The sequence below is a fragment of the Ammospiza caudacuta genome, chromosome 36, assembly GCF_027887145.1.
Source record: "Ammospiza caudacuta isolate bAmmCau1 chromosome 36, bAmmCau1.pri, whole genome shotgun sequence".
Lineage (NCBI taxonomy): Eukaryota > Metazoa > Chordata > Aves > Passeriformes > Passerellidae > Ammospiza > Ammospiza caudacuta.
Genome location: NC_080628.1, coordinates 1,682,880 through 1,753,155, shown reverse-complemented (window position 1 = coordinate 1,753,155; position 70,276 = coordinate 1,682,880). Strand labels below are relative to the sequence as shown.

At 54.3% G+C, this 70,276-nt stretch overlaps 2 protein-coding genes across 3 annotated transcripts; one reads left to right on the top strand and one right to left on the bottom strand.

The window, feature by feature from the left end:
* Positions 1-36,173: 36,173 nt before the first annotated feature.
* On the bottom strand, positions 36,174-52,133 carry LOC131570587 (antigen peptide transporter 2-like). 2 transcript variants are annotated; one of them, XM_058822951.1, is made up of 12 exons: positions 52,076-52,133; positions 50,036-50,592; positions 48,352-48,460; positions 48,144-48,274; positions 47,060-47,265; positions 45,494-45,691; positions 43,745-43,873; positions 43,476-43,664; positions 41,484-41,657; positions 39,276-39,435; positions 37,594-37,721; positions 36,174-36,913 (listed from the first exon to the last, which is right to left on the bottom strand). In XM_058822951.1, the coding sequence occupies exons 2-12, from the start codon at positions 50,535-50,537 to the stop codon at positions 36,665-36,667; spliced, it is 2,175 nt and encodes a 724-aa protein (XP_058678934.1). In that variant the 5' UTR covers positions 50,538-50,592; positions 52,076-52,133; the 3' UTR covers positions 36,174-36,664. The 2 variants fall into 2 exon arrangements, with proteins under 2 accessions (XP_058678934.1, XP_058678935.1); XM_058822952.1 differs by lacking the exon at positions 52,076-52,133 and adding an exon at positions 51,953-52,006.
* A 251-nt stretch (positions 52,134-52,384) lies between these two features.
* LOC131570582 (antigen peptide transporter 1-like) lies at positions 52,385-69,645 on the top strand. Its single transcript, XM_058822946.1, has 10 exons — positions 52,385-52,733; positions 55,287-55,392; positions 58,300-58,645; positions 60,589-60,786; positions 62,166-62,294; positions 62,991-63,197; positions 65,122-65,295; positions 66,376-66,535; positions 68,329-68,465; positions 69,421-69,645. Exons 1-10 carry the CDS (start codon positions 52,637-52,639, stop codon positions 69,643-69,645), a joined length of 1,779 nt encoding a protein of 592 aa, XP_058678929.1. The 5' UTR covers positions 52,385-52,636.
* Positions 69,646-70,276: the final 631 nt, after the last annotated feature.

Below are 70,276 nucleotides of genomic sequence, written 5' to 3'. Positions count from 1 at the left end.
CTCTCCCATGCCCTGACCCTCTCACAGTGTCAGTCAGTGTAAGGTTTTCTGTGTTGCTGTTCTGGTGGCCTGGAAAGGCCCAGGGATGGCCTTGGAGAGCCGACGCTTCAAAGGACGAGGAGAGACTTCTGGTCTTGTCTCGGTCTTGGTGTTTATTAATTGTTTATCTAAAAGATTTTCTTTCAGCCCGACAGAGGTCTGCACAGCAAGTCAGCCATGGGCACACTGCCGAAGCCCCCGGGCGGTCACTTATCTTTATACCCTAAGTTACGTGTACAATATTTATCATTTTCCTCCAATACTTTCTACTCTTATTAACCTGTGCACTTCTAGTAATGACCAATCCCAAAGTGCCACCACCACCACAGAAGATGGAGGCCAAGAAGAAGAAGAAGAAGGACAGGACACGCCCCAATTCCTCCATCTTACTTCTTTAGACCCCCCTGTACCAAAATCCTAAACCCTGTGTTTTACACTTTAACTAACTTATCCCTTCACCATTCACCCAGTGGAATCCTCCCAGTCCTCATACAGGTCTCATCTCCTGTGTAGGATCAAAATCCTGCCACCAGACACTTCTGGCAACATTCCAGGATTCCCGAGCCCCCCAAGGGTGGTCTCGGCCTCTCTGCACCTCCATCCTGAGGTGCTGAGATCCCACATCTCCCCCTTCTGTTTGCACCAGGAAGATCTCTTTTACTATCCGATTCATAGCGTGTTTTAAACATGCAAATATGCATGGGATGACAAGTATGAGGACTAGGAGAACTATTAAAACATAGAATCCTACTCTTAAAATTCCTCTCCAAATGGGAGAGATGTCAAAGAATTCTACCCTTAAAATTCCTCTCCAAATGGGAGAGATGTCAAACTATTCTACCATACATTTTGCTTTGGCTGACTAATAGGTAAATTACCCCCATTGCTTATTTCAATGAATGAAAGAATGATGCGCATAAGCATCATGAAACTCATGGCTTCACTTCTGTGTGACATCATTGTTTTGCTTTTCATTCAGGACCTTAACAGAGAATCCCCCCAAAGTCCTTAGTTTCTTCTTATTTCTCTTCCGAGTCGTCTTGGCAATCTGAGTCTCGACCCCTGTTTGAGTACTCGTCTCTTTTTTTTTCTCTTGGATCTTTGTTCTGGGATCCGCATTTTCATGTTCTCGCACTCGAAATGGTTTCACGTGTCGTGCCGACACCCACGTCTCGATCTGTGGAGATACAAGCAAAAGCCTTGCCCCCCACTAGGTGGCGCTGTCACCGGCCTCCCCAGCTCGGATGACAGCCTGAGCTCTACCGCCCCTGTCCTGTCGATTGCCGTGTTCGTGATCTCATTTGAGACCGTGTCTGCCTGGCTTTTAATTCAGCCGAAAATGGAGCTTGAGCACCAGAACGTCTCCCTTGAAGGGAAGGGACTGGGACTCCGAGGGTTATACCAGAGGCATCAAGTCTGAGGAGGGTGTGGAGCCGCTGGGACATAGGATCCCGAGCACGGCCCCTCCTCGCCCGAGACGTCACTCTCTCCCCCTCGTTCCACCTCCGAATCTCCTCCCCTCGGTCTGTCCCGACTCTGTCTCCTCTCCCTCTGACGTTGTGTCCCTGGCTCCTCCCGCCGGTGCGTACAGCCCGCCCCCCGCCGGCACCCGGGCCCGCCCCGCAATTCGAGCCGACTTTGCTCCCGGGTTACTCTGCCGGCCGGCCGGAGCGGCCGGAGCGGCCGCCACCCCCCGGCGCCGCGCTGACAAAAGCCGCGTCTGCACTCATGTCTCCCTTTATCTCTTCACCCGCGCTCCCCACCGGCTCCGCCGCTGCCGCGCCGTGCCCCCCGCGGGAAACGCCTCCCCCCCCCGATCCCTTCTCTTCCCCCTGCAACCCCCCTCCGATCCTGACTCCCTTGTATTCTCCGGAGTTTCAGGACGCTTTAGGAGCTTCTTGGGGTTTCTGGGTTTTGGGACCGGGGGCTTTAATATTATTTCCTGCTCTCTTTTCTCAAGAGCCCTTTCCCCTGGCTTCTTGAGGCCAGAACTAATTAAAATTTTTTCTTTTTTTTTTTTCTCCTGGAGCTTTGCTCCCCACCCTCCTTCTGAGGGTGCCGGCAACTTTTCGTTGCTCTCCCAGTCTTTTCGACTGTGCCGAGATGATGCCTTTCTGGCATCAATCTTGCCGACGAGAGCAGCTTTAACGCTGTCTCGTCCTTCTTTGTTGCTAAAAAATATAAGTGCCTATTAATTTCCTGCCAAAACCCCACTTCGAATAGCAGGCATGTTTCGGCCAGTGGGTAATTAAGCCTTGCCCACAACAACAGCTGTTTTAATTCTTTCTTTTGAGATCCTTTCTGTATATGTTTGAGCCACGCCTTGTAAGGCGGACAAAATTTCCCGTTGTTTTTTGGGAGAGTGTGCAATTATGTTCTTATTTTTTGACCTTCTCACCGAATCTGTCGTCAGAGCTGTCCGAAGGCTCCCGTCTCTGTCCAGCAGGTCACAGGAGAAGGAATCCAGAGGCGCCTTCTGGTTCTGATCCGGGCTGCTCTGCAAACTGCCTTCGGCAGAAGCTGAGAGATGGAATTCTCAGTGACTGCTGTTTTTTTGCAGACTCTTCTGGCTGTTTTTTTTTTTTTCTTTTCTTTTCTTCTTTCTTCTTTTCCTTTTTTTTTTTTCTCAGGCTTCTCTCCTCAGGAGCTGCTCTCTCGGCTCTTCAGCTCTTCAGCTCTTCAGCTCTTCAGGGCTGATCCCCCCCCGAAAGGGTTGGTGGGGGGTGCCCACGCAGCGAACGCCACTTGTAAATTTTTCGGCGTTCTTCTTTTCTCTTTGCTGGGCTGATTTATTACCGGAGATAGTTAGCTCAGGGAATGCCATTTTTGCTCTGTTTCTCGGCTGTTTAGGTTTTCTGCTGTTTTAGGTGTGCTGGAATTCTCAAGGATGTCCTTGGGCACACTCCCGAAGCCCCCGGGCGGTCACTTATCTTTATACCCTAAGTTACGTGTACAATATTTATCATTTTTCTCCAATACTTTCTACTCTTATTAACCTGTGCACTTCTAGTAATGACCAATCCCAAAGTGCCACCACCACCACAGAAGATGGAGGCCAAGAAGAAGAAGAAGAAGAAGAAGGACACGCCCCAATTCCTCCATCTTACTTCTCTAGACCCCCCTGTACCAAAATCCTAAACCCTGTGTTTTACACTTTAACTAACTTATCCCTTCACCATTCACCCAGTGGAATCCTCCCAGTCCTCATACAGGTCTCATCTCCTGTGTAGGATCAAAATCCTGCCACCAGACACTTCTGGCAACATTCCAGGATTCCCGAGCCCCCCAAGGGTGGTCTCGGCCTCTCTGCACCTCCATCCTGAGGTGCTGAGATCCCACAAGTCAGAGTGAGTGATATCTTAAAACAGACACAGCCAGTCATGACATGTGGCTGACATGGGGCAGATAGACCTGTTCTGCAGCATTAGGGAGGGTTTGAAGGGTCTGCTTTCAGCAGAAGTCATTTTTCTTCGGCCAGAGGGGTCAGAATGTCTGTTAGCTCATTTGGATCTGTGGAGGCCATGGAAGATATAATTCCTTTGGCACTATGTTCACAGAGCCCTCATTGCCAGGGCATTACAGGAAGCCCATGGACATGAGCTGGACGACACAGGACTGGAGCCCTGAGCTAGGCAGAGGATCCTGATTTGATCACTGGATGGTGTTTGTCAACAATGGAACATAGGAATACCCTTTGCTTTTTGCTGATTTTCCTATTGCTTCCCTGTATCACTTCTGCTGAACTCATTTCCATCACAGAAATGAGTTCTCAAAACTAAGAAGGTAGAATAGCTCCAGCCCTGAAGATTCCAGGCCCTCACTGACCTGGAATCAGCAGACAATCCTTGGCAATTGGTACTGTTCTCTTACTTTGTTAACAAAGATGTTGATGGTAAATTTGTTAACTGTGGGATCTCAGCACCTCAGGATGGAGGTGCAGAGAGGCCGAGACCACCCTTGGGGGGCTCGGGAGTCCTGGAATGCTGCCAGAAGTGTCTGGTGGCAGGGCTTTAATCCTACACAGGAGATGACACCTGTATGAGGAATGGGAGGAATTCACTGGGTGAATGGTGAAGGGATAAGTTAGTTAGAGTGTAAAACACAGGGTTTAGGATTTTGGTACAGGGGGGTCTAAAGAAGTAAGATGGAGGAATTGGGGCGTGTCCTGTCCTTCTTCTTCTTCTTCTTCTTGGCCTCCATCTTCTGTGGTGGTGGTGGCACTTTGGGATTGGTTATTACTAAAAGTGCACCGGTTAATAAGGGTAGAAGGTATTGGGGAAAAATGATAAATATTGTACACGTAACTTCGGGTATAAAGATAAGTGACCGCCCAGGGGTTTGCAGTGTGTGCCCATGGCTGACTTGCTGTGCAGACCTCTGTCGGGCTGAAAGAAAATCTTTTAGATAAACAATTAATAAACACCAAGATCGAGACAAGATCAGAAGTCTCTCCTCGTCCTTTGAAGCGCCGGGCTCTTCAAGGCCATCCCTGGGCCTTTCCAGAACACCTAAACAGCCTAAACAGCAGAAACAGAAAACTTACAAGCTTAAACAGCCGAGAAACCGAGCAAGTGGCATCCCTGAGCTATCACCGGACGTAAATCAGCAAAGAGAAACACTGAAATCTAACAAGTGGCATTCCTGCGTGGGCACCCCCCACCAACCCTTTCGGGGGGGGTTCAGCCCTGAAGAGCTGAAGAGCTGAAGAGCTGAAGAGCTGAAGAGCCGAGAGGGCAGCTCCTGAGGAGAGAAGCCTGAAGAAAAAAGGAAAAGAAGAAAGAAGAAAAGAAAAAAACGGCCAGAAGAGTCTGCAAAAAAACAGCAGTCACTGAGAATTCCATCTCTCAGCTTCTGCCGAAGACAGTTCGTAGCAGAGCAGCCCGGATCGGAACCGGAAGGCGCCTCCGGATTCCTTCTCCTGTGACCTGCTGGACAGAGACAGGGAGCTTTCGGACAGCTCTGACGACAGATTCGGTGAGAAGGTCAGAAATAAGAACATAATTGCACACTCTCCCAAAAAAACAACGGGAAATTTTGTCCGCCTTACAAGGCGTGGCTCAAAGAAAGAATTAAAACAGCTGTTGTTGTGGGCAAGGCTTAATTACCCACTGGCCGAAACATGCCTGCTATTCGAAGTGGGGTTTTGGCAGGAAATTAATAAGCACTTATATTTTTTAGCAACAAAAAAGGACGAGACAGCGTTAAAGCTGCTCTCGCCAGCAAGGATAATGCTGGAAGGCATATCGGAACAGTCGAAAAGACTGGGAGAGCAACGAAAAGTTGCGGCACCCTCAGAGGGAGGGGGAGGAGCAATGCTCCGGGGAAAAATTAGCTCTGGCCCCAAGAAGCCAGGGGAAAGGGCTCTCGAGAAAAGAGAGCAGGAAATACTATTAAAGCCCCCGGTCCCAAAACCCAGAAACCCCAGGAAGCTCCTAAAGCGTCCTGAAACTCTGGAGAGTACAGGGGAGTCAGGATCGGAAGGGGGGGTGCAGGGGGGAGAGAAGGGATCGGGGGGGGAGGCGCTTCCTCGCGGGGGGCACGGCGCGGCAGCGACGGAGCCGGTGGGGAGCGGGGGTGAAGAGACAGAGAAGGGAGATGCGAGTGCAGACGCGGCTTTTGTCAGCACAGCGCCGGAAGTGGCGGCCGCCCCAACAGGCAGGGTAGCAGAAAAACGCGCAGCGGACAAAATTCGCAAGAACTGGGGGGGAGAGTCACAAACCAGCGCGGAGGCGGTAAACACGGGCGGCGAAATGGGGGAAATTGCGCAGCCCCAAAGGGCCACCGTAGTGTGATGCGGGAGGCGCATGATTGTGACGTCAGACCCGGTGCGGAGGTCGGCTCGGATCGCGGAGCGGACCCGGGTGCCGGCGGGGGGCGGGTGGTACACACCGGCGGGAGTGGACACAACGTCAGAGGGGGAGGAGACAGAGTCAGGGACGGACCGAGGGGAGGAGACCTCGGAGGTGGAACTGGAGGGGGAGAGTGACATCAGCTCGGGAGAGACAGGGAGCGGCTCAGAGAGCACGCATGCGCACACAGTAGAGCGCAGGCGGGGGCGGGCCCGATCTCCTGTGACGTCTCGGGCGAGGAGGGGCCGTGCTCGGGACTCTACGTCCCCCGGCACCACACCCTCTCCAGAGTTGATACCTTCGGATGAAATCCTCGGAGTCCCAGTCCTTTCCCTTCAAGGGAGACGTTCTGGCATTCAAGCTCCATTTTCAGCTGAATTAAAAGCCAAGCAGACACGGTCTCAATCGAGATCACGGACGCGGCAGTCGACAGGACAGGAGCAGTCGAGCTCAGGCTGTCATCCGAGCTGGGGAGGCCGGTGACAGCGCCACCTAGTGGGGGGCAAGGCTTTCGCTTGTATCTCCACAGATCGAGACGTGGGTGTCGGCATGACACGTGAAACCATTTCGAGTGCGGGAACATGAAAACGCAGATCCCAGAAACAAAGATCCAAAAAACAAAGAGATGAGTACTCAGACAGGGGTCGAGACTCAGATTGCCAAGACGACTCGGAAGAGAAATAAGAAGAAACTAAGGACTTTGGGGGAATTCTCTGTTAAGGTCCTGAATGAAAAGCAAAACAATGATGTCACACAGAAGTGAAGCCATGAGTTTCATGATGCTTATGCGCATCATTCTTTCATTCATTGCAATAAGCAATGGGGGTAATTTACCTATTAGTCAGCCAAAGCAAAATGTATGGTAAAATTCTTTGACATCTCTCCTATTTGGAGAGGAATTTTAAGGGTAGACTTCTTTGACATCTCTCCCATTTGGAGAGGAATTTTAAGAGTAGGGTTCTATATTTTAATAGTTCTCCTAGTCCTCATACTTGTCGTCCCATGCATATTTGCATGTTTAAAACACGCTATGAATCGGATAGCAAAAGAGATCTTCCTGGTGCAAGCAGAAGGGGGAGATGTGGGATCTCAGCACCTCAGGATGGAGGTGCAGAGAGGCCGAGACCACCCTTCGGGAGCTCGGGAGTCCTGGAATGCTGCCAGAAGTGTCTGGTGGCAGGGCTTTAATCCTACACAGGAGATGACACCTGTATGAGGAATGGGAGGAATTCACTGGGTGAATGGTGAAGGGATAGGTTAATTAGAGTGTAAAACACAGGGTTTAGGATTTTGGTACAGGGGGGTCTAAAGAAGTAAGATGGAGGAATTGGGGCGTGTCCTGTCCTTCTTCTTCTTCTTCTTCTTGGCCTCCATCTTCTGTGGTGGTGGTGGCACTTTGGGATTGGTTATTACTAAAAGTGCACCGGTTAATAAGGGTAGAAGGTATTGGGGAAAAATGATAAATATTGTACACGTAACTTCGGGTATAAAGATAAGTGACCGCCCAGGGGTTTGCAGTGTGTGCCCATGGCTGACTTGCTGTGCAGACCTCTGTCGGGCTGAAAGAAAATCTTTTAGATAAACAATTAATAAACACCAAGATCGAGACAAGATCAGAAGTCTCTCCTCGTCCTTTGAAGCGCCGGGCTCTTCAAGGCCATCCCTGGGCCTTTCCAGAACACCTAAACAGCCTAAACAGCAGAAACAGAAAACTTACAAGCTTAAACAGCCAAGAAACCGAGCAAGTGGCATCCCTGAGCTATCACCAGACATAAATCAGGCAAAAAGAAAAACATGAAACCTTACAGTTAACCTTTGCTACCAAAGGTGTTGATGGTAAATATGTCCATGATTGAGGAGTGTGGATACAGCACTTTGAAGAAAGAAAAAGCTGCTGCTGTGCCCCCCTGCACACCATCCTCCTCTTCTTCCACTGCTTGTCTTCTCCTGGCAAGGAGAAGCCTGAAGCAGGAGTCTCCCATGTAACCAGGGAGCACCAAGCAATCCATCATTTGTCCAGCAAAGGGCACTGGTATCTCTGGAGGAGGCAGCTTTTATTTTAAGTGAGGCTTCATCTGCCTCTGACCTTGTGGAGTTTCTGTTGGAACAAGGAGCTCCCACTGCACTTTTCCTCCTTCCAGACTGAAACCGAGCAGGGACTGAGCTCTCACCAACAGAACAGCAGACAAAGAGGTTGGTTTTTTGGTTTTTTTTTTTTTTTTTTTTTGCTAGGATAACAATCTGGAAATAGAAAGGAGAATGATGTCCTTTTTTTGGATGATTTCAGCTGTCAGATGCTTTGAGCAGTAAAATTGCTGTGGGCCTGTGCAAGGTTAGAGCCATCTTCAAAGAGCAGGCCTGGAATGGGAGCAAGCCCTTGAACCAGCTAATACAGGTCTCTGCGCCAGAGTGCAGCCCACTTGTAAATTCCTTGTAGCGTGTGCTGCTGAACCATCCCTGCTCTGTGGGAATGTTGTTTTCCAGAGTGTGCTCAATGTGCTACTGAAGTTCATGTAATGGCTTTCTTGTTTATCTGCTTGAAGAAATCATGAGAGCAATAAATTCCTTTTCTCATTAAGGGATCTATTGGAATTGTTGTTCCAGTGCTTTCCACCTGAGAGCAGGAGCAGTGATTTATTTTGTTTCTCTTCAAGCTTCCAGCACACATCCTCTTGGCTGCAAGGGATTCTTAGGGAATGGTTCAGTGACTTCCATGGTTTCTGGTTTCCAGAGATGAGGCATCCTCTCTGGACAACATGTGCCAGCATTTTACCACCCTCAAAAAAAAAAAAAAAATTTTTTCCTTAGAGCTAATATATGGGAAAAGCAGGGCACTGACACCACACTGCCTCAGCTACTGGCACCAAGTCCAGAAGACTGGTGTTGTTTTTCACCTGGTACAGTCTTTTAGACTGTACATGGCATTCATAACTAGATAAGAGTGTATTTATCTCCAATTTAGTCAATTGAGATGTAATAGCAGCTCTAAAATAGCTACAGCACAGGGGAGTTCATGTAAACACAAATAATATTCCCAGGTTTACCTACATAATTTCCTTCTTTGTTTGCAGACTGTGACACAGCATCCAGCCTGTAATGATCACACAGTGATCACTGCAAGAGTGAAAAATACAGCTGGGTTCCCCCATCCTTGGCAGCTACAATACTGTAACAATAAAAGCACAATTATTAGAAGCACATTTCTATATTATCTGTCATAGAAATATCCACATGCCTTCAATAGCACTGTGTGGCCAGATGGTCAGAGACTGGGGCTTGGCTCTTAAGCAGGTTTTGACCATGCGAAGGGCAGAATAAGAAATGAACAAGAAACATCAGAGCAATGTGGAATATCCTCCCAAAGTGCAGGAGGCAATGCTGGCAGCAGAGCCCTTGTAAAGGTCTGAGCCACCAAAGCACAAGGGGAAAGCCCTTCTTCTGCTCTGTCCCCAAACTGGAAGCAGGTCCTTGGAAAGACCTTTCAAGCCAGTGCAATAAACCAGAAAAGGAACCTCTGAGCCCTTCATGGGAATCACTTGAGCAGGGAAGTCCTGCTGGCAAAACATTGTTGGTCACCAAGTGAGGCTGGAAAAACCATGTACCAAGCACTAAATCTCTCTCTCCAGGGGTTTGGAAAACATCTGGCTTCTGGCATTTGGGGATGCATCAATAACTAGAAACTAACTACAAGAAAGAAAGGGGGAAAAAAGCCAAAAATTCTTCTTGCCCTTTTATTCTTTGCAACAGACAGGTGAAAAGAGTATTTTGCCAGCAGTAGCTCTGAATTATTTCACAACTGCACATCCCTCTTGTGCTGCAAGTTAGAAATGACAGTTTAATTCTTTTTTAATTGCCACATCTCTAAAGTACCTGAAAGAAGCTGTTTTTGCCAATTGTTCCTGGGCTCTGAAAGCAGCTGATTGCTGGAAAAGCAGTCAGTGTTCCTCTACTTTGGAAAGGAGCTCTGCAGAGAGGAGAGTGAGGGGTGCAAATATTTTTGAAATTACTCTGTAGTTCCCTCATCCTGTGTGCTCAGTGTTTGTGTGGGCTGTGCGTTTTGCAGTGCTCATCTGGCTGGTGGAACGGGAGGCTTTGGCATTTTGTTTGTATGCATTTGAGGCTCTTTACTCTTCCCAGGCTCCTCACCTGCAAGAGGGCAGGAGGCCTCTGGGGCTCCTGCACTCCCAGGGCCATTCCTGCAGGGACCTGGATTTTTGAGCAGGAGGGGATATCAGGTGTGAGGAACAGAGCAGCTGGCAACTGTTTCTGCATAGAGGTGTGTCTGTCCTTGCTCACATCAATTCATGCTTAGATTTGACATCCTTTCTCCTTTTTCACATATCTAAAATGTTCATTTGAAAGCACAGATTTTTATTTTCACACTCTGTTATCGCTTCTCCTGCTCTTACAGAACAACCAGGAAACACAGTGCAGATGATATGCATTACAAAGGTGCTGGGGCTCTGCCAGCTCTCATATGTGTTTCTTCTGGAGGCCCAGGAGCTCCGAATTGCAAAGCCAGATTAGCAATCCTTCCCTCAGAGATCCTCCAGAATGATCTCTGCACCAAGGTAGCACTCTAGGAGGAGAACTGGGGACAAAAAAGAATGGGGTCCTGCATCCAACAAATGCCTTGTGCTGCAAGGTACAAGGGCTTGGTGTCCCCTCATCCCTCCCAGCCCAGGCAGCGCCTTTCTCCTCTGCCCACATCGCACACACACCGCCATCCTGGGGACCAAAAGGCTTTGGGCTCCAGGATCTGCCCCAAATCAATGGCTACGGGGCAATGAAAAGAACAAGCACTTCGATGTACTCATTCTGTCCTTTTATTTCAACAAAAGCATCCATCAAACCACTTCTAACTTAGCAAAAGCTACAACTCAAGAGACTAAGGAACATATTCCAGAGGAACACATTCCTGACATAGGGCATAATACCATCTATCAAAGCAAAAAATGGCCTCCTAAGAATTTTCCTAAGAGATTTCTTCTTCTTCCTAAGACTTTTCTAACCTCTACTCCAAGCCTTTAGAATTCTTAACATAATCCCTTGGCTTGTTTCACTACTTGTAGTGAACCTCGCTGTGTAATTTATTAATGAAAGAGGAAGAGAAGGCATGAGATGGCCTTCACCGTACTGGCAGGGAGTATTACAAATGACTACCTTTTATTTCACGTAAAGAAACAACTTTGTTAACACTCCTGTTTATTATCCTCATGTTCCTGGTATGAACATGGGCAGACATGGGAAGGAGCGTGAGGCACTCACCTCTTCCTTGGTGCTCCAGCTCAGGTGTCTTCTGGCCACGCTGCAGACAGCACTGGGTGCACTCCAGACAGTCCTGGGTCCCTTGGAGCCAGAGCCCTCCTCGGGTGGTGACAGTGACAGGCGTGGCTCAGCTTCTGTCCCTAAAGAGGCTAACGCTAACACTAACCCTAACAACTAAGCCTGACTCGAACATGAAAAATAACACTATGCCTAACGCTAAAGCTAAGCCTAACCCTAATGCTAACCCTAAGCCTAAACGTAACCCTGACCCTGAGCGTAACCGTAACCGTAGACTACTGGCAGCTTCCAGCAGGCTTGGGGAGGGGCTGTGGGGGCAGCGCTCTGGAACCAGGCCTGGAGTCGAGGCCTCTGCCCCGCTGTGAGGGGCTCTGCTGGGCAGGGCTGGGCCTTGGCCTGTGGCGTGCCTGGGAGCTGCCAGGGCTCGAGATGTGCCGGGCAGGTCCCCAGACGCCTCTTCTTCCCGCGGCATGTTGGGCTGCCCCAGGAGCTGTGGGTAGAGGGGGTTCACCCAGATGGTGCGGATAGTGATGGCCCTGCTGCCCTGCTTGTCTGACAGCTCCTCGCTCGTCCCGGCATCCCCTTTGGCAGCTGCTTGATCTCTGGTTTGGGGAGTAAGCTCTAAGTGTCCTGTGCCTTTGCATGGCACCAGAGGTTTTAGTTCCTCCTCACAGGTCACATAGGCGCTCTCATCCCCGCTGCTGCTGCTGCTGCCCTGGACATCCTCTGAGCTGTCCCCCTCCTCGCTGGGCAGCCCTGCCAGGAGGATCTTTGCTGCTGCCATTGCCCACTGCCTGCGAGCTTCCACCTGGCTTGGGGAGGGGCTGGGGGGCAAGAGACCCAGAATTGTTTCACGACTGGAGTCCTCTGTCCAGCTGTGAGAGGCTCTGCTGGGCAGAGCTGAGGCTTGGCCTGACGCTGTGCACGGGGGAACGTTGCTGTGCTCTAGCCAGGCCTGGCCTGGCCTCACAGAGGGCCTCACTTCTCTGCCTCTCTGATCTGGGTCCTGTTCCCCCTGGGACAGCTCTTTGGGGCTGCTCGCTTCCCAGGCCGCCTCCTCACCATCTGGTGTTGACAGGACAGCCCCCAGTGCTGCCCCTGCCCCCTGCCCACCGAGAGCTTCCAGCGGGCTGGGCGAGGCTGTGGTGGGACAGCTGGGACCGTGCGGGGAAGCCGCCCGACTCTGTGCCCCTGCTGCGGCGGCTGTCGCTGCCGCCACTGCCTCCATGCCCTGATCCCCGTGCCGCCGTGTCCCCGGCTGCCGGCTGCGTCGCCGGAGCACAGCCGCCCCCCTGCCGAGCATGGCCCGGGAGCCGCGGCGCAGCGAGCGCAGCAGAGCCCGGCGGCGGGCCCTGCGGCTGCGCGGGGCCGCTGCCCGGCTCTCTGCTGCCGCCGCCTGCGCGCCAGGGCCGGCGCAGGAGTCACGCTGCTCCTCGGCCTCCAGACGTGCTGCCCCATCCCTCACCCCCTGCCTCCGGCGAAACGCCAGCCACTTCTGCTTGGCCTTCGTGTCGCTGCTCGTCTCCTTGTCCGTGGACATCTCGGAGTCGCTCCGACCCTGCCGTCGCCCGGCAAGATGCTGGCTCCTGATGGAGCTGCTCTCCTGGGAGTGGCACCCCCGGGCTCTTTGCCCCTTTTTATACTGTCCAGGTCAGGGCGCGGCCCCAAACGTCACAATGGGCTCTGGGCACACGCAAGCCTCACGTCACAAAGGGGAACGGTCTGGTGGGGGGGTGGGTCCCAAGTGTCCCCAAGGGCTCTGGGCACACGCAAGCCTCACGTCACAAAGGGGAACGGTCTGGTGGGGGGGTGGGTCCCAAGTGTCCCCAAGGGCTCTGGGCACAGACAAGGAGTACATGGAGTCCATCCTTCTCACTGTATCACGCAGAGTAATACACAGGACAGCTCACAAGGTTCATGAGGCAAAGGAAAAGAATCTGCTCATGAGCTATTGGAACAGAATTTTGAAACAAAAGAGACCAAAGACGCACGATGGCCTGGACTGCTTCAGTGTCTCTTTGGCTTTAGTTGAATTCAAAAGATTTCCTTCCTAATGTGATTGGAAGTTCTACACTGCAAACCCTTTCAAGTCTGCCTTTGCCTTGTTGTAGCTTTTTCTAAGAGCACCACATTTGGTTCATCTCATGAAAGGTACAATCTGCGCAAATGCTGCTCTGAATTGCTGTGACGTCTGGGCTGAAGCCTGGTTTAGATGTGATTCTGGTCAGGATCCCCTGAGGCTCAGTTCTGTCGTGATATGAATTGATGCAGTAAGCTTGACTTAAAGAGCGGCACGGGCTAAAGGAGTCAGTCTGTGAATGCTTCTGAATATTTCACCTCCGTGTCTGCTGCTTTTCTGGGCACAGTTGCAGGTCCGGGGCCCTGAGGCAAAGCCCAGTGTGCAAAATCCTGCTGCCATTCTTGCCTTCCTGCAGGACCCTGACAGAACGTGGTTGTTTCTGTTATAGGGTGGTTTCCTTTTGCCTTCTAGATCAAGGCAGGTGACCTGGTTCTGAGGATCAGCTCGACAGCCCACTCTCCCGGGCCGTTCGGGCCAATGACACACGCAGACACCAATGTGGTGGACGGTCAAAAGGCGTTTATTACTTCCTCTCTGGGGTCTTATAGTCTTAGGGGTCTCTACGTCAAAAGGGGTTTGTCCTTCTTATCTATGGTTAGTAGGGAATGGAAAAGTGCTGGGTAAGGAATGGAAAGTTACTGGCTTCAGTGGGGCAACATTCCTATTGTTAGTGGGGCCACATTCCTATGTTAGTTTCTTATCTATGAGTAACTGAGGGTCTTTTCTACGGGAAACAGAGGGTCCTGCCTTTCCGTCACATCGCGTCATCTTCCGCAACGCCTTTCCCTGACTACCACATCTCCCCCGCCCTTTTCACAAATGAATGAGGTAGTCATATACATAGGTACTGAAATGAGGTATGAGGTTGTAACTTGACAAGGGAAAGGGGTTTTGGGAAACCTGAGTAAGCTTTTGCCAGACAAGTTTGGAAAATCTTGTGACTGGCAGTGTTCCTTGGTTGAGTTCCCTGGTTGAATTCACAGCAATTGTCGTCGCCCTACAAACCGGATGCTGGTCCGTTCCAGGCGGCTCTGAACGAACGAGACCAGCTTGTTCAGCAGGCATGGTCTGAAGGTGACTGTTAGGAGCAGCATCGCCAATGGACCTATCAAGGCAGAAATCAGAGTGGTTAGCCAAGGTGATTGATTGAACCAGGACTCGTACCAGTCCTGTTGGGCTTCCCTGTCTTTGTGTCTCTGAGCCAATCGGTTCCGGAGTTCTGCCATGGAGTCTCTCACTACTCCCGTGTGGTCTGCGTAGAAACAGCACTCCTCTTTCAAGGTGGCACACAGGCCCCCTTGCTGCATGAACAGGAGGTCCAGGCCTCGCCTGTTCTGCAGGACCACTTCTGAGAGTGAGGAGACCGACTTCTCTAGAAAGGAGATGGATTTCTCGATCCTTTGCAGGTCCCCATCAATGGTCTGTTGCAGCTGGGACAGTCCTTGGTGCTGTGTCGCTAGGGCTGAGACACCCGTGGCCGTTCCGGCTGCTCCCAGGCCCAGCAGCATTGCAATAGTTATACCTGTCATTATTTCTCTTTTGTGGATCCGGCTGGGTCCCTCAAGAAGATGGTACATCTCTTCGTCTGAGTGGTACAGGACCCTAGGAACAATCAGAACTTGGACACAGAAGTCGTTAGAGTCATTGAATTTGGGAAGGAACACACAAGGACTCACTCCGGTTCGCTGGCAAACCCACATCCCCGATGTGGATGGGACTGCCCACTTATTGTTTTTCCTGTTAGGCTTGACAATTTTGGTGCAGATGTTGCCTTTCCGCCTAGCTAGGGTTGCATTGCCAAAGCATCTGCCCCGGCCTGTGACTTGACTCAGGGTGATTCCTTTGCGAGGGGTATCCCATCTGCACTGGTGAGGGGCGTCGGCTGAGGAATAACTGAAGGGAGTGTCTAAAGCGACTCCTTCGTAAAAGGGGGGTTTGACGTCTTAACAAAGCCAGCAGGACTCGGTTAGGTTAGGGTTGGATTAGTTCAGGGATACAAAGGTAGCTTCTAACATACAAAGGATTGGGTCTGCGTCTGACTCGGTTAAGCGGCTCATCTGAAAGGTTTCCACTTGACCGGTTGGGACATTGCTGACCCCTGTGGGTAAGGTTTTGGGGTAGGTTACGTTTCTCCCTTTCGGCACGCTTTTAATCGCTTTGTTGGGTCCGACCGCTCGGGGTGCCAACGGTTGGAGCCTGATAATTTGCACGTTCACCCTCTCTTTTGACCCTTGAAGGACCACTGTCCACGTCTTGCCTGTGGCCCAGCTAGGGTGATCTGGCTGCAAGACCGTCATGTTGTAATCAGTGCATGCCCGAAATCTAGGGATTTTATGTTGGTTTTGATGGAAGTTTCCGTGAAAGAAGAAGGGTGTTTTGCAGCCGATGGGTGCCCAGGTGAACTGTAAGAATTTATCGGGCTCTTGTGGATCCCACCCAGGCCCCGACGGTCTGGCATCTGTAACTATGGTTTCGCAGCCCCAGTGCCCACAATATCCCCACCCTGGGTGATTGCAGTAGCTTTTCCCAGGGTTTGAAGCTGGGCACCAGTAGGATAGGTACGAGTGTGTGACGTGTAGGGAATAGGAGTTTACCCTTGGCTGTCCTGGAAACAGGTCGGTGATGCGGAGCACGAAGGATGGGGTGTTTGGAGTGGTGATTTCTCTGAGTACTTTGCCACTACTAAGGTGTCGCATGACCCACCTGAAGGGCCGATGGGGGTAGTGGTCTGGGCTGGCTTGCCCTCTGGCAACAAGCCCCAACAGCAAAATCACACAGAAACATCATTGATGCTTGGGTCTCACCCGTGCGGGTCTCTCGGGTTCTGCCTGATGGCTTGGTGGTCTGTCGCTTACCTCTGGAATGGGGATGTACGCGTCACGAGGACGTCCCACGAGCAGGTCCTGTAAACAGAAACTCGCAATTCTCGTCAGTCTCATTCAGTTCGCTATGGAGGTCCGGCTTAATTGACTTAAGTGGACACCACCTGATTTTGCCGTCCTTTTTGACAGCTGCGTACCCTCGCCCCGTGAGCATCAGCCTCCAACCCCATTCCCACTCGCCTAGCTCGTTTCTGATTACCACCTGTGGGCCCTCTTCTAGCGTTCGAGTGGCCCAGTGTTTTTGGACGGGACTGTTTGCTTCATCTCCCCTAGGGAATTGATTCAGTGCCAGCAAGGCGGTTGCCAGCATACGTGCCTGATCTCCTGGGGGAATGGCATTGGCAAAGCCCTCTGCTTTCGCCAACACTTCTATCTTGGTTTTCAGGGTCTGGTTTGCTCTCTCAACTATGGCCTGCCCGGTACTGTTATATGGGATGCCTTGCACTAATGTGATGCCCCATTTCGAGGCGAATTCCTGTACTGGTTTGGAGGTGAAATTGGAGCCATTGTCCGTTTTGATCTGCTTGGGGATACCAAGCCAAGCCATGGCTGTCAGCCAGTGCTGAATTGTGGCTTTGGAGTTAGTTTTGGGGTGCTGTGTGGCTATGATCGTTCCGCTATAAGTGTCCACTGTCACTGCAGGCCATGCTCGGGGCTTCAGCAGTTGACACAAGGTGAAGTCCGACTGCCAGATTTCTGAGGGCTTGAGACGTCTCGGGTTGACCCCGTAGGTCCATAGGGGTGACTTCTGGCAATAAGGGCAGGTGGCTACCACATGTTTTGCGTCCGCCGTTGAGATTCCGCATCTCTTCGCCAGTGCTTTGGCTCCGATGTGGAGTGACTCGTGCAGTTGACGAGCTCTTTGCAAGGTCCAAACGCCTTTCGCTGCGGCGTCCGCTTTGTCGTTGCCGATCTGGAAGCAACCCTTGACTGGGTCATGGCTGTTGATGTGGATGACTGACATGGTGCCCTGTTGCGAGGAGAGTGCTTCTTCCAGCATTAGGGCTGCTGCTGATGTTGACACTCTTGGTCTTGCCATGGCTAGGCAGAGCCTTGCCACGAATATAGAGTCCGTTACGATGTTGAGGTGTTCGTCTTGGAAGAGCCCGCATGCCAAAACCACTGCTGCTGCCTCCAGCTGTTGCACTGACAGTGTGGGGTCACACGCTTTGACGCAGTGCCATTGCTCTCCTGCCTGCCACACTGCTGCTGCGGTTGAGGTCGTGGAGGAAGCGTCTGTGAAGACCGTTGGTCTTGGCTGCGGTCTGTCCTTGACCTTCGGTGGCATGTCCATGTTGACTACGGTCAGCAGCTTAGTCCAGGGTGGCTTGGAGGAGTAGGAGATTTCTCCTCCAAAGCCGGAGAGAGCAAGGGCCAGGTACTCCGATATTGTGGCTGACTCCGCGGTTGGCTGCTTGCGAAACGGAAGGTGGATGCTTGTCAGCTCCGTCCCTAGGTGTCTCAAGGCGAGTCTCCTGCCTTTCATGATGAGGCTGGCGATGCATTCGATTCCTGGGGAAAATGCACGAGCAGGTCTTCCGAGGACCACCCATTGGATCGGTCGGGCCTTTTCAGCAAGTCCTTGGGCCAGTGCTCCCACTCCCCCCTTCGGTGAAAAGTGGATGTACAGGTCCAGTGGCACGGCTGGGTTCCACCTGGCAAGCGTGCCAGTGGACATTTGGTTTTCGATGAAGTCGAGGGAGCTCGTTGCTTGCGGCATCAGCTCCTTGGGTTCTCAGGGGTGCTTTCCTTTCAGGAGGTCGTACAGAGGGTCCATGACCTCGGGAGGAATCAGGACAATGTTGCGAAGCCACTGCAGGGATCCCACCAGGCGTTGCATGTTGTGGAGCATCTCGACGTCTCGGTTGACCTTCATCTCGGGGGTGTCACGTAAGAGCTTGCGATCTCTACTCCCAGGAAGGTCACGCAGGGTCCTCTCTTGATCTTTGCGCTCGCGATCTCGAAGCCGTTGGCCTGAAGGGTCTCCGTGATTGTGGACACCAGGTGATCTACTTGGCTTGTCGATGGTGGTGCGACCAGGATGTTGTCCATGTATTGAATGATGGTTGCGTCGGGATGGGAGTGTCAGACCGGCATCAGTGCTTTGTCCACGGTGATTTGGCATATGGTCGGGCTGTCGACCAGGCTTTGTGGAAGCACTCTCTATTGGAAGCGAAGGTTGGGCCGCTCGCCGTTCCGAAACACCACGGAAAAGGCGAATTGTTCTCTGTCCTCAGGGTGCAGGGGTATTGAAAATAAACAGTCCTTGATATCCAGTACTGCGCTCGGCTGCCCTGCGGGGACGGCTGAGTTCATGGGTAGCAGTGTCTGGATTGGACCCATGGGTCGGATCATCTTGTTCACTTCTCTCAGGTTGTGGACGAGACGATAGCCTTCTCCGGACCTTTTGGGGATCACAAATACAGGGGTGTTCCATGGGCTGGTGGAGGGTTCTACGTGACCCTTTTGCAGTTCGTGGTTGACCAGTTCCAGCAAAGCTGCCGCTCGAGGCTCTGTCAGGGGCCACTGCTCAACCTATACAGGGTCTGATGATTTCTAAGTCAATTTGATTGGCAGCGGAGGGTGTACAGCAGTGGCCCTCATGATAAATTTGTAATCCGAAATTTGAGCATGGAAAGGACGTCTCGTTTCTCCGGGGCTGGGATGCTTGGAGTGAGGGTGCTGCCAGGGAAAGCTATGCCGGCTGGGGACAGCTCGCTGAGTTGCTGCCCTTCCCCGGAAGCCTGGGCTAACGCGGTCGTCCTGCCATTCCTGCTTAAATACAATCCGCCCCGCCCCTTGAAAAAGCATGCGGCTTATTTGCGTAATATCAAAAGTGAGCAGATCGTTATTGCTAGAAAGGTCGTCCTCAAGAGTGGGTACTACAGCTGAGTTGATCCCTATTTCTGAAACCGCTTTGGCTTCTTTTGGGTTAACTGGGGTATATGCCCTTTGTTGGTTCCCCCGCTCTCCGGCAACCCCCCCCCGGGAAAGCGTGCATGGAGGCTGCCGGTGCCCGGTCCCCACAGGCTGCTTTTATTTTTCCCCAATCGGTGAGTTTGTGTTGCGATTGTATCCCGATATTGTTTAAAGCTTTATTCGGTTTCGCTCGAAACCGCATTAATTCTGCTCTCTCGGTTTCCGAGTTCCAGCCGGGCTCAGTCGGCTCTTCCGAGCTGTCTGAGCAGCTGTTACTTGACTCTGAGCCGGAAGCTGACTGCCGGTACACTTCCGGCGCTCCGTGCCGTTTTCTGCGGCTTCAACCTCGCTCCTCCCTTTGGGGGCGGTGCTGCTCCCTCGCCTGGGGTCCCCCCGCCTCCTGCCGGGGGCGGTCCTTACCCCATAAGGACCTAATTTGAATAGAGCGCTCTGATTGGTTTTGCACTCTACCGCGGGGGCCGCCCCGTCTCCCCGCTCGCCCGCGCATGCGTTGTTAAGCGGGCTGACTGCATTTCCGCCCCCCGCCTCCTCCCTTCCGCCCTCGCCATGTGGTTCGGCGCCATTTTTAAACGCACATGGCGGGGGCGAGTTTTTACCGATCCCGGCGGGGTCCGACAATCCGGCCTCGTTCTGCGCCTCCTCCGCGAGTCCCTGCCAGAAGCATCGCGCGCGCTGCTCTGCTTCTTGCGCCGCATCAGCGGCCGGCGGGGAAGAGACGGATAGAGAAACCGCGGATTTTTCGGACGGTTCCGCGGGGCGGCTGGGACCCGGCGGGCTCCACGGGAAGGTCGGGGGTCCCCTGGGGGCTCCGGGGGGTCCCCTGGGGGTTCCGGGGGGTCTGGGCTCAAGCTCAGGAAGGGGTGGAACGCGCCCGGCCCCCGCATATTCCCGCCTTCAATCCGATCGCTCTCAGAGGCGGTCTGCGTCGCGGCCCCCACCGCCGGCTTTGGTGTAGCTAATAAATGTGTACGCGCAGCTTCCCGCGTCTCCTGTTCTTCTAACGTCTTGCGTAGGGCCTCTTCTACTTTCCCCCACGCTTTGAGGTTTTTACCACTGCCTGCGGACTTAGAGTCCTCTGCTGAGGCGGCAGTGCACGTCTCCCGCGCTTCCGAATATAATATATTTACCGGACGTTCGATCGTCCCCAGCTCTAGGAGCTTTGCAATAGCAAGATTAGAGTTCCTGAGCTCAGCTTTAATTCCCCATTGCTCATGAGCCTGACTTACGACCTTCGCTGTGGATTCCATGGTCCACGCTGGTCCGGAGGCGTCCCTCCCGCTGTGGTCAGGCCTGCTGCCACAGCCGCCGTCCTCTTTCCAGGAGTGTCCCCGTTCGCCAGGCGCAAGATGCTTCCCGGGTTTCGGCACCAAATGTTGCCTTCTGGAGCAAGGCAGGCGACCTGGTTCTGAGGATCAGCACGACGGCCCAAACTCTCCAGGGCCGTTCGGGCCAATGACACACGCAGACATCAATATGATGGACGGTCAAAAGGCGTTTATTACTTCTTCTCATGGGGTCTTATAGTCTTAGGGGTCTCTACGTCAAAAGGGGGTTTGTCTTTCTTATCTATGGTTAGTAAGGAATGGAAAAGTGCTGGGTAAGGAATGGAAAGTTACTGGTATTTGGTTAAGGGAGGCTACATTCTTATGTTAATTTCTTATCTATGAGTAACAGAGGATCTTATCTACGGGGAACAGAGGGTCCTGCCTTTCTGTAACATCGCGACATCTTCCGCAGCGCCTTTCCTTATCTACCACAACACCCACCCCCTTAAGCTCTCCCTACCCTTTAAGCTCCACCCATTCTTTTAAGCCCTGCCCATCCCTTTAAGCTCCACCCACCCATTTAGGCCACACCCCCCGTTGAAGCCCCACCCACTCCTTTAAGCCATGCCCACCCCTAAAGCCCCACCCACTCCTTTAAGCCCCATCCCCTCCATAAAGAGCCACCCATCCCTTTAAGCCACTCCCATCCTATAAGCCCAACCCATCCCTTCAGCTCCACCCACTCTGTAAGCCCCACCCACACCTTTAAGCCCCACCCACCCCTGTAGGCCACACCCATCTCTTTAAGCCCCCTGCATTTATGCCACACCCACCCCTTTAAGGCCCACCCACAACCTTAAGCCCCACCCACTCATTTAAGCCCCACCCACCCATTTTAGCCTCATCCACTACTTAAGCGTCACCCACCCCCTTAAGCCCTGCCCACCACCTTATAGCCCCACCCATTTCTTTAGGCCCTGCCCACTTACTCATTTAGGCCACACTCCTCTGCTTAAGCCCCACCCACCCCTTTACACCCCACCCACTCCTTTATGCTCCACCCATCCCTTTAGGCCACACCCACCGGGTGCTCTGATTGGCCAGGACCTCCAGCACCCACAGCACCGCCCCTGGGCTGTGGCCAATCAGCACGGCCTGTAGGGGGTGCCAAGCGTCAGGGGAGGGGGTGTGGCCTGAATGGAGCCACGCCCTTTTCCCCACCAAGCCACGCCCACCTCAGCCTGTTCCAGCTAATCCGGAGCCTCCTGAGCCTTCCCGGGGTGATTGGCACCTCTGGAGTTCATTAATTAAGTGGTTACTTGATTAATGAAAGGGTTAATTAGGGGTTCATAAGGAAGGGGTGTGGCTTACCTGTGTGGGCGTGGCCTCTGGAGCTCCGCCTCCCTGGCCTTGCACAGGGCCTTGATTGACACCTGCGGAGGGGGAGGGGTTGGGGGAATTTTGGGATTTTGGGGGATCCTGGGGTGATTTTGGGGGGAATTTTGGGGGGTTCTGGGCTGATTTTGGGGTCCCTGAAGAGTCTTCAGGCCCCGCCCCCTAACCCAGGCAGGCCCCACCCACCATGTCAGGCCACGCCCACTCACCAGCACTTCCAGCTCTGCCCCCAAAGCCAACATGGCCGACAGCTCTGCACAGGATGAGGGGAACCAAAAATCCCATCAGGAACCCCAAAATCCCCCCAAATCTCCTCAGAAACCCAAAAATCCCATCAGGAACCCCAAAATCTCCTCAAAACTCCCCAAAATCCCCTCAGAAACTCAAAAATCCCATCAGGGACCCCAAAAATCCTTCAAAATCCCCCAAAATCCCCTCAGAAACCCCGAAATCCCATCAGGAACCCCAAAATCTTCTCAGATCTCCTCAGAAACCCAAAAATCCCATCAGGGACCCCAAAATCTCCTCAAAACACCCCAAAATCCCTCAAAATTTCCTCAAAATCCCCCCAAATCCCCTTGGGAACACAAAATCCCATCAGAGACCCAAAAATCTGATCAAAATTTCCTCATAATCCTCCAAAATCTGAAAATTCCCACCAGGGACCCCAAAATCCCCTCAGGAACCCCCAAATTCCCCAATAACCCCTTAGGGACCACAAAATTCTCTTACAATCCCCAAAAACCCATCAGGGACCCCAAAATCTCAAAACTCCCCAATATTTCCTTCAAAATTCCCCAAAATCCCCTCAGAGACCCCCAAAATCCCCTTAAAACGCCCCAACATCCCTCAGGGACATCAAAATTCCTTCAAAATCCCTCATAATTTGTCAGGCACTCCAAAACCTCTTCAAAATTCCCTTAAAATGTCCCAAAATTGAAAAATTCCCACCAGAGACCTCAAAATCTCCTCAAAATCCCCCAAAATTGGTCAAATTCTCCCCAAAATCTCCTCAAAATTGCCCAAATCCCCTCAAAATAGCCTGAAATCCTCTCAGAAACCCCAAAATCACCAAAAATCCCCTCAGGGACCGTGAAATCTCCTCAAAAATCCCCCAAAATCTCTTCAGAAACCCCAAATTGCCTCAAAATGCCTCAAAATTTCCTTAAAATTCCCCAAAATCTCAAAATTTCCACCAGGGACCTCAAAATCTCCTCAAAATCCACCAAAAATCCCCTCACATTCCCCCAAAATTTCCTCAGAAACCCCAAAATCTCTAAAAACCCTCTCAGAGACCCAAAATCTCCTCAAAATCCCCCAAAATCACCTCAAATTCTCCCCAAATCCTCTAAGGACCCCAAAATTCCCTTAAAATGCCCTAAAATCCCCTCAGGAACTCCAAAATCCTCTCAAAATCTCCCAAAATCTCCTCAAATTCCCCCCAAAAATCCCCTCAGGGAGCCAAAAATCTCCTCAGAATTCCCTTAAATCCCTCAAAATCTCAAAATTCCCCTCAGGGACCCCGAAATTAACTCAGAGATCTCAAAATCCCTCAGGGATGCCAAAATCTCCTCAAAATCCCCCAAATTCACTCAAAATCCCCTCAGGAAGCCAAAATCCCCCAAAAACCTCCTCAGGAACCCAAAATTCTTCAAAAATCCCCTCACGGACCCCAAAATCTCCTCAAAACCCCTCAAAATTTCCCCAAATCCCATTAGGAACAGAAAATCTCCTCAAAATCACCTCAGGGACCCCAAAATTCCCTTAAAATTCCCCAAAATCCCCTCCAAATCTCCAAAAATCTCAAGTTCCCCCAAAATCTACTCAGGAGTCCCAAAGTTACCTCAAAATCCCTCAAAATTTTCTTGAAATCTCCCAAAATCTCCAAATTCTCGCCAGGGACCCCAAAATCTCTTCAAATTCCCCCAAAATTTCCTTAAAATCCCCCAAAATCTACTCAGGGACCCCAAAATCCCCTCAAATTCCCCAAAAAAATCCCCTCAGGGACCCAAAGTCTCCTCAAATTCCCCAAAATCTCCCTGAAATCCACTCAGAGGCTCCAATATTTCCCTTAAAATCCCCCAAATCCCTCAGGAATTCCAAAATCTCCTCAAAACCTCAAAAAATTCTCCCCAAATCCCCACAAATTCCCTCAAATCCCCAGCAAATCCCCTAAGGAACCAAAAATCTCCTGAAATTCCCCCAAAATCACCTCAAAACCCCCTCAGGGACTCCAAAATGTCCTCAAGATCTCAAAATTAACTCCAAATCCCCTCATGGCCCCAAAATCCTTCAAAATCCTCCAAATTACCTCAAAACCCGCCCAAAATCTTCTCAAAATCCCACAAAATTTCATCAAAATCCCATCAGGGCCCCAAAAATCCCCTCAAAATCCTTCAAATTGTCTCCTAATCCCCTCAGGAACCCAAAATCCTCCAAAAAATGCTTCAGGGACCCCCAAATTCTCCTCAAAATGCCCCAAAATCTCCTCACAATCCACGAGAGACACAAAAAAATATCTTGAAAACCCTTCAAAAGCCTCCCAAATCCCACAGAATCCTCCAAAACCCCCTCAAAAATCACCCAAAATCCCCTGAAGTGCCCCAAAATTCAGGCAGGGAGCAAAAAAATCAAAAAATCCCCCAAATCTCCCCATTGCCCATATAAGGAAATACTGCAAGGCCCTGCCGCTTTAGCCCCGCCCCCTCTAAGCCCCGCCCCTTTTACCTTTTATGGGTTTCCCTCAGCGCCCCCTCGTGGCCATCCCACAGCCCAGCCGGGCCCGGCTCCGCCCCCAGCAGAAGCTCCGCCCCTCACGAAGCCCCACCCCATCAGCTGCAGCCCCGCCCCTCGATGAAGCTCCGCCCCCAGCAGCTGAAGCTCCGCCCCTCACCGAAGCTCCGCCCACCACCGGCTCTGCGCTGCCTCCAGCGAGGCCTCTGAGGGGGAAATGGGGACCCCAAAATTTTGGGGTGAGAACCCCCAAATTTGGGGTTTGGGGGGTCTGGGACCCCAAAATTGAGGGAGGGGACCCCGAAATTGGGGTGAGGATCCCAAATTTGGGGTGTAGGGGTGGTCTGGAACCCTAAAAATGGGGAAGGGACCCCAAAATTTGGGGGTGGGGATCCCAAAATTGGGATGTGAGGAGGGTCAAGGACCCCAAATTTGGGGTTTAGGGGTGAGAACCCCTAAATTTGGGGTTTGGGGGGTCTGGGACCCCAAAATTGAGGGAGGGGACCCCAAAAATGGGTAAGGGGTCCCCAAAATTTGGGGTTTGGGGAGTGCTGGGACCCCAAAATTGGGTTGGGGACTCCAAAATTGGGGTTTGGGGGGGTCTGAGACCCCAAAATTGGGAAAGGGAGGGTCAGGGACCCCAAATTTGGGGGTTGGGGGGAGTCAGGCACCCTAAAATTGGGGGAGGGTCCCGAGAATTTGGGGGTGGGAAGCCCAAAACAGGGGTGGGGGGGTGGGGGGATCAGGGGATCCCAAATTTGGGGCTTTGAGAGGGCCAAGGATCCCAAATTTGTGGTGAGGACCCCAAAATTGGGACTTAGGGGGGTCATGAAACTCCAAAAATGGCGCGGACCCCAAAATTTGGGGGTGGGGAGCCCCCGAAATGGAGGTTTTCAGTGTAGGAACCTTTGTGCGGGGGCCGCGTTTCCGGCCGGACGCACCGAGGCGCTGCGCCGTGTGCGTCCGCAATGAAGTCCCCCAGGCCCTGCAGGGCCCCCCCGCTGGCCCGGCGGAGCCTGGGCCAAAAACGGCCCAAAATCGACAGAATTCACCCAAAATTCACCCAAAATTCACCCCAGTGTCCATGAGAGTGTGCCCAGGGTTCTCACGATGCCCAAAACTCCCAGAAAAATTGAAAAAAAAATCCCACAAAAAACCTCAAACTTCCACAAAAACGAGGGTTAAAATTGACCCAAATCCACCCGAATCCACCTCAAAATTCACCCCAATATCCCTGAGAGTGTGCCCAGCGTCCTCATGACACCAAAAACTCTCAAGATATTGAGAAAAACCCCAAAAATCCCCAAAATTCCACAAAAACGAGGCTCAAAATGGACCCAAATCTGTCCAAATTCACCCAAAATTCACCCCAATATCCCTGAGATTGTGCCCAGGGTTCTCATGATACTCAATATTTTCACAAAGTATTGAGAAAATCCCGCAAACCCCCCAAAATTTTACAAAAATGAAGCTCAAAATTGACCCCAAATCCTCCCAAAAATCCCCTGCAAAAATCCACAAAATTAAAAAAAAAAAAAATCCCCAAAAACTCCCCCAAGAAAATCCCAAAAAAATCCCCCTAAAATTGCCCCACAAAATCTCCCCAAAATTCCCCCCAAAATTCCCAAAATTGCCCCAAAATCCCCCAAAAAATTCCCTGAAAAAATCCCCCAAAATTCCCCCCTAAAATTCCCTGAAAAATCCCCAAATTTCCCCTAAAAAATCGCACAAAAACCCCCAAAATTGCACAAAAATGAGGCTTAAAATTCTCCCCAAAAATTCCCTGAAAAAAATCCCAAAAATTCCCCCCAAAAATTCCCTGAAAAATCCCCCAAAAATCCCCCCCAAAATCCCCAAAACTCAAAAAAACGAGGCTCAAAATGGACCCAAATCCGCCCAAATTCACCCAAAATTCACCCCAAAATAATCCCCAAAATTCCCCAAAAAATTCCACCAAAAATCCCCAAAATTCCCCTAAAAATCCCCAAATTCCCCCCAAAAAACTCCCTGAAAAAATCCCCCAAAATTCCCCACAAAAGTCCCCCAAAAATCCCCTCAAAATTTTATAAAAATGAGGCTCAAAATGGACCCAAATCCTCCCAAATCCCCCCAAAATTCCCTCCAATCTCTCTGAGATTGTCAAAAAAACCCAAAAACTGCCCAAAATCTGTTCCCAAATTCCCAAAAGATCCTGAAAAAGCCTAAAAATTGCCAAAAATTCTCCCAAAAATTATCCCCCAAAAAATTCCCCAAAATTCCCATTAAAAAATAAAAAAAAAATCCCCCAAAAATTCCCCCAAAAAATTCCCCCGAATATCCCCAAAATTAAAAAAAAACCGAGGCTCAAATTGACCCCAAATCCTCCAAAAAATCCCCAAAATTCCCCCCCAAAAATCCACAAAATTTCCCCCCAAAAATCCCCAAAAACTCCCCGAAAATTCCCCAAAATTCCCCTAAATATCCCCCCAAAAAAAGCCAAAAATTCTACCAAAAATCCCCAAATTCCCTGAAAAATCAAAAAAAAAAACCAACGCGGCTCAAAATGGACCCGAATCCGCCCAAATTCACCCCAAAATAATCCCAAAAATTCCACCAAAAATCCCCAAAATTCCCCTAAAAAATCCCCAAATTCCCCCCAAAAAAACTCCCTGAATAAATCCCCCAAAATTCCCCACAAAATTCCCCCAAAAATCCCAAAAAATCTCCCCAAAATCCCCAAAATTTTATAAAAATGAGGCTCAAAACGGACCCAAATCTGCCGAAATTCAGCCCAAAATTCAGCCCAAAATCCCTGAGATTGTGCCCAGCGTCCTCATGACACCAAAAACTACCAAACGAGAAAATCCCACAAAAAACCTCAAAATTTTACAAAAATGAGGCTCAAAATTGACCCCAAATCCTCCAAAAAATTCCCCAAAATTCCCCCCCAAAAAAATCCCCAAAATTCCCCAAAAAATCCACAAAATTCCTCTAAAAAATCCCCAAAAAACCCTAAAATTTCCCCCAAAAAAACGCATAATTCCCCCCTCTAAATCCACAAAATTCCTCTAAAAAATACAAAATTCCCCCACAAAAATCCCAAAACTTCCCCAAAAATTCCACCAAAAATTCCACCAAAAATTCCCCCCAAAAAACCCAAAAATTCCCCCAAAAAAACCCAAAAATTCCCCCAAAATCCACAAAATTCCTCTCAAAAATCCCCAAAAACCCTAAAATTCCCCCCAAAAAACCCCAAAATCCCACAAAAATGAGGCTCAACATGGACCCCAAATCCTCCTGAATTCACTCCAAAATTCCCTCAAACATCCCTGAGATTGTAAAAAAATCCCAAAATCTTTTCCAAAATTCCCCAAAAATCCTGAAAAATCCCAAAAAAATATCCAAAAATCCCAAAAAATTCCCAAAAAAATCCCAAAAATTCCCCCCGAAATGCCCCAAAAAACCCCAAATTTCCCCCCAACAATCACCCAAAATTCTCCCCAGAAATTTTCCCAAAAAATCCCTAAAATTCCCCCAAAAATTCCCCCCAAAAATCCCTTTTAAATGCCCCAAACCCCCCAAATCCCTCCCAAAATTCCCACAAATCCCAAAAAAATTCCCCAGAAATTGCATTTCGCCCACAAAAAAAATCCCATTTCAAGCTCCAAAACTCCCCTGGACTCCCAAAATTCCCTCAAATCCCTTCCAAAAAATCCCAAAAAATCCCCCAAAATCCCAAAAAATCCCTTAAAATTCCTGAAAATTCCCCAAAAATCCCAAAATTTCCCCAAATCTGAGGGAACCCCCCAAATTTTGGGTTCCCCACCCCAAATCTGACCCCAATTCCCCCTCAGGTTTTGGGGTCCCCCCTCACCTCCAGCTCCTGCAGGTGCCTTTACCTGAACCCCGAGTTAAGGAACAATTTGGGGATCCCACAAAAATCTCCCCTTCAATTTAAGGTTCAACCCCCAAATTTGGGCATCCCCACCCCAAATTTAGGGGTTTCCCGAATTTTCCATCCCAGGAACCCCCAAAATTTCGGATACAAGCGCAGATTTCCTCGAATCTTCTTTGCGTTCCTGTGGGGAGACCCCAAAAATTCCGTGAGGGGAGAACCGGGAAAAAGAGCGGGAAAAGCGGCGCGGGGCATGATGGGAGCTGTAGGCTTGGCTATAATGGAACTCAATGGAGCGTGGAGGATGATGGGAGCTGTAGGCTTGGCTATAATGGAACTCAATGGAGCGTGGAGGATGATGGGAGCTGTAGGCTTGGCTATAATGGAACTCACTGGGGCACAGGGGATGATGGGAGCTGTAGGCTTGGCTATAATGGAACTCATTGGGGCACAGGGGATGATGGGAGCTGTAGGCCCGGCTATAATGGAACTCATTGGGGCGCGGGGGATGATGGGAGCTGTAGGCTCAGTCATAATAAAAGCCAATGGGGCGCAGAGGGCTATGGGAGTTGTGTGCGTGCGTCCAATGGGGCCCAATGAGGCGCATGGGATGATGGGAGCTGTAGGCTTGGCTATAATGAAACTCAGTGGGGCGCAAGGGATCATGGGAGTTGTATGTGCATGTCCAATTAGGCCCAAAGGTGCGCGGGGGATGATGGGAGCTGTAGGCTCAGTTATAATAAAAGCCAATGGGGCACAGGGGGTTATGGGAGTTGTATGCGTGCATCCAATGGGGCCGAATGGGTGTCGCGGGGCATGATGGGAGCTGTAGTCCCGGAAAGCACCTCCTGCTCTTACTCCTTGAATTTTGGGGTCCCCTTTCAATTTTTGGGGTTTTTTCACCCTCCTGAGTTTTGGGGTCCCCCCTCACCGCTGGTTCCGGATGTGGCGGGTGACGTAGTCTCAAATGGGGGCTGTGGGGCCGGAGCAGAGCCTTCAGGAGAGGGAATTGGGGCACCCCAACATTTGGGGGTGACCATAAAATTCACCCAGGAACCCGAAAATCACCCCCAGGAACCCGAAAATCACCCCCAGGAACCCCCAAATCCACTCAGGATGCCCTAAAAGGGACCCCAAAACCCCCTGAGGAGCCCTCAGTGGGACCCCAAAATCCCTTCAGGACCCCACAAAGGGACTCCAAAATCCCCCCAGGACCCTCCAAGGGGACCCCAAATTGTCAAGGACCCTCCAAAGGGCACCCAAAATCCCCCCAGGACATCCCAAATCTCCCCAGGACCCTACTAAGGGACCCCCAAATACCTCCAAGGGGACCCCAAAACCTCCCTAGGACTCTCCTAAAGGACCCCAAAACTCTCACAGGACCCCCAAAAATCTCCCCAGGACTCTGCAAGGGGACCCCAAGTTATCCAGGACCCTCAAAGCAGGCCCAAAACCTCCCCAAGACCCTCTAAGAGGACCCCAAAACTCTCTCAGGACCCCCCCCAAAACCCCCCAGGACCCTCCAAAGGGACCCCAAACCACCTCAGGACCCCACAAAGGGACCCCAAAACCGCCCCAAGACCTTTCAAAGGGACCCCAAAACCCCCCAGTAGCCCCCAAACCCACACAGAACCCTCCAAGGGGACCCCAAACCCCCTCAGCCCCTCCCAGATTCCCGCTCTCCCCTCACGGAGCCCTCGGGGGGTTCGCAACCCCTGCCCCCCGCAACCCCTCAGCCCCTCCCTGCCTCAGAGGGAGCTCCGTGAGGGTCCCCGGGTGGTCCCGACCTGCGGAGCGCGGCCGGGGAGGGGACGGCGGAGGGCGGCAGCTCCATCTCCTCCCGGAGCCAGCGCTCCAGAGCCTCGGCCATCATGGCCGGGGGGCGCTGAGGGGGAGCGAAAAAGCGCGGGAAAAGCGCCGCGGGGCAGCACGGGAGTTGTAGTGCGGGAGGGGCGGGGCCTGCAATGATGGGCTATGGGAGGCGCAGGGCATGACGGGAGTTGTAGGCGATTAACTGAGGCTCTGTGGTGCGCGGGGCATGATGGGAGTTGTAGGCGCGGCTATAATGAGTCTCTATGGGGCGTGGGTGGTTATGGGAGTTGTATGCGTGCTTGTAATGGGGCTCTATGGGTTATAATGATCCTCTGAGGGGCGCGGGGGCTGACGGGAGTTGTATGCGCGTTTGTAATGGGGCTCTATGGGATATAATGGGCTCTATGGGTCGCGGGGGCTGATGGGAGTTGTATGCATGTTTTTAATGGGGCTCTATGGCTTATAATGATTCTCTATGGGGCGCGGGGGCTCGTGGGATTTGTATGCGCATTTGTAATGGGGCTCTATGGGCTATAATGATTCTCATTGGGACTCTATGGGTTATAATGATTCTCTATGGGGCGCGGGGGGTGATGGGAGTTGTATGCCCGCTTGTAATGGGGCTCTATGGGATATAATGGGCTCTATGGGTCGCGGGGGCTGATGGGAGTTGTATGCATGTTTTTAATGGGGCTCTATGGCTTATAATGATTCTCTATGGGGCGCGGGGGCTCGTGGGATTTGTATGCGCATTTGTAATGGGGCTCTATGGGCTATAATGATTCTCATTGGGACTCTATGGGTTATAATGATTCTCTATGGGGCGCGGGGGGTGATGGGAGTTGTATGCCCGCTTGTAATGGGGCTCTATGGGTTATAATGATTCTCTGAGGGGCGCGGTGGCTGACGGGAGTTGTATGCGCGTTTCTAATGGGGCTCTATGGGTTATAATGATTCTCTATGGGGCGCGAGGGCTGACGGGAGTTGTATGCGCGTTTCTAATGATTCTCTGAGGGGCGCGGGGGCTGACGGGAGTTGTATGCGCGTTTCTAATGGGGCTCTATGGGTTATACTGATTCTCTATGGGGCGCGAGGGCTGACGGGAGTTGTATGCGCGTTTCTAATGATTCTCTGAGGGGCGCGGGGGGTGACGGGAGTTGTATGCGCATTTCTAATGGGGCCAAAAATGGCCACCACCATCCCCTTGACTACCAGCCCCTAATGGTCGCCATCATCTCCCCATGGCCACCACCACCCTCTTGACCACTTCCATGTCCCCATGGCCACCACCCCAGCCCCACCCTGGTGAGCAGCAGGATGTACTCGCTGGGCCGTCTGTACCAGGGACAATGGGGGGACACTGTGGCCACCAGTGTGGATGATAGCAGGACCATTGTGGTCACCAGCATGGCCAACAGGGACAGTGGTGGGACAGGATGGTCAGTGGGGACCATGGCGGGGCCAGCACAGCCACCAGGATGGCCAGCAGGGACAATGGTAGGGTCACCAGGGCCACCAGCATGGCCAGCAGGGACCATGGTAGGGTCACCAGGGCCACCAGGGACAATGGTAGGGTCACCAGGGCCACCAGGATGGTGTCATGATTTGCTCGTACAAGCGGGGGTCATGATGGTTCGTTAACTGATCTCAGAGTGCAGAAGCAACACGGAAGGGGATTTTGGTATTAATCAAAACAAATGCACCTTTTATTGAGTGCCCACAGCAGATGTGATGGAAGGATTAGAAAGGAGAAAAAAGCATAGAGAGAGAGAGAGAAAGAGGGGAGGAACAGCTGCCAATGGAGAGATGAAACCCTCGTGGTCCAGGGAGAATCTCAAAGTCTTGGTTCTATTACAGTCCTCCACCAAGGGGGGGAACAGGTAACTCTATTGAAACCACCGAGAGGGAACAGGTAAGTTTACAGACAGTCCATGTTCTCAGCCGTGAGCGACACCAATTGTTGTCTTGGTCCAGGGAACACACCCGCAGGCAACACCTGGCAAACATCTGGCTGCAGTCCGGCCAGCCCCCTGCGTTAGAGTTATAGGGCTCTCAGTCTCAGCCCTTGGGAGGGGGCTTCAGTCTCCGTCCGTCACAGTGGTCGTGAGGCAGCTGAGGGAAACCTCCGAGTGTCTCTCACAGATGGTCCATGGGGACAGGCGACACTCACTCCTGGCCGTGGCTCTGGTGGCTGAAGATGCATTTCTGGAGCGTGCCCAGGGTGAGGAGGCTCAGGGGCTGCAGCACCCCCAACTCCACCGGCCCCCCACCAGCTGCCACTGCTGCTGCCCCCCACTTGTGGGGAAGGGCTGGGTTGGGGAGGGAACAGGGAGGGGAGCAGGGACAGGGGGTAAATTGAGGGGCGGGACAGGGGTGGGAGAGGGCGTGGAACAGGGATGTGGTGATGAACGAGGGGTGGGGTTGGGGTTTCGGGGCAGCTTTGTGTTTGGGGTATGGGACGGCACAGAATTTGGGTGCAGGACAGAATTTTGGGGTGCAGGACAGGACTCAGGATGCAGCAGCGGGTGCAGGACAGAATTTTGGGTGCAGGACTGTCCTACGGTGACGCTGTGATGCTTGTATCCCCATTCATGTGTTCTGTTTATGCTGGATATTGTCTTATATTATGGATATTATCAAGACTGGCTCTGAAGAGCGAAGTTTTGTTTTGGTTTTGTTATCAGCCGCTCCCCCCCGGCTGGCGGGACACAGAGACAGGGCAGTACATGGTGCTGCTTTTGCTTTTTGCTTTGCTCCTGCTTCTGCTTTTTGCTTCTGCTCATTAGTTACTTTAGCTAAGCAGTCCAAATTTTCCCTGGACTGTTTCTCCTTTCCTTTTTTGTAACCACTCAAACCTACTCCAGACTGGCACCTGGGAACACCGAGAGTTTGCACCTTGTGGCTGCAGCAGCTGCCCTAGAACCGGAGGGACTGATAACAGAGCGACCACCCCAAGAGAGAGACTTTCTGAATTTGTCATCTTTTTCAGAGTGGTGTCACCTGGTATTGTTCATTTTGTGTGCTGGGGGTGCTGTGCCTGTTAAATAAACAGGTTCTTTCCACTTCTCTCCAAGGAATCCTTCCCAAACCGGTTGGGGGGACAGACCATGTGGATTTGCTTTCTGGAGGGGCCCCTTTGGAGATTTTCTCCCAAACTTGCCCTAAAACAGGGACCAAGGACTTGCAGCGAGACAGCGGCCACAGGACACCTAAATCTTGCAGAGAAAGAGAATTTATTGCTCTCTTATCAGAAGAAACGAACTTCTTCCTGCCTGCTCAGCTATGGAGACGCTGTCAGGATCAAGAGGAGAAGCTGACACTGACCAGACAGAATCCCGTGTTTGAATGGAATTGATGCATTGTGTATGAGGTGTATGAATGTGCAACAGGTTATTGTTTTTAAGGGTTGATCCTCTGTTAAAGCGTGTCCTTTTTCGGGCTAATTTTGCCCAGAAAAATGTACCTGGACATCAGTAACTCTTTGTTTCCATTGTCTCATATTGTCCTAATCCAAATTGTCCAAATTATATTACTCTAATTATATCGCTATTTTATAACCATTTTATTACTATTAAACTTTTAAAATTTTAAAAACCAAGTGATTGGCGTTTTTTCACATCCTGTGACTCCCCGTGTTGTAAATGGCTCCCCCAGAAACATCAGTGCATGGGATGTTGTGTGTTGGATGCTGTGTGAAAAACACCAGTCCTTGTTTCTAAAATTTTAAAAGCTTAATAGTAATAAAGTGGTTATAAAAACAGTAATATAATTAGAGTAGGAAAAGTTTGGGCAATTAGGATTTAGGACAATACGAGACAATAAAAACAAAGAGTTAGGGACGGTCCGGGTACCTTTTCCTGGTACCTTTTCAGCACATTGGCATTGCACAGTTTTTTCCACCAAGATGCTCGAGCTTTACAACAGCAATTTCAGCTGTCAGACACAGAGGCTTGTAATGCTGTCAGCATCTGTGCTGTCAGGGTCACGCTGCACCGCGGCAGATGGGAGTGAACCCTCGTGGACTTTGCAAATCTGGCACACCGATGTCACACACATCCCTGAATTTGGTAATTTAAAACACACCCATGCCTCAATTGACACCTTTTCCTCATCAATATGGGCTGCAGTACGCACAGGGGAAGAGGATGGGATGCCATGGCACACTGGCCATCAGCTTTTGCAGCCTTGGTTTGCATTCCTCAAACCATCCAAACTGACAGTGGGCCTGCTACACTTCCCAGAAAACCAGGCAATTTCTACAGCTTTGGGGTGTATCACACCAAACCAGCATCCCTCATTTACCAGCTGGACAAGAAATAGCGGAAAGAGCACACGGTGTCTGAAAAGGAATAGTTAATAAAAAAAAGGAGGTATGTGGTGAGACCCCAGAGAGTAGAATAGCTAAAGCTGTATATTAATAACTTTATATTAATAATTATATTACTAGCTACATCAAATCACTTAACAGTATTAGGAAAATCCCAGAACCCAGTTATGCTAAATGACTCCTTATCAACGCAATCCTGTGACGTTCAGCTGCCCAAACCCAAGGGAATGGCTCGAGACCTCCTTACCAATACATGGGGGTTCCTGGGATCTCATTCCCTGAGCTTGGTGACATTGATGTGTCCCAGCAGACAGTGGGACACATTGGGTACCTGCCAGAGGCATCCAGCCTGCTCTGCATCCTGACAGCACCTCCTGATAAACCCTCAGCACACACAGAGCCGTGTGACCAGTGATTGATGACAACCTCACGGGAATCTGCGACTGCAGCTCACAGAAAGATTCCTCTGTTTACAAATTATCTCCCTGTTTACAAACTGCTTTCCTTGCCTACAGATTGTTTCCTAGGTTTTGAGTTGTTTTTTTTTTTTTTTTTTATTAAGGTTGCATGATTCTTGTTCTTACTGTTTTATTTTCCTCAAGGCCTAAATAATTTGTTGTTTTTACAAATTGTAATCTGTAACCTGGGGCATATTTACCTGAGCTCTCCCCTAGCAGGTCCTGGACATAAATGCTGCAGCTATAATGCAAATCAAAATTTATAGAAAAGAAAAGGTGAGATGTTGGTGTCACCTTGCCAGCCCTGGGCTCAGTGACAGGGATTTCGGCCAATCTGATCTCCCATAAGCCTGCAGGCATTTCAGTGGCCCAGGACCCAAAGGGGTGTGGAGTTCAAACCAATGAGAGCATCCAGACCAGGCCTTTCAATTGCTCTGTGTAAAGGAGGGAGTGGAAAATAAATAATTAAAAAAAAAAAAAAAAAAAAAAAAAAAAAAAAAAAAATCTCTTCCCACACGAACATCGGGGTGAGTGCTCTCCATCTCCTCTGCCCCTCACCCTCCACATGTGACCTAACACAGAGGCAGATCCAGCTCTGGATCACCTCCATGCAGGTGAATCCTGGTGTGTGATCCACGCTGGAATCTCATGGATCCTCTCATTCTGCAGAAACAGGCAGAGAAACCAAATTGCTTGAGCACAGGTACAGAGGGGAATCTGTGTGGGATTCCAGAAGGGATACAGGGCAGGATTCCAGACCCGGGCAGGATTCCAGACCCGGGCAGGATTCCAGATCGGGATCAGGTCAAATTCTAAAGTGTATCTGGGCTGGATTCCAGAGCAGGATCAGGTGGGATGGATGAATGGGGCAGCATTGGAGTGGGATTCCAGAACAGGATTTGGGGGATTCCAAAGCAGATCAGGTGGTGTTGGTGGAGCAGCATTGGGGTACAAGGGATGCAGTAGGATCTGGTGGGATCCTTGCTCTCTGTGGGCTCTTCAGTCAGATCCAACCCATGGCGACAGAGACAGGGTGACACCAACTCTTACTCTCATCAGCAGCTGAATGATCCATGGTGCAGGTCCAACCCCTTCCCTCTCCCTGCAGAAAGCCACAAATTGCTGGCAGAGCTCATCCTGCTGCTCCCACTCATCACACAGCAGCCCTTCCCAACAGGCTGGCTTCCTGTTTTCCCATGTTTCAAACACAGGAATTACAGTGATTCAAAATGTTTTATTTCTAATGTAAAAATACCCTGGTTTGGGCAATAAATCCCAGTTCCCTCCTCCAGTGCCCAGCACTTCCTCTCAGGGAATGAGGAATAGAAAAGGGGACATTGGGAACTGGGATGAAGACACTGGGGACAGGGACACTGGGAAGGGACTGGGGACACCAGGAGCTTGGAGTGGGCACAGCAGGAGTGAGATGAGGACGTGACACCCATGCCCAGATCCATTCCTTGGGACTGATTTCCCACCCTGTGTCCCATGTCCAGGAGCAGACACGGGGACCAGGGATCATGGGGACATGGTGGATACAGGGGACACAGACACATCCAGGGAGTGGGCAGGCCTAGGGGACACAGCAGGGACATGGGGGACACGGGGGGTTGGGATCCTGAGGATGTGGGGATGAGGGATTCACAGCACACCATGACTGGGGACACCGGGAGCTGGCTGGGGACACAACCACCGGGAATGGGGACGCTGGGGCTGATTCCCGTTTATTCCCTGCCAGATGCAGCCCCCTGCTCGCTGCCCGTCCCGGGGCCCTCGGGCTGCCCGGTGCTGCCTCCTCCAAGGAGCAGGCGGCTGTAGGCGCCGCGGCGTTCCCGCAGCTCCGCTGGTGTTCCCGTCTCCATCACGGCCCCGCGCTCCAGCAGCACCAGGCGATCGGCCCCGTCCAGCACCCGCGGCCGGTGGGACACGACCAGCACGGTCCGGGCCAGCCCGGTGCGCACCCAGCGCTGTGCCTGGGGCCAGACAACGCTCATGCCAACCCATCCGGCTCATGCCAACCCATCCGGCTCAGAGAACTCCCATCCCAACCCATCCAGCTCAGAGAATGCTCATCCCAACACATCCAGCTCAGTCCTACCCTGTCCCACCTGATCCCACCCAGTCCCAACCAACCAAACCCACCCCACTCTCAGTCCTGCTCTAATTCCATCCTATTCTTACCATCCCACCTCCCTGTTTTCCATCCCATCCCCATGCCCACTCTGCCATCCTGTCCAAACCGTCGCCATTCCCACTGTCCCATCCCATCCTCCTCCCACCACCCCAACCCTTCCCATTGCACTCCATCTCTCTGTCCTCATCCCAGCATTCCTATCCCCTCCATTCCCACCCCCTCCAAACCCACCCTATTACATCTCCTTGTCTTCATTCCTTCATTCTACTTTCCTGCCATCCTACACCCCGGTCTCTATCACCATTCTGACCCTACTATCCTGTCCTATTTCTCCACCTCGATGACCCACACCACCCCATCCAATCCCTGTCTTCATCACATCATTCCCACTCCATGCCAATCATTATCCCTTATTGCCACCACCCCATCTCTCCATCCCATTCCAGCCATCCCATCACACCCCATTTTCACCAACCGCAGCCCCACCCAGACCAACCCCCTCCACCCCACCCCGCTCACCGCTCCGTCATCTCCATCATCCAGCGCCTCGTCCAGGATGAGCACGGCCGGACGCCGGAGCAGAGCCCGGGCCAGGGCCACGCGGCGCCGCTCCCCGGCCGCCAGCCGCCCCCCGCGCTCCCCCACCTCTGCGGGAGCGGCCACAGGGGATCAGTGGGGTGCAGCCCTGGAGTTCTCCCCTCTTCTCCCACCCCCTGTGCTCCCCCACCTCTGGAGGAGCAATCCCATGGGACCAGTGGGGTCTGAGCTGTGTGAGCAATCCCATGGGATCAGTGGGATCAGTGACCTGTGTGAGCAATCCCATGGGATCAGTGGGGTTTGAGCTGTGTGAGCAATCCCATGGGATCAGTGGGGTTTGACCTGCGTGGTGAGCAATCCCATGGGATCAGTGGGGTCTGACCTGTGTGAGCAATCCCATGGGACCAGTGGGATCTGACCTGTGTGAGCAATCCCATGGGATCAGTGGAATCTGACCTGTGTGAGCAATCCCATGGGATCAGTGGGATCTGACCTGTGTGAGCAATCCCATGGGACCAGAGGGATCTGAGCTGTGTGAGCAATCCCATGGGATCAGTGGGGTCTGATCTGTGTGAGCAATCCCATGGGATCAGTGGAATCTGACCTGCATGGTGAGCAATCCCATGGGATCAGTGGGGTCTGAGCTGTGTGAGCAATCCCATGGGATCAGTGGGATCAGTGACCTGTGTGAGCAATCCCATGGGATCAGTGGGATCTGACCTGTGTGAGCAATCCCATGGGATCAGTGGGATCTGAGCTGTGTGAGCAATCCCATGGGATCAGTGGGGTCTGAGCTGTGTGAGCAATCCCATGGGATCAGTGGGGTCTGAGCTGTGTGAGCAATCCCATGGGATCAGTGGGGTCTGACCTGCATGGTGAGCAATCCCATGGGATCAGTGGGGTCTGACCTGTGTGAGCAATCCCATGGGATCAGTGGGATCAGTGACCTGTGTGGTGAGCAATCCCATGGGATCAGTGGGATCTGACCTGTGTGAGCAATCCCATGGGATCAGTGGGATCTGACCTGTGTGAGCAATCCCATGGGATCAGTGGGGTCTGAGCTGTGTGAGCAATCCCATGGGATCAGTGGGGTCTGAGCTGTGTGAGCAATCCCATGGGATCAGTGGGTTCTGACCTGCATGGTGAGCAATCCCATGGGATCAGTGGGGTCTGACCTGCGTGGTGAGTAATCCCATGGGATCAATGGGATCTGAGCTGTGTGAGCAATCCCATGGGATCAGTGGGGTCTGAGCTGTGTGAGCAATCCCATGGGATCAGTGGGATCTGAGCTGTGTGAGCAATCCCATGGGATCAGTGGGATCTGACCTGTGTGAGCAATCCCATGGGATCAGGGGGATCTGAGCTGTGTGACCAATCCCATGGGATCAGTGGGGTCTGACCTGTGTGAGCAATCCCATGGGACCAGTGGGGTCTGAGCTGTGTGAGCAATCCCATGGGATCAGTGGGGTCTGACCTGTGTGAGCAATCCCATGGGATCAGTGGGGTCTGAGCTGTGTGAGCAATCCCATGGGATCAGTGGGATCTGACCTGCATGGTGAGCAATCCCATGGGATCAGTGGGATCAGTGACCTGTGTGGTGAGCAATCCCATGGGATCAGGGGGATGTGCCCTCTTGGTGCCCCATCCATCCCCCTGGCTCTCACCAGTGTCCCAGCCCTGCTCCAGCCCCTGGATGAACTCCATGGCTCCAGCAGCAGTGGCGGCCTCCCGCAGCTCTGACTCTTTGCAGTGCTCCAGCCCCAGCAGGATGTTCTCACGGATCGTTCCAGAAAACAGGATGGGGTCCTGCTCCACCAGCACCACCTGCACCAGCACCAAACCCTGTGATGCTGTCTTGGCTCCTGGTGTCCCCACCCCTGTTCCATGACCCCATCCCACCTTGGTGTCCCCATGGTCTCCATCCCTGGTCCCACTGTCCCCATCTGTGTCCCCACTCCTGAGTTCCCACTTTTCCCATCCCCATCCCTGTCATTCCCATCCCATTTCCCAATGTTCCTATCCCATTTCTTGTTGTCCCCATCCTATTCCTGGTGTCCCCATCGCTCTTCCCAGTGTCCCCATTTCTGCTCTCGTGCTCCTGTGGTCCCAGTTCCATTTCATTCTTTGTTGCAGACATCTTTTATGGAAAATCCCTTCCTCAGGATTTTTCCTCCTGAGGAGCCGAGAGGCCTCAGGAACAAAATGTAAGCATTGATTATGTGTGGAATGCAACGGGTGGATCTTTGATTGGCCCATATTGGATGTCTGTAATTAATGGATAATCACAGCCCAGCTGGCTCGGACAGAGAACCCTGAGCCACAAACCTTTGTTATCATTCTCTCCTATTCTACTCTTAGCCGGCCTTCTGGTGAAATCCTTCCTTCTGTTCTTTTAGTATAGTTTTAACGTAATATATATAATAAAATAATAAATCAAGCCTTCTGAAACATGGAGTCAAATCCTCATCTCTTCCCCCATCCAAAAACCCCTGTGAACACCGTCATAATTGTCCCCATTTTCCCCATTCCATGCCCAGCATTCCCAGCGTCTCTGCTGTCCCACGGTCCCAGTTCCATTTCAGTGTCCCCATTGCTGTCCCCATTTTCCCCATTCCATGCCCAGCGTTCCCAGTGTCTCTGCTGTCCCACGGTCCCAGTTCCATTTCAGTGTCCCCATCGCTGTCCCCATTTTCCCCATTCCATGCCCAGCGTTCCCAGTGCCTCTGCTGTCCCACGGTCCCAGTTCCATTTCAGTGTCCCCACACCCCCGTCCCCATTTTCCCCATTCCATGCCCAGCATTCCCAGTGTCTCTGCTGTCCCACGGTCCCAGTTCCATTTCAGTGTCCCCACACCCCCGTCCCCATTTTCCCCATTCCATGCCCAGCATTCCCAGTGTCTCTGCTGTCCCACGGTCCCAGTTCCATTTCAGTGTCCCCACACCCCTGTCCCCATTTTCCCCATTCCATGCCCAGCGTTCCCAGTGCCTCTGCTGTCCCGCGGTCCCAGTTCCATTTCAGTTTCCCCACACCCCGTCCCCATTTTCCCCATTCCATGCCCAGCGTTCCCAGTGTCTCTGCTGTCCCACGGTCCCAGTTCCATTTCAGTGTCCCCATCGCTGTCCCCATTTTCCCCATTCCATGCCCAGCGTTCCCAGTGTCTCTGCTGTCCCGCGGTCCCAGTTCCATTTCAGTGTCCCCACACCCCGTCCCCATTTTCCCCATTCCATGCCCAGCGTTCCCAGTGTCTCTGCTGTCCCACGGTCCCAGTTCCATTTCAATGTCCCCACACCCCTGTCCCCATTTTCCCCATTCCATGCCCAGCGTTCCCAGTGTCTCTGCTGTCCCACGGTCCCAGTTCCATTTCAGTTTCCCCACACCCCGTCCCCATTTTCCCCATTCCATGCCCAGCGTTCCCAGTGTCTCTGCTGTCCCACGGTCCCAGTTCCATTTCAGTTTCCCCACACCCCGTCCCCATTTTCCCCATTCCATGCCCAGCGTTCCCAGTGTCTCTGCTGTCCCACGGTCCCAGTTCCATTTCAGTGTCCCCACACCCCTGTCCCCATTTTCCCCATTCCATGCCCAGCGTTCCCAGTGTCTCTGCTGTCCCACGGTCCCAGTTCCATTTCAGTGTCCCCACACCCCGTCCCCATTTTCCCCATTCCATGCCCAGCGTTCCCAGTGTCTCTGCTGTCCCACGGTCCCAGTTCCATTTCAGTGTCCCCACACCCCTGTCCCCATTTTCCCCATTCCATGCCCAGCGTTCCCAGTGTCTCTGCTGTCCCGCGGTCCCAGTTCCATTTCAGTGTCCCCACACCCCTGTCCCCATTTTCCCCATTCCATGCCCAGCGTTCCCAGTGTCTCTGCTGTCCCACCTTGCGGTGCAGGTACTGGTGCTCATACTCTGGCAGCGGGATCCCGTCCAGCAGCACCGTCCCGCTGCCGGGATCCCGCAGCCGCTCCAGCAGCGCCACGGCCGTGCTCTTCCCGCTGCCATTGGGCCCCGCCAGCGCCGTCACCTCCCCGGAGCGCACCTGGAAGCTCACGTCCTGCCGGATGGGACAGGTTTGAGAGTCTGTCTGAAATGTCCCTCATCTGCCTCACCATCGTCATTGGGGCACCGCTGAAGAGAAGAGCCCACTTGATAGTGGAGCCCTGGGAAATGTTAAAGACAGTCTTTGAAAATGTCAGGCTTTGTGTTCTCTCAGATCACTGCACCTGCGTAAGCAGTATGATAACAGATACAGATGTGATGATTGTTTGGTAATTAAATATAATTATTACATAATCATAAGAAGAATCATGAGAAACTATGTTGGAAATTTAAGGGGGCTATGTTTGGCTGAAATCTATGTATACAATAGAACAATATCAGTTTAATAATTAAAATCAAAGTTATATAACGACAGAGCATAAAACCACGTTCATCTTGAATGTATGGTCGGAATCAGATTTGGGTTGTAATACCCGATTCCCAGAGCTCTTAATAAAAAGCACCAGATATAATAGCTTATGTGATTATTTGTGTTTGAACGTTAACACACTGTCGCCGACATCTTTTCATTAAAAATCTTTCTTTAGGGTTTTTCTTTTCTGAGACACTGAGAGGCCTCAGGAACAAAATGTAAACATTGATTATCTGCTGCTGTGGAATGCAACAGGTAGATCTGTGCTTGGTCTCATGTAGATGGTTGGAATTAATGGCTAATCATGGCAGAGTTGGCTCTCTCTCTGTGTGAGCTACAGACTTTTGTGGATTCATTCTTTTCTATTCTTAGCCCAGCCTTCTGATGAGAACTTTTTTCTTCTGTTCTTTTAGTATAGTTTAAATGTAATATATAATAAAATAATAAATCAAGCCTTCTGTAACACAGTCAAATCTACGTCTCTTCCCTCATCCTGAGACCCCTGTGAACACCATCACACCCCACTGTGTAAAATCTCTGGCTCTGAAGGAGCAAGTCACATCCCAACAAGGCCCCGACACCTGAGGAGCATTGCTAAGCTACTGTTCACAGGTGTGTTTGCTGTATGCTACACTGAACCCAACGAAAGGAAGAAGGGGGCACCTTGCCCTTTTTGCAGCAACGGCCTTGAAGTTGTCCCACCTCTCGGCCTGGCTGGACTTCGGCTGAATTTTGGGTGGTTCCCCCACAGAAGACACCACACAAAACCCCTCACTTGTCTCACAACTGCTGTGACAGACAGACTGAGATGCAGGAAGCCTCTCCAGCAAAGGCCGAGACATGAAATCCCTGTGTGAAAAGGCCCCCAAGGACTGGGACTGAGACCCCCAACCTGGGGGAGGTGTGTGGGGGAGGCAAGCTGACCACAGCGAGATGGATGTTGCAGGTGCGAGCAGTGGACCAAGAAGACAATGGTTCTCGCCCACTGCTGAACATGGACTGTGTGTACCCTTCTCTAAATACCATTTTTTCCCCCAAAAATACAACAGACTACCTTTGATTCGGTTTCAAGTTTTACCCATTCCCCCCATCAAAAAAAAGAGTATAATAAGAGTTTGGATAAACTGCAACCCTGAGACCTCCCGAGATGTGACCTGGTGAACTCCATTGGGTGGACATTGAAGGACTTCACCGTTCTACGTTGGTAGCTTTGTACCTTCCTTTCTCTTCCTCCCTCTTTTTCCTTTTTCCCCAATTTCTCTCTAATGCACTTTGTTGTGGTTATTCAATAAAGGTACATTTGTTCTGATTATCACTGCAACCCTCTGTGCCGTGTCGGTGTTTTTTGCACCCTGAGATCAACCCACGAACCACCACGAACCCGTTCGTAAGGACGGATCGTGAGAGCAGGTGATGCCAGAATTCCCACCCCTGGGAAGCCCCACCTGCCTCCAGACCCACCTTCAGCACAGGGCGCTCTGGATTCCCGGGATATGTGAAGGAGACCTTCTGGAAAGTGACGTGGCCCTGAAGCTCGGGGGGCTCCCGCGTGCCCCCGACATTCCCTGCGGGTTTCCGATCCAGGTATTCCCAGATCCTCTGTCCGGCAGCTGCGTTGGTCAGGAATTCGTTGAAGCCGTAGAGCAGCACCTGGGGAGAAGGGAGGGGGTGGCACTGGGGTGGACAGAAGCACGGACGGATGGACAGACACGTGCATTCCATGGTATCACCTGGACATGGCTGCCAACTCTGTCCTGGTACAGCAGGAAGGTGACGAGGACCCCGGGAGTGATGGATCCGTCACGGAGCTGCTGGTGGCTCCTGAAGAGCACCATGACCCGGATGGCCAGTTCGATCACCTGTGGGTGGGACAGGGACACTGCTGCCCCCAACCCGCTTCTGGTGTCCCCAGCCCACTGCTGGTGTCCCCATTCCATCTGCCCCCAACCCACTCCTGGTGTCCCCAACCCACTCCTGGTGTCCCCAATCCATCAGCTCCCATTCCAGCCCACTCCTGGTGTCCCCAATCCATCGGCTCCCATTCCAACCCATTTCTGGTGTCCCCATTCCATCTGTCCCCAACCTACACCTGGTGTCCCCAGTCCATCTGCTCCCCTTCCAACCCATTCCTGGTGTCCCCAGTCCATCTGTCCCCAACCCACTCCTGGTGTCCCCATTCCATCCGTCCCCATCCCACTCCTGGTGTCCCCATTCCATCTGCCCTCATCCCACTCCTGGTGTCCCCAGCCCACTCCTGGTGTCCCCATTCCATCTGTCCCCAGCCCACTCCTGGTGTCCCCATTCCGTCTGTCCCCATTCCAACCCATTTCTGGTGCCCCCATTCCATCTGCCCCCATTCCAACCCACTCCTGGTGCCCCCATTCCATCTGCCCCCATTCCAACCCACTCCTGGTGCCCCCATTCCATCTGCCCCCATTCCAACCCACTCCTGGTGCCCCCATTCCATCTGCCCCCAATCCACTCCTGATGTCCCCATTCCACCTGCCCCCATCCCACTCCTTTATCTCTTTGTCTTTATCCCTGTTCCTGCTGTCCTCATTCCAGTTCTGGTGTCCCCCTCTCACTCTTGATGTCCCCATTCCTGATCCTGATGTGTCACAGACATATTTTCTGAAAGATCTTTTCACCAGGATTTTTCTCCTGAGAAGCTCAGAGGCCTCAGACACGAAATGTAAACAATAATGATCTGCTGCTGTGGAATGCAGCAGGTGCATCCTTGATTGGTCTCATGTGGTTGTTTTTAACTGAAGACCAATCACAGCTGCAGCTGTGTCGGACTCTGGTCAGTCACAAGATTTTATTATTCATTCCTTTCTAGCTTTCTAATGTCTCCTTTCTCATTCTTTAGTACAGTTTTAGTATATAATTTTCTTTTAATATAATATATATAATAAAATAATAAATCAGCCTTTCATTCCTTTCTAGCTTTCTAATGTCTCCTTTCTCTTTCTTTAGTACAGTTTTAGCATATAATTTTCTTGTCGTATAATATATATAATAAAATAATAAATCAAGCCTTCTGAAACACGGAGTCAAGATTTTCGTCTCTTCCCTCGTCCTGGGGACCCGCAAACACCACCCCACTGATGTTCCCAACCTTTATACCGGTGTCCCCATCCTGTTTCCAATGTCACCATTCCCATTCCTGCCATGCCTGTTCCTGACCCCAATGTCCCTGTTCTGTTGTCCCCATTCCTGGTGTCCCCATTCTGCTCTGAGTGGCCCCATCTCAGCTGCTGGCTTCCCATTCCTGGTCCCAGTGTCCCCATTCCCAGTACCCCCATTCCCAGTGTCCCTGTTCTGATGTCCTCATTCCTGGTGTCCCCATTCTGCTCTAAGTGGCCCCATCTCAGCCGCTGGTTTCCCATTCCTGGTCCCAGTGTCCCCATTCCCAGTGTCCCCATCCCTGATCCCGGCATCCCCATTCCCTGCTGTTCCCATTCCCAGTCCCCCCTGACCCTTTCGACGAGGAGGAAGATTGCCAGCTCCAGCTCTATCTGCTCCTTCAGCCTCAGCTCCTTGGCCAGGTTACATCTGTGCTGCTCCTCCTCCTCCTCCTCCGCCGAAAACATTCGGATGGCCTCGATGGCAGCAACAGATTCCTGCACCCCGGCGGCTGTGCGGGCGGAAGCTTCCAGCATGGATCGCTGAAGGGCCTGTGGCAGCAACGGGGATCTCCAACTTTCCCAGGTCACCTTCCTGGCCCACCATCCACATCCCGTCCCACCAAACCCACTACATCCCCACTACTGCACTCCCAACATCCCACGCCCTTCTCTCTCACCCTCACCATTCCCATCCATTCTCCCGGTCCTAATCCCACCATCCCCATCCCCACAGTCTCATCCCGTCCCCACCATCCCACCTTATCTCATCCTTCTCTTCCCATCCACACCATTCCCATCTCCACCATTTCGTTCCATCCCCATGTCAGCACTCCCACCATCCCATTCCCCTGGTCTTTATCCCCTTCATCCCACCATTTCCACCTCCATCATCGTCTTTTCCATTCTCCATTCCATCCCCACCATCCTGCTTCCCTGGTCTTTATCCTCTTTCATCCCACTATTCCACCTCCATCATCCTCCTTTCCATTCTCCTTCCCATCCCGACCCATCCCGACCCATCCCATCCCATCCCATCCCATCCCATCCCATCCCATCCCCACCATCCCATTCCCCTGGTCTTTATCCCCTTTCATCCCACCATTTCCATCTCCATCGTCCTCCTTTCCATTCTGTATCCCATCCCATCCCATCAATCCCATCGATCCCATTGATCACATCCCATCCCGTCCCATCCCATTGATCCCACCGATCCCATCCCGTCCCATTGATCCCACCAATCCCATCCCATCCCATCCCATCGATCCCATCCCATTGATCCCATTGATCCCATTGATCCCATCCCATTGATCCCATTGATCCCATTGATCCCATCCCATTGATCCCATCGATTCCATCCCATCCCATTGATCCCATTGATCCCATTGATCCCATCCCATCCCATTCCATCAATCCCACCCCATCCCACCCCATCCCATCCCATCCCATCCCATCCCATCCCATCCCATCGATCCCATTGATCCCATCCCATTGATCCCATCGACTCCATCCCATCCCATTGATCCCATTGATCCCATTGATCCCATCCCATTGATCCCATCGACTCCATCCCATCCCATTGATCCCATTGATCCCATCCCATCCCATCCCATCCCATCGATCCCACCGATTCCATCCCATCCCATTCCATTCCCATTGATCCCATTGATTCCATCCCATCCCATCCCATCCCATCCCATCCCATCCCATCCCATCCCATCCCATCCCATCCCATCCCATTCCCATTGATCCCATTGATCCCATCTCGTCCCATTGATCCCACCGGACCCCATGCCATGCCATGCCATGCCATGCCATGCCATGCCATGCCATGCCATGCCATCCAATCCCCCTAGCCCCCATCCCAGCTCCACCATTCCCACCCCCTTATCCCACCTCTGCCCCCCTCCCCCTCCTGACCTGTTTGCGGGTGCTCTGGATGCGGCGCGTGGCGATTCCAAGGGGCACCTCCAGCAGTGCCAGCAGTGCCAGCCCCGGTGCCAGCCCCACCATGAACCCCCCCACCACCAGGGCCATCACCAGGCTCCGCAGCAGCTGGTTGGCTCCACTCGGCACCGCCCTGCACACCCGTGGCACTTCCATGGAAAACTGGGCCAGGAGCTCAGCTGCAGGGTGGGAAAAGAGGTTTGGGATCGTGGTGGGTGAGACCATGATCCCATCCTGGATGATCCCATTCGGGATGGGAATGATGGGATGGGGAACGGTGGGATGGGGTGATGGGAATGGGTGTGGAGGTGGTGAGGGTGGAATATGATGGGACAGGGGAGATGGGATGGCGGGAACGGAGGTGGTGGGATGGGATGGTGGGAATGGGTGTGGAGATGGACAGGGTGGGTGGGATGGGACAGGGAAGAAGGGATGGTGGGAATGGAGATGGTGGGATGGAGTGATGGGATGGTGAGAATTGAGATGGTCAGGGTGGAATGGGGTGGAACAGGGGAGATGGGATGGTGGGAATGGGTGTGGAGATGGACAGGGTGGAATGGGGTGGGACAGGGGAGATGGGATGGTGGGAATGGAGATGGTGGGATGAGTGATGGGATGGTGAGAATTGAGATGGTCAGGGTGGAATGGGGTAGGACAGGGGAGATGGGATGGTGGGATGGGGTGATGGGAATGGGTATGGAGATGGACAGGGTGGAATGGGGTGGGACAGGGGAGAGGGGATGATGGGAATGAGTATGGAGCTGGTCAAGGTGGAATGGGATGGGAGAGGGGAGATGGTCAGGGTGGGAATGGAGATGGTGGGATGGGATGGTGGGAATGGGAATGATGGGGATGGAGTGGTGGGATGGGATGGGATGGTGGGAATGGGAATGATGGGGATGGAGTGGTGGGATGGGATAACAGACAGATGGGATAGGATGGGATGGGGACTGGGAGCTGGGATGGTGGGGATGGAACTGGGGTAACACAATAATTGGGATGGGATGGGACAGGTGGGATGGGTTGGGTGGGATGGGGCTGGGCTGTGCCCCGTTACCTGCCGGTGTTCCCTGGAAGAAGTCCAGGTCTTGGTGCACCAGGTGGGAAAAGAGCCGCAGGCTCAAGCTCTGACGGAGACGCGCCATCAACAGCATGAAGAGAGAGCCCCGGCAGCCAGAAAACAGCACACTGTGGGGACGCAGGGACACGGTGACATCGGGGACCTTGGGGACACGGGGACAGGCCCTGGGAACGCTGCCACCCACCTTGTGGCTCCAGCAGCCGCCACCATCCCGACAGCTCCGGCGGTGACTCCGTCCCCACTCCCGATGGCATCCAGCACCTTCCCGGTGGCGTAGGGCCCCGCCATCTCCCCTGGGTGTCACCGAGGCTGCGTCACCACCGGTGTGACCACTGACACAGGGGGACCCTGATTTGTGGGGGGTGGGACCCGGTCTGGGGAGCGGGGATCTAATTTTGGAAATGCGGGACACGATTTGGGCAGGAGACAACTTAGAGAGGTCAGGGCCCAATTTTGGGGGGTTGGTGACAAATTTAGGGATCTTACACCCAATTTAAAGTGTCAGTACCAATTTTGGGAGGGTTCAGCACACAATTTTATGGGTCAGAACCTAAACATAGGAGATCAGGATCTTAAGATCCCAGGCCTTAGAGGCCAACATCCATTTTTGGGCATCAGACCCTAAGTTTGATGGTCAGCACCCAATTTTGGGGGACCAACAGCCAAGTCTGCAGGGTCAGAACCCAATTTGGAATGTCAGCACCTCATTTTGGCAGGGTCAGCACCCAACCGAAGGGGTCAACTCACAATTTAGGAGGGTCACCACTCAGTTTTAGGGTGGTCATCGCCTATTTAGGGGCTCAGCATTCAATTTTTAGGCACCAGCATTCAATTATGGGAGGGTATCCCAAGTTGGGGGGGTTCCCCATTTGGGCTCTGCAGAGCCCAAATTTGGGGTGTCAGAGCCTGTCACCACATGTCAATGTCCTAGGGTGATGCTGTGATGCTTGTATCCCCATTCACGTGTTCTGTTTATGCTGGATATTGTCTTATATTATGGATATTATCAAGACTGGCTCTGAAGAGCGAAGTTTTGTTTTGGTTTTGTTATCAGCCGCTCCCCCACGGCTGGCGGGACACAGAGACAGGGCAGTACATGGTGCTGCTTTTGCTTTTTGCTTTGCTCCTGCTTCTGCTTTTTGCTTCTGCTCATTAGTTACTTTAGCTAAGCAGTCTGAATTTTTCCCTGGATTGTTTCTCCTTTCCTTTTTTTGTAACCACTCAAACCTACTCCAGACTGGCACCTGGGAACACCGAGAGTTTGCACCTTGTGGCTGCAGCAGCTGCCCTAGAACCGGAGGGACTGATAACAGAGCGACCACCCCAAGAGAGAGACTTTCTCAATTTGTCATCTTTTTCAGAGTGTTGTCACCTGGTGTTGTTCATTTTGTGTGCTGGGGGTGCTGTGCCTGTTAAATAAACAGGTTCTTTCCACTTCTCTCCAAGGAATCCTTCCTGAACTGGTTTGGGGCGGGGCTGTGTGGGTTTGCTTTCTGGAGGGGCCCCTTTGGAGATTTTCTCCCAAATTTGCCCTAAACCAGGACAAATTTTGGTGCCCAACGTGGTGCTTGAACCCCTGACCCTGAGATTAAGCATCTCATGCTCTACTGACTGAGCAGCCATTTGTGGGGAGGGGCCGTGTGGCTTTGTTTTGCCCCCTTTGGAGATTTTCTCCCAAATTTGCCCTAAACCAGGACAAATTTTGGCGCCCAACGTGGGGCTTGAACCCCTGACCCTGAGATTAAGCATGTCACGCCCTACTGACTGAGCAGCCATTTGTGGCGAGGGGACCGTGTGGGTATTCTTTCTGGAGGGGCCCCTTTGGAGATTTTCTCCCAAACTTGCCCCGAACCAGGACAGTCACCCACCAACGACGGCCAGCACGAGGCAGAGCACGGCAGCTCCAAGGACGTTCCGCTGTTCCCAGGTCAGCGCCAGAGCGCGCCGGACGCTGCCGGGAGCCTTGGGGACGCCTCCAGGGGTCTCGGCGACGCTGCCGGGGGTCGGGGGCGCGGCCCAGGCCAGCACGGCCAGGGCGGCAGCGGCGTGGGTGACCCCGAGCCAGGCGGGCGCCGCGGCCGCCAACAGCCCCGGGCCGGCCCCGAGCGGCCCCAGGAGGCTCCGGAAGGTTCCGAACACCGCGGGGGTGGCGGCGGCCGTGACGGCGGCCGCGGTGGCTCCGGAGGGACGGCGAGGGAACGGCAGTCGGGTGGCCGCGGCCAGGATGGGCAAGCGCAGGGCGGCCTCGAGCCACACGCCCGGCGCGCCCAGCGGCGCCAGCAGCGGCACCAGCGGCGCCAGGAACACCAGTGCCAGGGCGTCGGCCACCAGCAGCACAGCGGGCAGGAGAGCGGCGGGTGGCAGCGCCATGGCGGGACCGGTACGGACAGTGCTCCCTGTGGGGCTCCCAGGAATGAGCAACAGCCTGTGGAGGCACCAGTTAAAACCAGTTAGGACTGGGGCACGCCCCTGTGCACACCAGTGCTCCCAGTCTAGACTACAGTGCTCCCAGTCTGGCCCCCTGAGCTCAGCAGTCCATACCAGTGCTCCCAGTCCAGCCTGGAGCAGCCCCCAGTCCAGACAAGGCACTCACCAGTCCACACCAGTGCTCCCAGTCCAGCTTGAGGCACTCACCAGTCCACATCAGTGCTCCCAGTTCAGCCTGGGGCACTGACCAGTTCACACCAGTGCTCCCAGTCAGCCTTCTGTGCTCCCCAGTCCACACCAGTGCTCCCAGTCCAGCCTGGGGTGCTTCCCTGTGCACACCAGTGCTCCCAGTTCAGCTGGGGGCACTCACCAGTCCACACCAGTGCTCCCAGTCTAGACTATGGTGCTCCAGTTCAGCCCCTTGAGCTCAGCAGTCCACACCAGTGCTCCCAGTCCAGCCTGGGATGCTCCCCTGTGCACACCAGTGCTCCCAGTGCAGCCCTCTCAGCTCACCAGTCCACACCAGTGCCCCCAGTTTAGCCTAAGGCGCTCCCCAGTCCACACCAGTGCTCCCAGTCCAGCCCCCTGAGCTTAGCAGTTCACACCAGTGCTTCCAGTTCAGCTTGGGGCGCTCCCCAGTCCAGTTTGAGGCACTCACCAGTCCACACCAGTGCTCCCAGTTCAGCCTGCGATGCTCACCAGTCCACACCAGTGATCCCCAGTCCCTATCAATGTTTCCAGTCCAGTCTGGGGCGCTCCCCAGTCCACACCAGTGCTCCCAGTCTAGATTATGGTGCTCCCAGTCGAGACTATGGTGCTCCCAGTGCAGCCCCCTGAGCTCACCAGTCCACACCAGTGCTCCCAGTCCAGCTCTTGGCACTCAACAGTCCACACCAGTGCTCCCAGTTCAGCTTGGGGTGCTCACCAGTCCACACCAGTGCTCCCAGTCCAGCCTAGGGCGCTCACCAGTCCACACCAGTGCTCCCAGTCCAGCCTAGGGCGCTCCCCAGTCCACACCAGTGCTCCCAGTCCAGCCTGGGGCGCTCCCCAGTCCACACCAGTGCTTCCAGTCCAGCCTGGGGCGCTCCCCAGTCCACACCAGTGCTCCCAGTCCAGCCCTCTCCGCTCCCCAGTCCATATCAATGTTTCCAGTCCAGCTTGGAGCATTCACCAGTCCACACCAGTGCTCCCAGTTCAGCCCCCTAAGCTCACCAGTCCACACCAGTGCTCCCAGTCTAGAACAACAGTGCTCCCAGTTTAGCCCCCTGGGCTCACCAGTCCACTCCAGAGTTCCCAGTTCAGCCTGGGGTACTCAACACGTCCACACCAGTGCTCCCAGTTCAGCCTGGGGTGCTCACCAGTCCACACCAGTGCTCCCAGTTCAGCCCCCTGAGCTCACCAGTCCACACCAGTGCTCCCAGTTCAGCCCCCTGAGCTCACCAGTCCACACCAGTGCTCCCAGTTCAGCCCCCTGAGCTCACCAGTCCACACCAGGGCTCCCAGTTCCGCTCCCAAAAGCGCCGTTAAGCTTTCCCTTTCGAGGCCACGCCCCCTCCCGCCCAGACCCCGCCCAGACCCCGCCTCCTCCCGCCCAGACCCCGCCCAGACTCCGCCTCCTCCCGCCCAGACCCCGCCCAGACCCCGCCCCCTCCTGGCATCGCCTCCTTCTCCTCTCAACCCGCTCCGTCCCGCTCTGCCTGGCAACCGATGATGCCACCGCCATTCTGACCAATCACAGCCGTTATTTCAGGAGTGGGCGTGCCAGGCCGGGAGTGCCGGGGATTCCCGCGCGCGCGTTCCGGGAAGCGGCGGCGGCTGCCGGGAAGGGACCGGGGCGGCACCGGCACCGGCACCGGCCGGGAGCGACACGGTCCGGACCGGGACACGCTGCGAGCGGCACCGGCACCCGCACGGACCCCGGGACTGCCCGGAACCACCCGGAACCACCGGCGGGGAGAACCGGGAGCGACCGGGAGCGGGAGCCAGCAGGACAGACCGAGAGCCACTGGACACAGCGGAACCCGCCGGTCCCCGTGTCCCCGATGCTGTCACCCCCCATTCGCCGGCTCCTGGCCCTGCTGGGCCCCGAGCGCGGCCGATGGACGCTGGTGGGGGGGCTGATGTCGGCTTCGGCTCTCGGTACGGGGGGACCCCGACCGGGGGGGTCAGGATCCCTTTGAGGGGCTTTGAGATCCCATTTGTGGGTTTGGAGAAGGCAGGACGCCCTTGAGGGGCTTTGGGAACCGATTTAGAGGGTTTGGATCCCTTTGAGGGGCTTTGGGATCCCGTTTGTGGGTTTGGACATGGCAGGACGCCCTTGAGTGGCTTTGGGATCTGATTTGGGGAGTTTGGACATAACAGGACCCCTTTGAGGGGCTTTGGGATCGATTTGGGGGGTTTGGACATAACAGGACCCCCTTGAGGGGATTTGGGATCTGATTTGGGGGGTTTGGACATAACAGGACCCCCTTGAGAGGATTTGGGATCCCATTTGTGGGTTTGGACATAACAGGACCCCCTTGAGGGGATTTGGGATCTGATTTGGGGGGTTTGGACATAACAGGACCCCCTTGAGTGGCTTTGGGATCCGATTTGGGGGGTTTGGACATAACCGGACCCCCTTGAGTGGCTTTGGGATCTGATTTGGGGAGTTTGGACATAACAGGACCCCCTTGAGGGGCTTTGGGATCCCATTTGGAGATATCAGGACTCCCCTCAGAGACTTTGGGATCTGATTTGGACATAACAGGACCTCTTTTGAGGGACTTTGGGATCCCACTTGTGGGTTTGGACATGGCAGGACCCCTTTGAGGGGCTTTGGGATCCAATTTAAAGGGTTTGGCCATAACTGGACGTTCCAGGACCCAGTTGGGGCAGTTGCAAGGCCAATTTGAGGTTTCAGGACCCAGTTTGGGGGATTTCGGATCTGGTGTGAGTGAGGTCAGAAACCAATTTGAGGGTCAGGACCCAATTTAGAGGTTTTGAGCACCCGGTTTGGGGAATCAGGATCCAATTTTTGGGCCTCAACACTCAATTTTGGAGCGGTCAGAATCCGATTTGAGGAGATTTGGTATCCCAGTTTGTGGGTTTGGACATGGAGGACCCCTTTGAGGGGCTTTGGGATCCAATTTAAAGGGTTTGGCCATAACTGGGGGTTCCAGGACCCAGTTGGGGCGGTTGCAAGGCCAATTTGAGGTTTCAGGACCCAATTTGGGGGATTTCGGATCTGGTGTGAGCGAGGTCAGAAACCAATTTGAGGGTCAGGACCCAATTTAGAGGTTTTGAGCGCCCAATTTGGGGAATCAGGATCCAATTTTTGGGCCGATCACACAATTTTGGAGTGGTCAGCATGTGATTTGAGAGGTTTTGGGATCTGATTTGTGGGTTCGGATATAACAGGACCCCCTTGAGGGGCTTTGGGATCCAATTTTGGGCTCAATCCACAATTTTGAGAATGGTCAGGATCTGATTAGAGGGGGTTTGGGATCCTTTGGACATAACAGGACCCCTTTGAGGGGCTTTGGCTTCTGATTTGGAGGCTTTTTGGACATAAATGCGATGGGACAGGATGCAGCGGGGGGATGCAAAACCAATTTGAGGGTCAGGACCCAATTTAGAGGTTTTGAGCACCTGATTTGGGGAATCAGGGTCTGATTTTGGGGCTGATCACACAATTTTGGCAGTGGTCAGGATCCAATTTGAGGGGATTTGGGATCTGATTTGGAGGGATGGACATAACAGGACCCCTTTGAGGGGCTTTGGGATCCAATTTAAAGGGTTTGGACATAACTGGGGGTTCCAGGACCCAGTTGGGGCGGTTGCAAGGCCAATTTGAGGTTTCAGGACCCAATTTGGGGGATTTCGGATCTGGTGTGAGCGAGGTCAGAAACCAATTTGAGGGTCAGGACCCAATTTAGAGGTTTTGAGCGCCCAATTTGGGGAATCAGGATCCAATTTTTGGGGCCGATCACACAATTTTGGAGTGGTCAGCATGTGATTTGAGAGGTTTTGGGATCTGATTTGTGGGTTTGGATATAACAGGACCCCTTTGAGGGGCTTTGGGATCCAATTTTGGGCTCAATCCACAATTTTGAGAATGGTCAGGATCTGATTAGAGGGGGTTTGGGATCCTTTGGACATAACAGGACCCATTTGAGGGGCTTTGGGGTTTTATTTGGAGGCTTTTTGGACATAAATGCGATGGGACAGGATGCAATGGGCGGTTTCCAAGGCAAATTTGAGGGTCAGGACCCAATTTAGAGGTTTTGAGCACCCGGTTTGGTGAATCGGGGTCCGATCTTGGGGTCGATCACACAATTTTGGGAGCGGTCAGGATCCCATTTGAGGGGGTTTGGGATCCTTTGGATATAACAGGACCCCTTTGAGGGGCTTTGGGATCCAATTTAAAGGGTTTGGACGTAACTGGGGGTTTCCAGAACCCAATTTGGGGGGGTTGCAAGGCAAATTTGAGGGGTCAGGACCCAGTTTGGGGTTTGCAGAATCTGATTTGAGCGAGGTCAGGACCCAGTTTGTGGGTCAGGACCCAATTTAGAGGTTTTGAGCACCCGGTTTGGTGAATCAGGATCCGATCTTGGGGTCGATCTGACGATTTTGGGAGCGGTCAGGATGCCATTTCCAGCTCTCTGCCCCCAATTCAGGGGTCACCGCCCCGACACCGCCGTGTCCCCACAGGTGAGGTGGCCGCCCCCTACTTCACGGGCCGTGTCACCGACCAGGTGACACAAGAGGAGGACCCTGCGGCCGCCGTGTGGCCCCTGGTGCTGGTGGGGCTCGCCAGGTGGGTGAGACAAACAGGGCAGGGGAATTTTCTCTTTTTAATGCCTTTATTACATGTGATCAGTGAAATAAACAGGGCAGGACGTTTTGTCTCCTTTTTAATGCCTTTATTAAACGTGATCACTGAAATGAACAGGAAAGGAGGATTTATCTCCTTTTTGATGCCTTTATTAAACGTGATCACTGAAATAAACAGGGCAGGGGATTTTTCTCTTTTTAATGCCTTTATTAAACGTGATCACTGAAATAGGGCAGGGACTTTTTCTCCTTTTTAATGCCTTTATTAAACGTGATCAGTGAAATAAACAGGGCAGGAGGTTTTATCTCCTTTTAGATGCCTTTATTAAAAGTGATCAGTGAAATAAACAGGGCAGGAGACTTTCTCCTTTTTAATGCCTTTATTAAACGTGATCACTGAAATAGGGCAGGGACTTTTTCTCCTTTTTAATGCCTTTATTAAACGTGATCAGTGAAATAAACAGGGCAGGAGGTTTTATCTCCTTTTTAATGCCTTTATTAAACGTGATCAGTGAAATAAACAGGGCAGGAGGTTTTATCTCCTTTTTAATGCCTTTATTAAATGTGATCAGTGAAATAAACAGGGCAGGAGACTTTCTCCTTTTTAATGCCTTTATTAAATGTGATCGCTGAAATAGGGCAGGGACTTTTTCTCCTTTTTAATGCCTTTATTAAATTATTAATATTATTAATATTAATAAATAATATTATAATAATATAATAAATTATTAAATTATCAGCTCAGTGTTGGGCGGCTCGACGGGTCCAAAACTGCTCCAAGGGTGACTCGGATGTGACAGTGGTCACAAGGGTGTGAGGATGAAGAATGAGAGGAGAATGTTAACTCCATGTTTCAGAAGGCTTGGTTTATTATTTTATTATATATATTAAATTAAAACTATACTAGAAGAATAGAAGAAAAGGTATCATCAGAAGGCTGGTAAGGATAGAATAGGAAAGAATGATAACAAAGGTTTGTGGCTCGGACAGGGAGTCTGTGATTGGCCATTAATTAGGAACAACCACACGAGACCAATCACAGATGCACCTGCTGCATCCCACAGCAGCAGATAACCAATGTTTGCATTTTGTTCCTGAGGCCTCCCGGCTTCTCGGGAGGAAGAATCATAAAGAAAGGGTTTTGTATAAAAGTTGGAGAGAAGAACAATCACTTTAGCCCCAGGCAGGGCCACGCTGACACGAAAGGAGCAATTAGCGAAAACCAGCGGTGATTGCAATAGCAAACAGGCAGAACTCCACCTTGGCAGCAACCGGTGTGACTGGCTCACTCTGCAACCCTTTTTTCCCAAAAAAAAAAAAAAAAAATCGGCAGATATTTTATTTATAACAATTTTCAGCATCTCTGCAGGCTCGGTGCTCTGTTCCTCACCTCCAGGCATTGTCGCAGACATCTTTTCATGAAAAATCCTTTCTTAGGGTTTTTCCTCCTGAAAAGGTGATTGGCATCAGGAACAAAATGCAAACATTGGTTATCTGCTGCGGTGGGATGCAGCAGGTGCATCTGGGATTGGCCTCGTGTGATTGTTCCTAATTAATGGCCAATCACAGACTCCCTGTCCGAGCCACAAACCTTTGTTATCATTCTTTGCTATTCTTTGTGATGAAATCCTTTTCTTCTATTCTTTTAGTACAGTTTTAATGTAATATATATCATAAAATAACAAATCAAGCCATCCGAATTACGGAGTCAGGTTTTCCTCTCTTCCTTCAACATAAGACCCCTCTGAACACCGTCAAGGTTCTGAAACCCTTTTTTTCCCCCCCCCAAAAAAAAGTCAGATTTTTGATTTACAACCCCTCTGCCCCCTCTGTCCATCCATCCCTGCAGTGCCACCACCCAGCTGGGCTGTGACACCCACGGGATGTTGCCAGATAAACTTTCTGCAGCTTAGAGATCTGTTCAGACAAGCGTTAATACACAGGCCATTGTTCTTAATTTTTTATTTTGTTTGTCGTTACTTTTCTATTTTTTACATAATTTTTCTCCTCATCTATCTCATGGCTGCTGCTTTAGGTCTGCTCAGAGTTCTGCTGTCTCTGGGGCCTGCCTCTTGCTCCCGAAAACCTTCCAATTTTGTGGATTCCCCTTTTTCCCCCCCAAAAAAAAATTTGGCAGATTTTTTTGTTTATAACAAGAGGAGTGGGTTTGTGTTACAAACCCAAAAGTGTTACAACTTTTGGGTTTTCCGGTCTCGGGGTCTTGGTTCCGGCTGAGCTCTTTGCAGCAAAGGTTCTCAGCATCTCTGCAGGTTCAGCGCTGTGTTCCTCACCTCCAGACATCTCTCGGGTCTGTTAATTCTGCGTTGGCCCGTTGTTTTTGGGCTCTTTTCCTCCAGACATCACTCTAAACTCTCAATTCTGCGTTGGCTCGTTGTTTTTGGGCTCTTTTCGTCCAGACATCTGTCTGGTCTCTCAATTCTGCGTTGGCTCGTTGTTTTTGGAGTCTTTTCCTCCAGATATCTCTCTGATCTCTCAATTCTGCGTTGGCTCGTTGTTTTTGGGCTCTTTTCGGTGAGTTTGGTGGGGTTGCTTCCCATGGCGTGCTGGCCTCGAGGTTATTTTGCATTTTCTCTGATGCCACCCCCTGCCATGTCCCCCCATGTCCTCTCCTGTCACGTTTTGGAGAGAAAGAACCATGAACCTCAGCACCAGGCAGGGCCACACTGATACAAAAGGAGCAACTAGCAAAAAACGAGCGGTGATTACAATAGCGAACAGGTAGAACTTTACTTTAGCAGTAACTGGTTTAACTGGTTCGGCAACTCTTTTTTTTTTTTTTTTTCCCCCCCCAAAATAATTGTCGTATTTTTCATTTCTACCCCCCTCTCTCTGTCCGTCTGTCCGTCCGTCCGTCCGTCCGTCCCCGCAGCGCGCTGTCGGAGCTGGGCTGCGACTCCTCGGCGGCGCTGGCGCTGTCGCGGGCGCGGGCGCGGCTGCAGCGCGGCGCGGTGGCCGCGGTGCTGCGCGGGGACGTGCCCGGCGTGGGCGGCGGCCTGGGGGACACGGCGGGCGCGGTGGCGGCGCGGGTGACCGGCGACGCGGAGGCGGCGCACGAGGCGCTGGCGGACGCGCTGGTGCCGGCGCTCTGGGCGGTGACGCGGGCGCTGGCGCTGCTGGCCGCGGTGGCCTGGCTGTCCCCGGCGCTGGGGCTGCTGACGGCGCTGGCGCTGCCGCCGTTCCTGCTGCTGCCGCGCGCCGTGGCCGGGACGCAGCAGGTACGGCCCCGTCCGCGTCACCGCGGTCACCCCCTGTGTCACCCCTGTGTCGCCGGTGTCACCTCGCTATCCTCGCTGTCACCTCTGTGTCACCGGCGTCACCATTGTCACCTCTGTGTGCTCATTGTCACCTCTGTGTGCCCATTGTCACCTCTGTTGCTCATTGTCACCTCTGTGTGCCCATTGTCACCTCCCTATCCTCACTGTCACCTCTGTGTCACCGGCGTCGCCATTGTCACCTCTGTGTGCTCATTGTCACCTCTGTGTGCCCATTGTCACCTCTGTTGCTCATTGTCACCTCTGTGTGCCCATTGTCACCTCCCTATCCTCACTGTCACCTCTGTGTCACCGGCGTCGCCATTGTCACCTCTGTGTGCTCATTGTCACCTCTGTGTGCCCATTGTCACCTCTGTTGCTCATTGTCACCTCTGTGTGCCCATTGTCACCTCCCTATCCTCGCTGTCACCTCTGTGTCACCGGCGTCGCCATTGTCACCTCTGTGTGCTCATTGTCACCTCTGTGTGCCCATTGTCACCTCTGTGTTACCATTGTCACCTCTGTTGCTCATTGTCACCTCTGTGTGCCCATTGTCACCTCCCTATCCTCGCTGTCACCTCTGTGTCACCGGCGTCGCCGTTGTCACCTCTGCGCGCCCTTTGTCACCTGCCTGTCCCCGTTGTCTCCTCCCCGTCTTTGTTGTCACTTCTTTGTCCCCATCGTCACCTCCCCGTCCCCATTGTCCCCTCCCTATCCCCAGTGTCACCTCCTTGTCCCTGTTGTCACCTCCCTGTGCCCATGGTCACCTTCCTGTCACCTCTGTGTCCCCAGTGTGTTCCCAGTGTGTCCCCGGTTTGTCCCCAGTGTGACCCCTTGTCCCCAGTGTGTCCCCGGTGTGTCCCCAGTGTCCCCAGTGTGACCCCTTGTCCCCAGTGACCCCATGTCCCCACTGTCCCCAGTGTCACCCAGTGTGACCCCATGTCCCCCTTTGTCCCCAGTGTCACCCAGTGTGACCCCTTGTCCCCTGTGTCCCCAGTGTGACGCCCTGTCCCCCTTGTCCCCAGTGTGTCCCCAGTGTCACCCAGTGTGACCCCCTTGCCCCCAGTGTCCCCCAGTGTGACCCCTTGTCCCCAGTGACCCCGTGTCCCCACTGTCCCCAGTGTCCCCAGTGTGACCCATTGTCCCCTGTGTCCCCAGGATCTGGCCCGGCAGGTGCCAGTGTCACCCAGGGTGGCCCCACGGTGACCCCCTTGTCCCCAGTGTGTCCCCAGTTGACCCCAGTGTGACCCCTTGTCCCCAGTGTCACCCAGTGTGACCCCTTGTCTCCATTGTCCCCCAGTGTGACCCATTGTCCCCTGTGTCCCCAGGATCTGGCCCGGCAGGTGCCAGTGTCACCCAGGGTGGCCCCACGGTGACCCCCTTGTCCCCAGTGTGTCCCCGGTGTCACCCAGTGTGACCCCGCGTCCCCCTTTGTCCCCAGTGTCCCTCAGTGTGACCCATTGTCCCCAGTGTCCCCCAGTGTGACCCCCTTGTCCCCAGTGTGTCCCCAGTGTGACACCTTGTCCCCAGTGTCACCCAGTGTGACCCCGTGTCCCCAGTGTGACCCCTTGTCCCCCCTTGTCCCCAGTGTCACCCAGTGTGACCCCGTGTCCCCACTGTGACCCATTGTCCTCAGCGTGACCCCGTGTCCCCAGTGTCCCCAGTGTGACCCCTTGTCCCCCCTTGTCCCCAGTGTCACCCAGTGTGACCCCGTGTCCCCAGTGTGACCCATTGTCCCCAGTGTCCCCCAGTGTGACCCCCTTGTCCCCAGTGTGTCCCCAGTGTGACGCCCTGTCCCCATTGTCCCCAGTGTGTCCCCAGTGTGACCCCGTGTCCCCCCTTGTCCCCAGTGTCACCCAGTGTGACCCATTGTCCCCAGTGTAACCCCGTGTCCCCCGTGTCCCCAGGAGCTGGCGCGGCAGGTGCGCGCGGCCCAGGCCAGCACCACGGCGGTGGCCCTGGAGGCGCTGGGGGCTGTGGGGACAGTGCGGGCCTTCGGGCACGAGGCCGGTGTCACCGAGCGCGTCCGGCGCCACCTGGCACGGGGACACCGGCTGGAGCAGCGGGAGGCGCTGGCCTACGCGGCCGGCCTATGGGCCAGCGGGGTATGGGGACACTGGGGACATGGGGACATTGGGGACACTGGGATGGTGGCACAGGGACACCAGCTGGAGCAGCAGGAGGCGCTGGCCTACGCGGCCGGCCTATGGGCCAGCGGGGTATGGGGACAATGGGGACACTGGGGACACTGGGGACACGGGGATGGTGGCACGGGGACACCGGCTGGAGCAGCGGGAGGCGCTGGCCTACGCGGCCGGGCTATGGGCCAGCGGGGTATGGGGACACTGGGGACATGGGGACAATGGGGACACGGGGATGGTGGCACGGGGACACCGGCTGGAGCAGCGGGAGGCGCTGGCCTACGCGGCCGGGCTATGGGCCAGCGGGGTATGGGGACAATGGGGACACTGGGGACACGGGGATGGTGGCACGGGGACACCGGCTGGAGCAGCGGGAGGCGCTGGCCTACGCGGCCGGGCTATGGGCCAGCGGGGTATGGGGACATGGGGACATTGGGGGTGAGCAACAGGGGCTGGGGACATGGGAATGTGGTGGCACAGGGCTGGGGGACATGGGCACGTGGTGGCATTGGAATAGGGGACATGGAGAGCTGGTGGCAGGGGGATGAAGACATGGGTACAGGGACATGGGGACACACGGATGGGACATGTGAGGACAGGGGACACAGTGGCAAAGGGCGAGGGGATGTGGGGATGTGGCAGCAGGAGGTCACCTTGGATGTGGTGGCACGGGGATGAAGACACAGGCACAGGGGCATGGGGACACGGGGGTGGTGGCACGGGGAGGGCAGGTGTGGGGACAGGGGTCTGGGGGACATGGAGATTTGGTGGCCTTGGAATAGGGGACATGGAGGTGGTGGCACGGGGATGAGAGATGTGGGGACGGGACAGAGTGGCAAAGGGTCTGGGGACATGGAGAGGTGGCAGCAGGAGGTCACCTTGGATGTGGTGGCACGGGGATGAAGACGCAGGTACAGGGACATGGGGACATGGAGGTGGTGGCACGGGGATGGCAGATGGGACAGGGGGCTGGGGGTCATGGGAGTGTGGTGGCATTGGAATAGGGGACACGGGGATGTGGCACCACGTCGGATGTGGTGGCAGGGGGTTGAAGACACAGGTACAGCGACATGGGGACACTGGGGATGGTGGCACAGGGATGGCAGATGTGGGGACAGGGGACACAGTGGCAAGGGGACATGGGGACACAGGGACATGGTGGCACGGGGGTGGCAGGACATGGGGATCAGCAGCGTGGGGCCAGGGGACATGGCCAAACGTGGTGGCCTGGGCTTGAGGAGCATGGGGATGGGTGTCCTGGGGAAGGGGACACGGTGGCACGGGGCTGGGGACACACGGTGACAGGAGGCTGGGCTGACGCCCTGTGTGTCCCTTGTCCCCAGTTCCCTGCCCTGGCCCTGAAGCTGGCGCTGCTCTTCCTGGGGGGACGCTTGGTGGCTGCAGGCAGTGTCACCCGTGGGGAGCTGGTCACCATCCTCATGTGCCAGCTGAACTTCACCCGGGCTGTGGAGGTGACAAATGTGTCCTGTGCATGTCCCCAGCGTGTCCTGTCTCGTCCCCAGTCTGTCCCCATCCCCGTTCCCTGTGTCCCCGTGTCCCCACATCCTCACAGTGATGTCCCCGTGTTCTCCTGGCCATGTCCCTGTCCCTGTCTCCTGTGTCCCCAATGTCCCTTGTGTCCCCCAGGACATGCCATAGCTCCCCATGTCCCCCCATGTCCCCAGTGTCCCTTGTGTCCCCCAGGCCATGCCATAGCTCCCCATGTCCCCCCATGTCCCCAGTGTCCCTTGTGTCCCCCAGGCCATGCCATAGCTCCCCATGTCCCCTCATGTCCCCATGTCCCCAATGTCCCTTGTGTCCCCCAGGCCATGCCATAGCTCCCCATGTCCCCTCATGTCCCCATGTCCCCATGTCCCCAATGTTCCTTGTGTTCCCCAGGCCATGCCATAGCTCCCCCATGTCACCTCATGTCCCCATGTCCCCATCACCACCCCATGTCCCACTGTCCCCAGTGTCCCCAATGTCCCTTGTGTCCCCGAGGCCATGCCATCGCTGCCCCATGTCCCCTCATGTCCCCATGTCCCCAATGTCCCTTTTGTCCCCTGGCCATGCCATAGCTCTCCCCCGTGTCCCCAATATCCCCTTGTCACCCCACGTCCCCATGTCCCCAGTGTCCCTTGTCACCCCATGTCACCCCATGTCCCCAGGCTGTCCTGCTGTACGTCCCCATCCTGGCCAAGGCCGTTGGCTCCTCTGAGACCCTCCTGGAGCTGCTGGAGCAGGCCAAGGTGGGGACACCCGCAGGGCCACCGTCACCTGCGCCACCCCGGAGCTGTGACACCGCGGGCACTCCAGGGCTGTGCCTCAAGGATGTCTGGATGACCTACCCTGGGCGCTCTGAGCCCGTCCTCAAGGTGTGGGGACATGGGGACATGGGACACGGGGAGGACGTGGGGGGACATGGGGGGACAAGGGGATATTGTGGACATGGGGAGGACATGGGGGGGACATGGGACATGGGGGAACACGGGAGTATTGTGAACATGGGGGGACAAGGGGACACTGGGGACATGGGGAGGATGTGGGGAAATGTGGGGGTATTGTGAACATGGAGGAACATGGGACATGGCGGGACATGGGAGACATGGGGGGACAAGAGGACATTGGGGACATGGGGAGGAAGTGGGGGCACTTGGGACATGGGGGGACGAAAGGATATTGTGGGCATAGGAGCACATGGGACATGGGGAGATGGGGGGACATGTGGGACATTGGGAGGACATGGGGGATATTGGGGACTTGGGGGGGACACATGGGACATGGTGGGACAAGGGGACATTGGGGACATGGGGAAACATGGGGCTATTGTGAACATGGGGGAACATGGGACATGGGGGGCATGGCACACGGGCACAAGGGACATGGAGGGCCACGGGGACATGGGACACATAAAGGGACACGGGGGGACAAGGGGACACTGGGGACACGTGGAGGACGTGGGGGCACATGGGACATGGGGGTACGAAGGGATATTGGGGCCACAGAGAGACATGTGGGACATGGGGGAACAAAAGGATGTTGGGGACGTGGGGAAGATACGGGGAAACGTGGGACATGGGGGAATATGGGACAGGGGCACAATGGGGTATGGTGGGCATGGGGGCACATGGGACATGGGGGGACAAGGGGACACTGGGGACATGGGAAGGACATGGGGGCACATGGGACTTGGGGGGATATGGGTCAGAGGCACAAGGGACATGGGGGGACAAGGGGACGTTGGGGACATGGGGGGACAAGGGGATATTGGGGCCATGGGGGAGACATGGGGACACATGGGACATGGGAGATATTGGGGACATGGGGGGCACATGAGACATGGGGAGACACGGGGACATTGGGGCCATGGGGGGCGCATGGGACATGGGGGGACAAGAGGATATTGGGGCCATGGGAGGACACGTGGGACATGGGGGGACAAGAGAATATTGAGGCCATGGGGGGGACATGTGGGACATGGGGGGACAAGAGGATATTGGGGCCACAGGGGGACAAGGGGATTTTGGTGACATCAGGAAGACATTGGGGCACATGGGACATGGGGAGACAAGAGGATATTGGGGACATGGGGAGGACATGGGGGGACAAGGGGATATTGTGGCCACGGAGGGACACATGGGACAGGGGCACATGGGGATATTGTGGACACGGGGGGACACATGGGACATGGTGGGACAAGGGGACATTGGGGACATGGGGAAACATGGGACTTAGGGGGACAAGGGGACATTGGTGACATGGAGGGACACATGGGACAGGGGCACATGGGGATATTGTGGACACGGGGGCGCATGGGGCACGGGGGGACAAGGGGACATTGGGGACATGGGGAAACATGGGACTTAGGGGGACAAGGGGACATTGGTGACATGGAGGGACACATGGGACAGGGGCACATGGGGATATTGTGGACACGGGGGGACGCATGGGACATGGTGGGACAAGGGGACATTGGGGATATGGGGAAACATGGGACTTAGGGGGACAAGGGGACATTGGTGACATGGAGGGACACATGGGACAGGGGCACATGGGGGTATTGTGGACATGGGGGCGCATGGGGCACGGGGGGACAAGGGGATATTGGGGAAATTGGGGCACATGGACAAGGGGATATTAGGGCTATGAGGGGACAAGAGGGATATTGGGGCCACAGGGGGACACACTGAACATGGAGGGACACGGGGAGGACATGGAGGGACACGGGGGGACCCGGGGACACGGGGGACACGCGTCACACGTGGCGGTGCCGGGCGCGATCCCCGTTGCCGCCACCAGGGGGTGTCGCTGTCGCTGCGCCCCGGCGAGGCCCTGGCCGTGCTGGCGCCCCCTGGCGGCGGGAAGAGCTCCCTGGCGGCGGCGGCGCTGGGGCTGCGCCCCCTGGCGGCCGGGACGGTGCTGCTCAACGGGACCCCCCTGAGCCCGCGCTCGGAGCCCGCGCTGCGCGAGCAGGTGACGCTCACGGGACACCCTCGGGTCACCATGGCCTTCCCTGGTCACCATCCATCCCCTGGTGCTGTCCCCGGGTCACCATCCATCCCCTGATGCTGTCCCCCTGTCACCAAACCTCTGCATTGTGTCCCCATTGCCATCCTGTGTCCCCAGCACGTCCCCGTTGCCATCCCCAGGTCACTCCTGTGCCCCAAATGGGTCCCTTCTGCCACGCCAAAGTCACCAGTGCTGTCCCCAACGGGTCCCCACAGCCACCTCCAGGTCACCATCCATCCCCTGCTGCTGTCCCCCTGCCACCAAACCTCTCCATTGTGTCCCCATGACCACCCTGTTGTCCCCAACAGGTCCCCACAGCCACCCCTGTGTCCACACCTGGTCCTCAACAGGTCCCCACTGCCACCCTCAGGTCACTCCTTTGTCCCAAATGGGTCTCTACTGCCACCCCTGTGTCACCAATGGGTGCCTCAGTGCCACCAGTGTCCCCAGTGCCATGCCTGTGTCACCAGTGGGTTACTGTGGCTACCCCAGGTCACCCATTGTCCCCACAGCCATGGCCACCATGTCACCCTGTGTCCCCAACACATCCCCATTGCCATCCTGTGTCCTCAACAGTTCCCCAGTGCCACCCCTGTGTCACCAGTGGGTCACCATGGCTACCCCATTGTCCCCACAGCCATGGCCACCGTGTCACCCTGTGTCCCCAGCACATCCCCATTGCCATCCCCAGGTCACTCCTGTGCCCCAAATGTGTCCCTACTGCCCCCCAAAAGTCACCAATGGGTGCCTCAGTGCCACCCCCTGCGTCCCCAGTGCCACCTTTGTGTCACCCCCTGGGTCCCCAGTGCCACCCTTGTGTCACCAGTGGGTCACCATGGCTACTCCAGGTCACTCATTGTCCCATGCCACGGCCACCGTGTCACCCTGTGTCCCCAACACATCCCCATTGCCATCCCGTGTCCCCAACAGCTCCTCACAGCCACCCCTGTGTCACCTCACCATGACCCTGCCCCCACCCCGTGTGTCCCTAGGTGTCCCCTCCTTGTCCCTGCCAATCCTGATGCTGTCCCCATGTCCCCGCAGGTGGCCGGTGTCCTGCAGAGCCCGTCCCTCCTGTCCCGCACCCTCAGTGCCAACATCAGCCTGGGCTGGGGACACAAGGAGGGGACACCGGTGGTGGCAGCGGCGCGGCGCGTGGGGGTGCACAGCTGGGCCCAGCACCTGCCGCAGGGCTACGACACAGGTACGGCAGGTGTCCCCAAGGTGTCCCCAGTGTGCCACCATGGTGTCCCCAATGCATCTCCAAGGTGTCCCCAAGGTGTCCCCAGTGTGCCACCATGGTGTCCCCAATGCGTCCCCAAGGTGTCCCCATGGTGTCCCCAAGGTGTCCCCAGTGTGCCACCATGGTGTCCCCAGTGCGTCCCCAAGGTGTCCCCCTGCAGTGTCCCCATTATGTCCCCATGGTGTCCCCATTGTGTCCCCGTTCTGTCCTCATTGTGTCCCCGTGGTGTCCCCATGGTGTCCTCATTGTGTCCCCATGGTGTCCCCATTGTGTCCCCGTTCTGTCCTCATTGTGTCCCCATGGTGTCCCCATGGTGTCCCCATTGTGTCCCAATTATGTCCCCATTATGTCCCCATAATGTCCCCATAGTGTCCCCAAGGTGTCCCAATGGAGTCCCCATGGTGTCCTCTTTGTGTCCCCATGGTGTCCCCAGTGTGTCCCCAGTGTGTCCCCATGGTGTCCCCAGTGTGTCCCTTTGGTGTCCCCATGGTGTCCCCATAGTCTCTCCAGTGTGTCCCTATAGTGTCATGGGGGACTATAGTCCCTATAGTCCCCATAGTGTCCCCTGCACTGTCCCCAGTGTGTCCCCATGGTGTCCCCATTGAGTCCCATTGTGTCCCCATAGTGTCCCCATTGTGTCCCCATTGTGTCCCCAAGGTCTCCCCATTGTGTCCCCATAGTGTCCCCAGTGTGTCCCCATGGTGTCCCTGTGGTGTCTCCATGGTGTCCCCGTGGTGACCCCATTATGTCCCCATTATGTGCCCAGTGTGTCCCCACAGTGTCCCCATTTGTGTCCCCAAGGTGTCCCCATCGTGTCCTCATTGTGTCCCATTTGTGTCCCCATAGTGTCCCCATTATGTCCCCACGGTGTCCCCATTATGTCCCCACGGTGTCCCCACAGTGTCCCCAAGGTGTCCCCATGGTTTCCCCACTGTGTTCGCCGTGGTGTCCCCATTTTGTCCCCATAGTGTCCTTATGGTGTCCTCATTGTGTCCCCATAGTGTCCCCCTGCAGTGTCCCCATTGTGTCCCCATTGTGTCCCCATGGTGTCCCTGGCTGTTCCTATGACACAGGTACAGCAGGTGTCCCTTTGCAGTGTCCCCAGTGTGTCCCAAAGATGTCCTAAATGTGTCCCCTTGGTGTCCCAAATTTTCCCATTGTGTCCCCATTATGTCCCTATGGTGTCTCCATTGTGTCCCCATTGTGTCCCCTTTATGTCCTCACAGTGTTCCTATTGCGTCCCCAGAGTGTCCCCGTTGTGTTCCCATTTTTTCCCATGGTGTCCCCATGGTGTCCCCATGGTGTCCCCTGCTGTTCCCATGACACAGGTACAGCAGGTATCCCCCTGCAGGGAAAATTGTGTCCCCAATGTGTCCCCATTGTGTCCCCCCAATGTCCCCTTGCTGTCCCCGCAATGTCCCCACAGTGTCTCTGTGTGTCCCCTCGCTGTCCCCTCTCTGTCCCCACACTGTCCCCACACTGTCCCAGTGTCCCCAGCCGTGGGTCCCCACGGGCTGCAGCTCTCGGGGGGACAGGCACAGGGGGTGGCACTGTCCCCACACTGTCCCTGTGTCCCCAGCCGTGGGTCCCCGCGGGCTGCAGCTCTCGGGGGGACAGGCACAGGGGGTGGCACTGTCCCCACACTGTCCCCACACTGTCCCTGTGTCCCCAGCCGTGGGTCCCCGCGGGCTGCAGCTCTCGGGGGGACAGGCACAGGGGGTGGCACTGTCCCCACACTGTCCCTGTGTCCCCAGCCGTGGGTCCCCGCGGGCTGCAGCTCTCGGGGGGACAGGCACAGGGGGTGGCGCTGGCCCGGGCGCTGCTCAGGAACCCCCAGGTGCTGGTGCTGGATGAGCCCACGAGGGCCCTGGACCCCGTGACGCGGTGCCAGGTAGGTGACAGCGCTGTCCCCGTGTCACACGGCCCTGTCCCTGTGTCCCTGTGTCACACGGCCCTGTCCCTGTGTCAGAGCCCCGTCCCTGTGTCCCCTGGGTCCTCACTCCCTGTGTCCCCTCGGTCCCCAGTCCTCATGTCTCCAATATGCCCTGTGTCCCCTAGGTCACCTTGTCCCCTGGGTCTCCACTTCCCATGTCCCTGTGTCCCCCTGTCCCCTGGGTCCCCAATCCCTGTGTCCCCTGGGTCCCCAATCCCTGTGTCCCCCACATGCCCCGTGTCCCCTGTGTCCCCTCTCTTCCCATCCCTGTGTCCCCTGGGGTCTCCTGTGCCACCAAATCCCCGGTGTCCCCTTGGTCCCAATGTCCCCTGGGTCCCCACATCCTCATGTCACCTTGTCCCACACAGCCCCAATCCTGATGTCCCCTTGGTCCCACATGTCCCCACATCCCCTGGGGTCTCTTAGGTGACCAAACTCCCCATGTCCCTGTCCCTGTGTCCCTTTGGTCCCTGTGTGTCCCCTGGGTCCCTTCCTTGTCCCCACGTTCTCTGGGTTCCCATTCCCCACGTCCCTTGGGTCCCCAATCCTTGTGTCCCCCATGTGCCCCCTGTCCCCGGTGTCCCCAATCCTTGTGTCCCCAATATTCCCTCTGTCCCCTGGGTCCCTCTGTCCCCTGGGTCCTCACTCCCTGTGTCCCCTGGGTCCCCAATCCTCATGTCCCCTCTGTCCCCCTGTCCCCTGGGTCCCCAATCCCGGTGTCCCCTTGGTCCCAATGTCCCCTGGGTCCCACATCCTCATGTCACCTCGTCCCACAAGGCCCCAATCCCGATGTCCCCTTGGTCCCGATGTCCCCACACCCCTGCTGTGTCCCCCGTGCCCACCATGTTCCCCCAATGTCCCCCATGTCGCCAATGTCCCCAATGTCCCCCGGTGTCCCCCGGTGTCCCCGCAGGTGGAGCAGGAGCTGCTGCGCGGCCGCGGGCCGGGGCAGGGCCCGGCGGTGCTGCTGGTGACAGCGAGGGTGGCCCTGGCACAGCTGGCACCGAGGGTGGCACTGCTGGAGGGGGGGCGGCTGCGGGAGCTGGGGAGCGCCGAGGAGCTGGGGAGCGTCCCCTGGGGGACACCGGGGGACAATGGGGACAGCGGGGACACGGACTGTGACAGCAGGGCACACTGAGGATGGGGACACCGGGGGACAATGGGGACAGCGGGGACACAGACTGTGACAGCAGGGCACACTGAGGAGCTGGGGAGCGTCCCCTGGGGGACACCGGGGGACAATGGGGACAGCGGGGACAGAGAGTGTGACAGCAGGGGACACTGAGGATGGGGACAGCGGGGGACACTGAGGGTGGGGACACTGGGGACAGCAGGGGACACTGAGGGTGGTGCCAGGGATGGGGACAGTGGGGGACACCAAGGGTGGGGACAATGGGGACACTGGGGACAGAGACTGTGACAACAGGGATGGGGACAGCAGGGGACACCAAGGATGGGGACACGGGGACACAGACTGTGACACCAGGGACAAGGACACTGAGTTTGGGACATTGGGGACACGGGGACACAGACAGTGACACAGGGACAAGGACACCGAGGATGGGACTCAGGGACACAGACTGTGACACAGGGACGGGGACACTGCAGCAGCGGCAGCGCTGACAGCGATGGGGACACCGAGGATGGGGACACGGGGACACAGACGGTGACACAGGGACGGGGACACTGAGAACGGGGACAATGGGGACACAGACTGTGACACCAGGGGACACCAAGGATGGGGACACAGGGACACAGACAGTGACACA

Coding starts and splice junctions, on each gene's coding strand:
- LOC131570582 (XM_058822946.1), top strand. CDS start 52,637: ATGCTGTCACCCCCCATTCGCCGGCTCCTGGCCCTGCTGGGCCCCGAG. Junction 58,646..60,588: donor CCGTGGCCGGGACGCAGCAG/GTACGGCCCCGT, acceptor CCGTGTCCCCAG/GAGCTGGCGCGGCAGGTGCG. Junction 62,295..62,990: donor ACTTCACCCGGGCTGTGGAG/GTGACAAATGTG, acceptor CCATGTCCCCAG/GCTGTCCTGCTGTACGTCCC.
- LOC131570587 (XM_058822951.1), bottom strand. CDS start 50,537: ATGGCGCTGCCACCCGCCGCTCTCCTGCCCGCTGTGCTGCTGGTGGCC. Junction 48,275..48,351: donor GCGGCTGCTGGAGCCACAAG/GTGGGTGGCAGC, acceptor GCGTCCCCACAG/TGTGCTGTTTTCTGGCTGCC. Junction 37,722..39,275: donor GGAGCAGGGCTGGGACACTG/GTGAGAGCCAGG, acceptor CCGCTCCCGCAG/AGGTGGGGGAGCGCGGGGGG.